Source organism: Gossypium hirsutum, chromosome D04 (assembly GCF_007990345.1).
Source record: "Gossypium hirsutum isolate 1008001.06 chromosome D04, Gossypium_hirsutum_v2.1, whole genome shotgun sequence".
Classification (NCBI taxonomy): domain Eukaryota; kingdom Viridiplantae; phylum Streptophyta; class Magnoliopsida; order Malvales; family Malvaceae; genus Gossypium; species Gossypium hirsutum.
Genome location: NC_053440.1, coordinates 5,459,552 through 5,528,591, shown reverse-complemented (window position 1 = coordinate 5,528,591; position 69,040 = coordinate 5,459,552). Strand labels below are relative to the sequence as shown.

Sequence of the window (69,040 nt, the reverse complement as noted above, 5' to 3'; positions counted from 1 at the left end):
GTCTATCAACAATAACCCATATCGCATCCTTCTTACTTGCTGACAAGGGCAGTCCGGACACAAAGTCCATTGTGACTCGATCCCATTTCCACTCGGGTATCATGATCGGCTGGAGTAATCCTGAAGGCACTTGATGTTCCGCTTTCACTTGTTGACATATTAAACATCTCGAAACAAAGTCAGAGATGTCCCGTTTCATACCATGCCACCAAAATTGACGTTTCAAATCATTGTACATTTTCGTACTCCCCGGGTGAATTGACATTCGGCTACAATGGGCTTCGTTCAGAATCATCGAAATGAGTTCCGAATTCCTTGGAACACACAAACGATTTCTGAACCTCAAACAATCATCATCATCAATTTGAAACTCCGATTCCTCGTTCGGAAAACACTTAGCCCGTTTTGCAACCAATTCATCATCGACTTTCTGAGCTTCACGAATTTGGTGAGTCAACAATGGTTTAGCTTTTAATTCAGCTACTAACACACTGTCTGGTAGAACAGACAAATGTACGTTCATCGCTCGAAAAGCAAACAATGACTTCCGGCTTAAGGCGTCCGCAACCACGTTAGCCTTTCCCGGGTGGTAATCAATGACAAGCTCGTAATCTTTCAACAACTCAAGCCAACGTCTTTGTCGCAGATTCAAGTCTCGTTGAGTCATCAAATATTTGAGACTTTTGTGATCCGAAAATACATGGCACTTCTCACCAAACAGATAATGTCGCCATATTTTTAAAGCAAACACGATGGCAGCTAGTTCGAGATCATGGGTCGGATAATTCCTCTCGTGTGGCTTCAATTGTCTCGACGCATAGGCCACGACTCGACCTTCTTGCATCAATACGCAACCCAACCCAAGTAGGGATGCGTCACTATAAATGACAAACTCTTTACCTGATTCGGGTTGCACCAAAATTGGAGCTTCAGTTAAATGAGTTTTCAGTTGGTCGAAACTTTTCTGACATTTCTCCGTCCACTCGAACTTAACATCCTTTTGAAGTAGCTTCGTCATTGGTGTGGCTATCATCGAGAAACCTTTCACAAATCGTCGGTAATAACCGGCGAGCCCCAAAAAGCTCCGAACTTCAGTAACATTTCTCGGAGGTTTCCATTCAAGTATGGCTGAAATTTTGTTCGGGTCAACTCGAATACCCGACGCGGATACCACATGACCCAAGAAGCTAACCTCTCTTAACCAGAACTCACACTTACTGAACTTAGCATATAACTGCTTATCCCGCAAAATTTGCAGCACTAGCCTCAGATGCTTAGCATGTTCGGTCTCGTCTCTTGAATAGACCAAAATGTCATCAATGAACACCACTACGAACCGATCCAAATACGGTCTGAAGATCCGATTCATCAAATCCATAAATACTGCAGGGGCATTAGTGAGCCCAAACGGCATCACTAAGAATTGTAGTGACCATATCTCGTTCTGAAGGCAGTTTTGGGAATATCTGAATCTCGGATTCGCAACTGATAATAGCCCGATCTCAAATCTATTTTTGAGAACACTGAGGCTCCCTTCAGTTGGTCGAACAAATCATCGATGCGCGGCAACGGATATTTGTTCTTTATCGTCACTTTATTCAGCTGACGATAGTCAATGCACAACCTCATGGTTCCGTCCTTCTTTTTCACGAACAATACTGGTGCACCCCAAGGTGAGAAACTTGGTCGAGCGAAACCTCTATCCATCAGTTCTTGCAACTGAGCTTTCAACTCCTTTAACTCGGTTGGTGCCATACGATACGGAGCTATCGAAATCGGCGTAGTCCCAGGTACAAGCTCAATACCAAACTCTACCTCCCGAACAGGTGGTAAACCCGGTAATTCTTCCGGAAAAACATCCGGGTATTCACAAACCACCGGCACAGATTCGGGTTTCTTTTCTAATTCTTTGTCACCAAGTACATACGCAAGGTATGCTTCGCACCCTTTTCTTACATATTTCTGTGCCAACATTGCTGATATTACAGCTGGCATCCCCTCTAAGTCCGCAGACTCAATTCGGACTACTTCGTTATTTGCGCATCTCAAATCAATAGTCTTGCTCTTGCAATTCACAATCGCATCATGCGCGGTCAACCAATCCAAACCAAGGATAACATCAAATTCATCAAACGGCAAGAGCATCAAGTTCGCCGGGAAACAGGAACCTCGAATTTCCAGGGGACATTTCTTACACACTTTGTCGACAAGCACGTAACGACCCAAGGGATTTGACACCCGAATTACGAACTCAGTAGACTCAATAGGTAAAGTCTTACTGGATGCTAAGGTTTCACATATGTAAGAATGAGTAGAACCGGGGTCAATCAAAGCAATTACATTAGTATCAAAGAGGGTGAATGTACCGGTAATAACATCAGGCGAAGAAGCATCCTCGCGGGCACGTATAGCATAAGCTCTAGCAGGCGCACGGGCTTCGGATCTGGTTATATCATCTCTAGATCCTCTCTGACCACCACCAGCATTGCCCATATTTCCAGATGGTCTACCTCGAGCAGTGGTAGCACCCGGTCTCCCACTCTGATTTGCATTCTGCCCCGACAACCTCGGGCAATCTTTAATGAAGTGGTCCACTGATCCGCATTTGTAACAGGAGCGGTCAGGAAATCTACAACTCCCCGAATGCCATTTACCGCAATATCGGCATTTCGTCCTGTCTCGACGTTCATTCCCAACACTAGCGACCAAAGTGCCTCGTGTACCCACAGGGGGTCGATCACGATCTCGTCCAAAAAGGCCCGAAGTGCCTCTAAACTGGCCCGCATCATCTCGAAATCTCTTCGATGTCTGTTGAAGAGACCTCCCCGAGGATCTTTTACGAAACTCTCCAGTTCCCTCATCAACTCTTTGCTTTTCTTTTCTAAGCTCTTCGGCTTTACAAGCTCGTTCAACAAGTACCACGAACTCTTGTATTTCAAGAACGCCAACGAACATTTTTATATCTTCATTCAGCCCATCCTCGAAGCGTTTACACATAATAGCTTCGGACGAAACACATTCCCGAGCGTATTTGCTAAGTCTAACAAATTTTCGCTCATAATCAGTAACTGACATGGAGCCTTGCTTAAGCTCAAGAAATTCCTTCCGTTTTTGATCAACAAATCTCTGACTGATATACTTTTTCCGAAACTCAGTTTGGAAAAACTCCCAAGTTACTTGCTCTCGGGGCACAATAGAAGTCAGAGTACTCCACCAATAGTAGGCAGAATCACGTAGCAAGGAGATAGCACACTTTAGGCATTCATCGGGTGTACAAGATAGCTCATCGAGTACCCGGATAGTGTTGTCCAGCCAAAATTCAGCTTGCTCGGCATCATCGCTATCCATAGCCTTAAATTCAGTAGCCCCATGTTTTCGGATTCTGTCAACTGGGGGCTTATTTGACCTTATTTGGTCCGTTACCGGTGGTATTGTAGGTGCGGGGGTAGTATTTGTCGGGAATGGAGGTTGTGGAACAGCCATATTAGTTCGAATGTATTGGTTAAACCAATCATTCATCACGCTATAGAATGCTTGTCTAGCTTCATCATTCTGATTACTAGCATTAGGTTGAGAGTCCGCCGGCACTGTCCCTTGTGCGGGAGCAGGCGCTACACTCTCAAGATCATCAGCTACTTCTCGGTCACGATCGGGATCCATTACTATAAATAAACACATTTACGATTGTCAGAAATCACCACACTATCAAGTAATCACATAAAATGGCATGTATAGCTAGACCCAAAACATTACGGTAGTCCTAGAATCGACTAAACCGTAGCTCTGATACCAATAAAATGTAACACCCCGAACCCGAGACCGACACCGGAGTCGGACACGAGATGTTAACAAACTTTGAAATTTTTTTTTTCCAGACACTGCCCAGTCTGAGTACTAGTCGCTTCAAAAATCATATCTTGAGTTTCACAACTCAAAAATCAGTTTTGTGATTTTTCCCTGAAACTAGACTCATGTCCCCACCTATGGATTTTTTTCTAGAATTTTTGGTCGGGCCAATTAGTACAGTTTATTAGTCAAAGTCTCCCATGTTACAGGGGTCGACTACACTGACCTTTTCCCATTACGACTGGGATATCTCTCTGCACAGAGCTTCAATACTGATGCCGTTTGTTTCTATGGAAACTAGACTCAGAGAGGAATCCATACATATATGGTATGACCCCTAATTATCTCTGGTCAATTTATAGTGAATTTCCAAAGGCGGAACAGTGAATCTAGAAACTGTTCTGGCCCTGTTCCACAAGAACCCGAATATCTCTTTCTGTACTGTTCCTATAATTGTTTCGTTACTTCCATATGAAAGTAGATTCATCAAGGTTCGATTACATAATTTATTCACTATTTAATTCCACTCCTACGAATTCTTGTGATTTTTCCAATCCACACCACTGCTGCTATCAGCTTCTGTTTTCAAAGTGAACCTTACCTAATTTGGGGTTTCATGGACCAACTAGGGCCTTGTCATACATAAGCCCACATATGATCATACTTAGCCATTCTAGTGGCTGATCATTTGCTCAACACTTCCATTCCAACATAGTTACATCATGAAACCATCTATACATTCATAAATACGAATGGTCTAATGCCATACTCCACTTCTACAAGCCATTTTCGCATGGCTGTACACTTATACATTTCATAAAGTACTCGAAAGACAACAATGGGTAGTCCTATACATGCCATAACAAAATTCAACCAAAATAGTACCCAAAAGAGCCTTTGATAGTGTGGGCGACTTCGACTTCAAGATCCCGAGTCCGATAGCTGGAGAACCAAAAATCTATAAAACAGAGGAGCAATGTAACGAGTAAGCAATTTATGCTTAGTAAGTTTGAGCAAGGAATTCCAGCATAAACAAAGAATATCACACATTTAGCTAAACGGAATATTTCATAATACGCAATTTATCGATATTAAACTTGCTTCACAACATTAACAACCCTTATGCACATACACAATAGACTAACTTAGCCGAAGGCCGATAGCTCGTTTATCAACTGAGCGAACATTTATTTGTAAGGGCTCGATTTAATTCAACACATACGTAACATATCCCCATATTGGGATGTTTTTCGAGTATTCGCTGGAATTTTACAGCAAGCTCATTCATTACCAAATCACGTACCTTCGGGATTTAACCGGATATAGCTCCTCGTTCAAATGCCTTCGGGACATAGCCCGGTTTTAGTAACTCACACCATGCCTTCGGGACGTAACCCGGATTTAACAACTCGCACGAATGCCTTCGGGACTTAACCCGGCTTTAATAACTCGCACGAATGCCCTCGGGACTTAACCCGGATTTAGTATCTCGCACAAAGGCCTTCGGATCTTAGTCCGGATATATTCGCTTAGCACAAAGCCTTCGGGACTTAGCCCGGACAGCATTCAATTAATCATGCACATCTAACAATAATTCATGGTACATTCATATTTCATTTTCGTTTACGAAACTCAAACATAAGGCACATATTGTCCTTGCACATTCGGCTTAATAGCCACACATAGAGCATGATTTAATCACATCGAAATTTAAGCTCTCTTACTCAAGAACTTACCTCGGGTGTTGTCGAACGATTCCGCTAGCTATTCAACCACTTTTTCCTTCCCTTTATCGGTTTTATTTCCCCTTTGCTCTTGAGCTTAATCAAACAAATAAATTGATTTCATCATTTAGGCATCAAAAGATGAACACAAGGCACTTAGCCCATATTTATACATTAGACATTAAAGTCTCATACATGCAAAAATCATGCATCAACACAACATATTAGCTAATTTCTTTGCCCTTGGCCGAATATGCATGTCCATTTTTGGGGTCGATTTCAACACTTAATACACACATATACACACTAGTAAGGCATCCTCCCCCTTTTCATCAATTTAACACATGCATTGCTCATTAACATGCAAAGTTACATTCGGCCTTAGCACACATCTTGCTAGCCGATTCTTCTCCATTTAGCAACCAATGCACATATGTGCTCACACAAAAAAAATGCTAAAAAGGAGGTTCAAGAATCATCAAGCCATCATCACATGCATCATTAACAAGCTTCATATTTTGCATGCAATGGCATTAACACAACCTCCACCTAGGCCGAATCTTAACTCATCCTCATGCCTCATCACCACAACATCAAACATCAACCAAGAATGATTCATCCATGGTCAAGTGCCATTTCCATCACATAGCAAGATTTAGACCATGGGTTAGGTAGAACTCAAGCTAACAACTAAAACATGCATGCCTCTCATGGAACATCATCAAACATACCTTAGCCTAGCTACATGCATGGCCGAATCTCTTCACCTTTCTTCTTCTTTCCTCCTTAAAATTTTTGGCCAAGGATGAACCAAAGGATGAGAAAATTTTTCTTTGTTTTTTTTTTTCTAGTTTTTGGCAAGCATGAAGATGAGAAAAGGATGAACAAAATCCCCCCCTTTTCTCTTCTTTAGCTCACGGCAATGGGGGGACAAACACTACACACACATTTTTTTTCTTTTGTTTTCCATTTCTTTATTACCCATACTCCTTATTTTATTCTTCCACTAACAAAACATGTTTCATGACATGTTTTGCCCATCCTTCCTTGTCATGGCCGGCCACTACTCATTAGGGGGGGAATTTGACATGCAAGTCCCCCCCTTTGTCCACATGCACTAATAGGTCCTCACACATTGACCTATCACATTTTAGAATTTCTCACATAAGTCCTATTGACTAAATTCACATGAAATCAACCAAATTGAAGCTTGAAATTTTCACACATTCATAATTACATATTCTACACAATAAGTATCACATTCAAACATTTCGGTGACTCGGTTTAGCGGTCCCGAAACCACTTCCCGACTAGGGTCAACTTTGGGCTGTCACACTACTCTCCTTACTCTCTTCAATAACCAAGGGCTTAACTTGACCACTTAGTTCTCCAATTTTACCGACTATTGCATGGCTTCCACGTTGTTCTTTACACTTGTGCACGTGTAAATCAAACAAACTCCTCTTTGTTCTTCACTTAAATTTTTTTATCAACAAATTCAACGTTTCATTACTTGAAAACACAGAGGAAATACACCCCCAAACTACTTTCTTTCAAAAATATTTCAGGAGAAAGAAAGTGAGTGCAAGTGTGCAACAGTTGTTCTGGTTTCAACAGCAACATGGATATTGCTTCAGCCTACAAGTATATCAGTTCAACTTCATCACTGTCGCTTCATGGCTCATCATCTTCATCCTTGCTTCACTTTTCCTTTGGGGAAATGTTCTCAGGCTTCTCGGATGTTCAAAGTCTCTCATTTGTTTTTCAGGTGGTCATACAATCGGCATATCCCATTGCCCGGCTGTTTCGCGCCGGTTGTACAATTCCACTGGCCCCCGCAGAATCGACCCAACCATGGACAGCAAGCACGCTGAAAACCTCAAGATCTTAGCTACTACTCACTCTTGCTCAAAAGAAGGGGTGGGCTGTGAACCTAAGCTAATTCTTTTCTCTATTGTACCTGAACGGAATCCCCAACCTTCATCTCATCCTTCAATCTGATGCTGCTTTAACCACTGTAACGGAAAATAACGGGAATAGCGGCCCGTTATTCCCGCAATTGGCCGTTACCCGTTAAATTACGACCGCGATCCACCGCTATTGGTGTGACTCTGCTTCATACTGCTATTTTTAGCAATAGCGGTTTCGGACGGCGCCACTACCGCTATATAACGGCCGCTATTCCGATATCGGTCCTCTATTTAAATCCCTGGTCCAGGGTGCCATGACTCCTCAAGGTTTAAAATTTTTTATAATTTAGCCCTTTGTAGATATATGGTGGCCTTCCTTAAAATATAAGTAGAGGCCCCCAAGTTTTAATATTTTTACAATTTTTCAAAAATATTGTTTCTTTGTATCGATTATTTTTATATTTAAATCGTCAGTCATTTTTTGATGTCTTGCAATAAATTCATAAAAATGATTTTTATCAATATAGTTTTTTTCTTGGCATCTTTGATTAATTTAATGTTTATTTTTATGAACCAACAAAATACTTATAGATCATGTTGAAATACTACATAATGTTGAAATACTACATCTTTTGAATCGATTGTTAAGGTGGAATACAACTTCTTCTTCTTTTGAATCAATTGTTTATATGTTTAAATTGATTGTTATGTTAGAATACTGTTTCTTTTGAATCGATTATTTATATGTTTAAATCGATTATTATCTTAGAATACTACTTTTTTTTTTGAATCGATTGTTATGCTAGAATATTATTTTTCTTTTAATTCGATTGTTATATTAGAATACTGGTTATTTTAAATTTATTTATATCTTTAAATCGATTATTACGGTGAAATAGAGCCATTAATAAGAAATTTAAGTTTTTAAATGAGTGATCAAACTCTAGTAAACTCGGCTTACTAAATAGTACCCTAAAATGAAAGGGGAAGAGAAAGAGGAACAGGGTGCGTCAATTGGTATTGTTTGGAGGAAAGGGGGAAAGCAGTGGAGGATCGATTGAATTAAAAAAAAAAAGAAGAAAAGAATGAGCGGCGGAGATATACACGCAGCGGCGAGGTCCGGTGACCTTTCAAAACTTCAATCAATTCTGGCGTCTAACCCTTTGGCCGTTAATTCCCGAGATAAGCACTCCAGAACTCCGTATCCTATTCTCTATTCTATTCGTCTTTATCCTTAATCCTTATCCAATCCTTCCTTCTTTCGTTGATTTTATTTTTATATTTTCTTCTTTTTGGAATCTTTGCTGATAATTTTAGCTGTATTTTGTATTCAATTTGGTATTATTTGCAATATCACTTACCCACACATGATTCCGTTATTCCATTATCTAAACTGAATGTTATCTGCTCTTGAGGTTTGATTTTTGATGGTCTCTTGGGCAGTAGTTACTGATTTGATGGCTGCAAATTTAGCCTTTGCTTGAATGAGTGCCTAATCATAAAACAAACATTGAATACATTGCCCAAGTGTTTGGACTAGGGCTAGTAGTCACATGAAATAAATGTTCTTAGGTTTTTTTATTTGGATTAGTCACAAATGAAAATTAATGAAATAGCGTTGCTCAAATTAGCAACACCAGTTCAATTCAGATTCTGGGTTCTTTTGGTTGAATCCCCATGCTGGAAAATGTTGCTGAACCCTTGCTTGTGCTAGTGTTTATGTGTGTGTATATATATATATCATTTTCGTAGTGATTAGTGGATTACCTCAGCTAATTTCACTGACATGATTGTATTCTGAGAGCTGCCTCCCTGGTGTTTCTTATTGTTTCTAGTGACTACAATGTTAGGCCATGGGGGATTGATCCAGTGTAACTGTATGAACTGTTAAAATTAGAACAAAATATACTTGTTGCTTGAGATGTTGCAATTGTTGTGAATGATGCATAGCCTAATTAGCTCTCTACTAAGAAAGAGGTCCTCGGTTCAGAATTGTACCATGCTCAAACTATATGTTCATTCTGCACTTTTTGAATGATTTGTATTGTATATATTTATTCTCAGTAACATCGTTAGTGACTGGATCCTGCTGTTTTCACCATGCATGATAGCCTTCTAGTTTTCAATTTGTTTCCTTGATGTTGGTAACCTTGTGATATAGACTACATTTAGCAGCATGGGCTGGGCAAGCACAGGCAGTGAGTTATCTTTGCAAGCAAAAGGCTGATGTCGGTGCTGCTGCCATGGATGACATGGGTGCGATTCATTTTGCGGCGCAGAAAGGACATCTAGAGGTTGTCCGAACTCTGCTTTCATCAGGAGTTTCAGTGAGAGCCACTAATCGCAAGGGATTCACTCCACTTCACTATGCTGTTCAAGGGTCCCATCTAGAAGTAATCAAAGTCTTATTAAAGAAAGGTGCAAGTCTTGATGCCAAAACAAAAGCTGGGAAAACCCCACTTGATCTTGCAGTCACTGAAGAAATTCGGTCATTACTGAAAGAACGTGAACAGGCCCCTGAGGAAGTAAATACGGGTGGTAAAAGGAAGGTTGAACAACCTGATTCTTCAAGGCCACCGTTGGATAAACCGGAAAACTCCAATGATGAAGCTACTGCGGCTGAGCATGACGGGCAAGAGGAGGAGAGTGTAAAAAGGAAAGGTGATGACAATAAACCAGAAGGCGTATCAGAACCTAAGAAACCAAGAGTTGTTCTTAAGCATCTCAGTGAAGATGACACTCAGGAAGATGACGATACCTAGTGAGGACAACGCTAGAGTGGAATCCATGAGCATTGCTTGAACCAAAATTTGTTACAAGATGGTGAATCAGTTAATGCAACGCTAACAATCGGAGTAGTGCTTTATGATTAGATTATTTAGGCTAAGTTTTGGTTTTTGTGTGTTTTGATTTGAACCCAGCAAGCTTCCTGGCAGCAGACATTGCCATTTTTTTAGTTGTAAGTGGCTAGCAATTTGATAGCAGATGCACTTAAGCAGTTACGCCAAACACAGTCTATAACAATTTACTAAGGATTTGGTATGCCCTTGTCTTTTGTTTAACATTTTGGTCTTGCTGAATCTGTTTAAAAGATCCAAAGTTTCATATTGATAGGTAAATACATCTCATATGTTTTAAATAAATGCATAGATTAGTATTTTGTGAGTAAAAAAACTTTAAAGGTGAATTATTATTTTATGCATTGATTATACTTTATTTATTATTAAAAATGATTAAAAAATAATATGGTCGATTCGAGTCGAGCTTAAATATTGACAAGTTTGAGCTTGAGATATAATCAAATTATTTGAGTTTGAGCTCGATTAAATTCGTTTTTTAATTTTTGTACTCAAGCTCGATTAAGCTTGTAGGTATTCAAGTTCAAGCTCAAGCTCGATTTGATAATTAAGATTAGGGTTAATAATATATATTATCGTTAATAATGTAATTTAATAATATAAAAATATTTAAAATTTATATTAAAAATGAAAAATTTGATAAGACTTACAAGTCATTTGAGTTGAATATTATTATGCTTGGATTAAGCTTGACTGGTAATTCAAGTTCAAACTTAATTCGATAATCACTGAATCAAGTTAAAAAATTTCAAGTTGAACTTGAATAATTTATGAACATCAATCTCATTTAGACCCATAAGCAGTATTGGCCTAATATGGGTCAAGTTCAAAACTGAACTAAATCGACTGGAGTACCTATTTAGAATAAAGGGTTGATGTGTTGATCTGTAATCTGCTCGGACCAATATTCTTTATTTTTTAATTTTTAATATTCTATTCAATTGAGTTAGATACCAGTTATAGTTTGACCAATTTCATCATCGGTCCGATTTTAAAAGGTTGGGTTGCAACCAAGCAACTTGATATGAGCCGCTCATGTGCAACCGGTCCAAATCCAATTTTCAAAATATCTGCTTCTGTTGATAATGATATACAAAAATGCAGAAGGCGAGTCCCAAATTTATCCATTGCTGCCTACCATCGCTGCTGCAGTGCCTTTGCTACAAGCACTAGAATCTGCACAATCTCTTCTTTCACTGTAAATTTACAGTTAAGAGTATTGCAATCCTCAAAATTAAACAAAAAGCTAGAAAAGCCATAACCTTACCAATAAATGGCGTCCTCCATTTCCTTCACTTCAACACCTTCTTTCGCTTCCCCTTGTTTCCACCATAAAAACCCACTCCCTTCGTTTCCAATATGGGTTCCCTGCCGAAACCCCACCAACAGCTCTGCCTCTGCGCTATTCCCTATCTGCTTTGCTGCTAAACCCCAGACGGGTGGACCTGTCAAGAAAAGGTCGTCGTCGGCAGCTGGGAATAAGAAAAGGAGGAAAGGGAAAAGTGGGAACGATGATGGTAATTTGAAGGAGATGAGTTTGAGGGATGTTGAGATTGTGGAAGAAAATGATGATTTTGATGAAGGGTCATCTTCTTCTTCTTCTACTAGTACGACTACGCGTTCTTTAGCATATTATTCTCATCCGCTGCCCAAACCGCCAGCTGGGTTTGTGGTTGACGACACTGGTAGGGTTCTCATGGCCTCAAACAAGAGAATTGCCACCATCGTAAGCTTTGTTTTCTAAGCTCTCCTTTGTAGTTTTATTTATCTTAGCTGAGGTTTGGTTGTTGATTTTGCAACTTGCTTGTTTCTGAAAGTGAAAACTCAAAAAACATAAAATAATATACTTTTAGGTAAGGTAACTTGGATTTCAAAAATATTGTAAGTTGCTGATAGAAGTAGAACACACATAAATATAATATAAATGATTATCTTTCAAATCCATTCATTTGTTGGATGCTATTTAGTAGTAAATTTGAAATTCGTATAATGTTTATGAGTTTGTAAATATAAATTTCATATTGAATCTCAACTTATTTGTATACAATATATACATATTTCTCCCTATTTATATAGCAAATGACATTGAAACCTGAATCTTCAAAATCATGTGGCAAAGATAACATTATAATAGTTTTGAATGATTCTTTCATATTCGCATTGCAAAAATATTTAATGGAGCAGATGCATAACTTCAGGTTCATATAGATTAACTAATTATGTTATAAGTATCTATTTAGTACAAGGCTGTCTGCTCTAAGTATTTAGATAAGGCTCTTCTTTTGTACATATAAACATGAATAAATGATATTTGGGGTAAATGAATCATAGCTATTTCAACAGGTCTGTAAATATTGGTGTCAATGACAGATAGTGTTGTTAGACTCTATTATCATGCAGATGCTTCTAGCACTGGGTAAAATGATTCACTAGTTTTGACATAAGAAGCTTTTTTGAGTACTGGAGAAGCTACCTTGGGGTTTTGAAGTTACTTATTGATGATTGATGAGCTTGGTTATGTGTGGTTAGTGCTGCAAACTATTTGAGTCAAGACCAGCCTAGTACCTTGTTTGAGTTTGGCTTATAAGCTGAAAAGAAAGAGACATAGCTTCAAGTGATAAAAGTAAGGACTAGCTTAGTAAAAGCCAAATATACTTCAGACTGAGTATCCTTGTTGATATGACTCAACATAGAAATTAGCTTGAGATTTGGTCAGATTGCAACACATGTCAGTGTTGGCAATGCCACCAACTTGGCTAAATCAATGCCCTAACCAAACTATGGTTATAATGGTGTTTCTAACGTAGAACAGGCAGGGGAAAGAGAGAGAAAATAGAAAATAGGAAGAAACCAGAGGGAAATCTGAAGATTACTTATTTTCACAGCTTAATAATCCGTCTCTAAAACTACCATTAATTAAAAAGATTTATATCTATCTTGGGATTAGAATATGCAAATGAATCCTTCACAGTATAAATGAAAGAAAGGTTGAAGTGATACTTTGACAATTTTGTTCTGATGCTCTTCATGTTCATCAAATAGTTAATGCTTGTTATGATTATATACATATTTCAGAACTTGTTCTAAATGAGTGATTTACTTGCCATTTCTTTATTTAGTAAAAAAGGGTAAGTTCTCTCTTTTTTAATCTTTAGATTTAACAAAGTTCTAAAAAAATTATGGACAGGTTGATTCTGTCAACAACAACCCATTAGAGTGTGTCATAAGGAGGGTATTCAAAAGTTCGCGGGGTGATGAATGTATGCTGCTCTGCCCAGTTGACATGTATGTCTTGTTACTCTAATTGTGGCTATCTAATTCATCAGAAAATATGACATTGACTATTGCTGGCTCTATATTTCTGATAAGAGATTGGTTTCTGCAGGCCTGTTCAGATATTAAAGAGCACAAATATCGATGGATGGTCAGCTGTATGTGTCCTCTGCCAAATTGGTTTTATTCGTGCCTTCAATCATTTTAGGCTTGTTATTGAACTGTGGAATTTTGCCAGTAAAAGATATAGTTTGGAGTAACTTTCTTAATAGCCATTCGCTAATCTTTCCCTCTTCCTCAGGGTGTACAACCTTGGAACCCAATACTCATGCTTCTTTGTTTCAGGTCAGTGATGAAGAAGTTGAAGCTATTCTTCCTACAGCTGAATATGCTCTTGCCAAAGTACATATGCATCTGGTCCACAGTGGGTATGTTCATAAAATCAGTGTAGCTTGTTTTTCCTTGATTTCTTGATAATATATATTTATATTCCAATTTCTTCATGTTGCATCAGATTCTGTTATACAGCTCGAGGAGGATTCTGCTACTCTGAAGATGACATATTCGATTTCCGCTCAGGCATCTTTCCTCTTTTAGCTTTATGCTTTTGCTTTTGGCTCTTCACGATTTTCTAGCATAGGGTTAACTGGACATTCTCCAAAATTGAAGTCATGCCAACTTCTCTGAAGTTTTAATGTTGGCTGAACTGAAGAAATCTGTCTATGCAGATTTTCCAGCAGTCTGAAGTGTGATAAGTATGTTTTTAGGTTTTGGAATTGTAGAAAACCTAATCATGACTGTGCCAAGAACTATAGTTGCTGAATCATATACTTCCAAAAGGACCATTGAATTATGAAGTCGCTGTTTTCCCTATTTAATCATATATTTAAAAAGAAAAAAAAACATATATAAGAAAGAAAACCAGGTTTGAATTAGATTACTCCTTGGATCCTTAATGGTGAAGGACGAGGCAAAGACCATTAGAGGTTAGGTATTCTATTACTTGTTTGGAAACCTTTCAGGCACTCAGTTCTGCCCTTCCTTTTTTCCTCTGAATTGCAGAAAATTGGGGGAAGAATCCTTCTTTTAGTGAAGCTTCCAAATATTGAGAGATGCTATCCTTGCCGATTATTTTTCAATCTACCTTAAATTAAGATAACATAACAGCATGACCCTTTTTGGATTCTAAGTGCTAATGTGGAGGGTTGCTTGGTTGAATGGGGTGAGAAATTATTGTGGTGTTACAATTGAAATATGATGAAGCAGTTAGAATTAGGGTGGTCTGTAAAGTTGTGTTGCACTTTTTAGATTTCATATTTCAATACTTATTAGGTATTCTGTTGATAATAGGATTGAAATATCGAGAAAGGCTTAGGGTCTCTAAAGTCCAAGCTATCCCTTTTTTTCTACTGTCTTTTCTGTACTTATTCAGTGTTCTGTTGTCTCAGATAATATGTTTACGCCTGGTTCTTAAATTTTGCAGATGACGGTCAAGATATAGATGGGTTGCCAACTGAAGGCATAGAGATTACATGCTTCCATCTGGTAAGAACTCTCGATTTTCAAAACTCATTCTCAAAATTCAAGACTCTATACTCTATTCTCAGTACCAAAGTCTCGATATAAAATGCCCCCTCTGTAGCTGTTTTTATCATTTAAGTTTTTTGGTGCTTAGATAACATGTGAAATTGTAGATAGAATGGGCTAATTTAATTTACATTCCGAGTCCCCAAATCTAGCATCAATTATCATGCATGTCGCAAACCTTTTAGTTTTATCAAATTACATCACTGAACTTCTGTTATTAATCAATTAGGTCACTAATGCTAATTATGTTACGTAATTCTAATGAAAAAAATTGGCTCAGCTTGCTTATGTAGCTCGGCATGAAATCTCAGAGTTAGTTGACTTCATTAAGAAAATAAATTGCATATGCATTTTGAGTTAGCTTTTATATTAAAATTATTTAAATGAATTAGCATAAATGATCTAATTTGTTAATAATGGAAGTATGGTGATTTCTATGAATTAAAGATTTGTGAACATAAATGATCCAATAAATGATCCAATAAAGATTCTTTAGTAATTTTGCACTGAGAGAGTTTTTGCTACACATATACTATAAAAGAGGTTTTAGCTTGTGACCATGCAGGCTTTTGAAAAGAGTTAAATAACATGGTTGTCATCATTATTATTTATTATTATTTAATTTGACATTTCTTACCAAATCCTGATTTTCAATGCAGGATGGTGCCCATTACATGATTTATACACCATCTGATCCACTACTATTTGTTGCTTTCAAGGTAACTATATGTATCCTCGAAAGAACTACTTTTTCGGACTTGAATGCGGTTGGAGTTCCAAAATTTATTGAATTGTATGCTCGTGTTTAAAGTCTATTTAAATTTGTGTCTACAAGCAATAGCTCGGGAACTACTAACAGGGAAATTAAAAATGAGAAAGAATCACTATGAAGGTTATGAATTGGAAAGCTGATGAAGCTGGTTTTGGTTTCTGCAGGATCAGAATGGAATTCTGCAAATTGCTGATGATGTAAGTAAGATTTTACATCCTGCAATAGATATTATTGAAGCTTGTACTTTGACTACTTTGTCTTATGTTCCTCTAGATTATAACAGGACAATAATTTGTCCTATATATTCATGCTCTGTTATAAAAAATATCCTATTGCAATGTACCACTCTTGCTCTTGGTGTTCACTTGCATGTTAATGTGCATATACACGCTGATTCTCATTTAGAGGCCTTCATCCACTAACTTAAATAATCTGCTAGTGTGATTAAATTCACTAAGTTCCCATCTATCCACATCAATTTGTATATGATACTTTAAAGAGGTTGCGTGAAACAAAAATTGTGATTTTGAGGGCTTTATGAAGCATATTGAGAGCCAAGGCAAGAGAGCATTTTGCTTGGCAGCAATCACCCAAAGGGGTATCAAATGTCGAATTCATTAAGACTGATTTCTCTTTCTGTGTGTATATATATATATTACGTGCATTGGAAGAGTTTCCTCAGTTGAAAGGAGTAAATGCTGCATTGGTGTTGCTATCTTGTACTGTTTCCCTCATTTTGGCTTTTTTTAACTAGTTTTTGTGAGCACAAATTTATATTTATGGTACGGTTCAAAGTAGTATGTATCTTGTGGTAACAGGAACTCCTGGAAGACCCTGCTATCATGAGTGCCATTGATGAGGAAACTGAGTTTAATGCCTTAGTGGTATGCAACCCTACTAATTAATTACCTTACTCTCAATCTACTGCTGAAATGACCTAATTATTGATTTTCTGCCATTCCTTTTTCCTTTGGGGCAGGAAGAAGAAGCTGCTCTTCTTGAATCATTGTTGGGTGAAAGATGACCGGCTTACTCGGTGTTGATTTGGAAGTAGCCCCTGAATTTTAACTTACTACCCCAACCCTTAGTACTTCCCCTCCGCTCATTTTCACTAAAAATGCAAGTAAAAAAGGCTAGTAAAGAAAAAGAAAAGAAGAAAAGAAAAGAGTAAACGATAAGTTAATTTTGCTCTGAATTTCCGAATTATGATTTGATGTTTAGTTCAATTGGATATTTTCAGTTATATATTTAGCAGTTGAATCGGTTTTTGGTTCAACCTTTGCATATGTGGGCATTGAGTTGAGAACTATTAGAAATAGAATTAAAATAAACACTTTTAATTGCTTAATAGAGGAATATGCTTTGATAATGATATATCACTGAGGGAGATGATGGTATGAAAATGGAGAATTAACATTGACAAGTGAAATGGTGTTTAAAGAAATTTGAAGAGGATCCCCATTCAACTCTTCAAGCACCACTAATAGATTTCCAGTAGGGTTGAGGAATGAGCGAGGCACATGGTACCTACAATTTTAGCATATCCTCGATTAAGTTTGTGCATAAATTAATCAAATTGGAAATTATATAACTTACAGGGTTTGGGAGGGGTTTCCTTTAGAAGTAAGGAATGAAACCCAATAGCGACCAATGCTTTGTTCGTTCACCCAAACTTCTCCTTTTTGCATTGAACTCATGTTCAAGGCAATTGGTTCATCTCCAATGGGTGCATCAAACGTGGTCTGCCAAATTAAAACATTACTTAAATTTGGTTTTAGATTTTTTTTAATTATATATATATGGTTTCATTGTTTTAATTTAAAATGTTTATCAAATTTAAATAAGTTGAATTTTTTTTATACTTCAAATTTAATTGATTAATAATGTGTTTTTCATATTTTCATTTTTTAAAATAGATTTTCAATTTCATTTAACAAAACTTAGGTCCCGCTTTTCGTGTTGAAATATGTGTTTGGTTGAAAATTTCTAAAATGATTTTTGGAAAATGAAAATGAAAATATGAGAAAATTAGAAAATGATGAAAATAATTTTCACTAAAAATGCTTTGTAAATGTGAAAAAATAAATAAAAATAGTGGTTTTAACTTTAAATGAATTGACTTTGATTCAAACCTATATGAACTCAAAAAATATTTTTTCAAAAGCTTTTCAAATATTAATTTTAGTATCCTAGTTCAATTCCATATAAAGTGAATTTTTTATTTTATTTTTTTATGTTTATATTATAGAGAAATTATTATCAAACATGTTTTCATTATTGAAAAAAAAATCAATTTTAAAAAATAGGAAATGAAAAATGATAATAGAAAATATTTTTAAAAACCAAACTCGAATCTTATTTTTTTCAAAATTTGAAATTAAAGAATAAACTATTTTTTAAATGAAAATAAAAATAAAACAATAAATGTTCTCTTAACACCAAGCTATTGTAATACATGTGCAAAAGTTGAAGCTTACCTTGTACCAAGTGAGTGACTTATTTGTAGAGTCATCAATCTCACTCCACTCCACCTCCTCTAAACTTTGTTCTTTAAATACTTGTAACTTTTCCCCTTCCAAACCAATCTATAATTACATAAACAATTAATAGAGCTACACATACCTTACCTCTTTTTAACTCATTTATGAACTTAAAACACTTCAAATAAAATGTAGATTTTTTTGAGAATACATACATATAGATGATATATATATACCTGATATCCCCATGTATAATTGGTAAAGTCATATATGTAAGATTCGGAGCATTGAATGGTAACTTTAGTCAATCCAGCATATCTACTCTCCAAAAAAGCTCCCGAGTCCTTCAAATACAGTCATTTTAACTTAAACATGTGCTATTACTTCATTTATTCTTTAATTATTTGCTTATAGATATGTATATGTATATATTAGAGAGAGAAATTACCGGTAATCCAACCATAACACTGAGTATGGATACATTGTTGATACCATCAATTAAGGTAATGGGTATGTCCATGCTAAATCCTTTAGTATCATGGCTTCCATGCCCAGCTTCTGACCAAACGTACGTACACATCAATTGTTAATAAATCTTATTGATAGGGTGCATTATATTCTGATATAAGACAAATACTATGGTAAAAGAAATAGTTTATGATGAGATTGGAAAATTGTACCTATAAATATGGTGTTGATATAGGCATGCACAACGTGTCCAAGGGACTCAACGTGAAGCACAGGTTGAGAGCAAGTTGAATTGGGTTGAAAGCTGTTTTCAATATTATGCCGTTTGTTAGCATTCACTTATTATTTTATTATGGGAAAAAGCTAATTAATTAAGAAAAAGGAGATACATAAGGTACCTGAATGTATACCAAAGGTAATCAGATTTATCTTGGGTTGTATTCATGTGTTCCAACAATGAATTAGAACGCAATGAGGTATCTAAAAAGTTTGGGATGTCTTCTTTGAATTCTTTCCACATATCTACTTCATTAAACATTTTGGTCAATGTTGTAATTCTCTTATTCGGCTTTGTGCTCACCTGCCATTTTAAATAACTTTGTGTTATTTTGTATCGTATTGCATATGGGGTAGGGGATGGGTTGACACGGTTTGAACCTGTGTTTGATGAGAACTTTAATCACCGCTCCATATAAGTCAAGATTAAATTCTAGTCATTTTAAGAACTTACTTTTTTTATGAATCGCATTTAAGGATTAGCTTATATACATACAACTTAAGCTATGTTTGTCTTTCTAATAATCAATGAACTTGATTCAAAGTATAAAATGACCTATTAATTTATACTAATAATAAAGTGCTTCACTAAGTTTAATACCACAAGTCAAGTGACACTTGACATCATCGTTAACCCACTTTATAGCAATGATTAAGATGATGGGTATTGACACCCATGTCCAGGGATCAAACCCTATGACACACACCCCTATCCCAACTTGATTTTACCAATATACATATATAAAAGTAGCCAAGAAATAAATGTAAATGTATGGCCCTACAGATATCCTTATTTCTAGAAAAAAGAAATTGAGAAACAATTCTACCAAATGTTCAATAAAGGGGTTATTCGCCCAAGTACCAATGCCTTCTTGTCTCCTGTGTTGCTAGTTAAGAAGGATAACACTTGGTGTTTTGTGTGGATTATCAGACTTCAATGCAACCATTGTCAAGGATCAGGTTCCAATTCCCACGATAAATGAGTTGTTCAACAAGTTAAGGGTGCCGCTATTTTCTCCAAGTTGGATTTGTTAGCATGATACCATCATATTCGGGTTCACCATGAAGACGAGCCAAAGACAACCTTTGAATGCACAAGGGTCATTATGAGTTTCTTGTCATGTCGTTTGGGTTGACTAATGCACCTTCGAATTTTCATGCCACCATGAACGACATATTCAAGAGGTTATTGCATGATTTCGTGCTAGTTTTTTTTATAATGTACTCGTCTATAACAAGAACCTCTTGTGAGAAACTATTGCGAGAAAATGGGTCGATAGTTAAACGCTCAAAGTATGTGTTTGGATAAGATACCATTGTTGCGAGATGGCCAGCCATGCAATGGCGAACACATATAGCAAACAGTCCAATTGGCGAACAACATAAATGGTGAACACACATGACGGACAGTCCAAGCATGAGTCACTTGGCGTACAGTCAAAATATGAGAAGGATGGCAAACTGTCATGTGAGTGATGCATTGATAATTGACCTCTCCTTGAAAAGATGTTTAGATGCTAGTTTTGTCATGTTAACCTTTGCATACAAGTTATATTTTCTCAACTTTTTAGGAGATTAGACGTTTTTAGTAGAGTACGAGGAAAGGAATCTTGTTATAAATAGTAATATTTTCTTATTGAAAAATTAATGAAAATATTAGCATATTAATTTCATACTTCTATCATACTTGTTTCTTCTCTACTTTTCTTTCTTTCTTAGTTCATATCTCCAACAATTGGTATCAAGAGTCAATCATCTTTGAGGGCCATTGTTCCCTTTTGAGTTTTTTTTCGAGAAAATCTATTTGTTTTAAAAATATATTTTTATCAAGTTTTTCACCACCTTCACCTCTTGTCTTCATTGGTGAAAACTACCATATTTGGGTAGTCAAGATGAAAACCTACCAACAAGCATTTGACTTGTGAGAGGTTGTGAATGTTGATATTGAGCCACCACCATTGAGGGCTAATCCTACAGTTGCATAAATTAGGCAACACAATGATGATCGTGCAAAAAGATACAATGCAATGTCTTACCTTCAAAATGGTGTCTCTGATGTGATATTCACACGAATAATGGCCTGTGAGACTCTAAAACACGCTTGGGATAACCTAAATAAGGAGTTTCAAGGATCAGGCAGGACTAGACAATATCAACTCATTAATCTCAGGAGAGATTTTGAGAATTTGAAGATGAATGAGGTCGAAAAAGTGAATCAATACTCAGACAAGATAACGGCAGTGGTCAATAGCATCATGCTACTAAAAGATTAGTTCACAGATAGCAGGGTAGTTGAAAAGGTCATAACTATACTTCCTAAGCTGAATGAATCAAAAATATATTCTCTTGAATACTTGAGAGACCTATCTACAATCTCATTATCTGAGTTGATAAATACCTTGTATGCTCAATAGAAAAGGAGAGCATCAAGGTTGGAAAAGCATGTTGAATGAGCTTTTCGAGCTAGAAGTATTGAAAATGTGAGCTCTCCAAGTTAGAAGGGAAAGAAAAGTTGGTCAAAGAAGAAAGAGAAGCCAATGAGAGATGGTGGAAAAAATATCCATCATGCCCTCACTGTATGAAGACCACTCATCTGGAAAGGTTTTGTTGGTTTAAACCAAACATACAATGCAGAGCCTACAAGCAGTTTGGACACATAGAGAAAGTATACAAGAACAGAGGGCGAACCCAACAGCAATAACCATAACAACAAAATGTTCAGGTCTAGGCAGCTGAGAGAGATCATGCTAATGAGGAGCAAGTGTTTGCAACCTCTTGTTTTGCATCTAGAAGTAGAGTCGCAAAGGGTTGGTTGATCAACAATGGTTGCACCAACCATATGACCTCAGATGAAAACATCTCCAGGAAGTTAGATAGAAGTTTCATTTCAAGAGTAAGGATTGGAAATGACAACTCATTCAAGCTAAGGGCAAATGTGATGTGCTGATCAGCACGCCATCAGGTACTAAAGTAATTTTGGATTTTTTTAATGCCTGAAATAAACTATAATCTCCTTATTATTGGTCAACTATTCAAAAAAAATTATAATGTTGTTTTTAAAGATAGTTCTTACACTATATTGGATTCGTTAGGACAATAAGTTTTGATAATCTCAATGAAAGACAGAAGCTTTGTGCTGGATTAGAATCAAGTGGCCTCAAGTGCTTATACCAATTCAGTAGATGAAACTAATCTTTGGCACAAAAGACTAGGACACATAAATTATAAGTCCCTTAGTCAAATGTACAAGTCAAATTTGGTTGAGAATATGGCCAGAATTGAATATCAAAAAAGTGTTTACGAAGTCTGTCAAATGGAGAAGCACACTAGGCTTCCATTTCCAACAAATAGAGCATGCTAATGAAAAACTCTACTTGGTCCATGCAGATGTTTGTAAACCTATACGAACCGGTTCACTGAGTGGCAACAGTATTTTTTTTTGTTTATTGATAACTATACAAGGTTTTGTTGGCTTTATTTCATGCAACATAAGTTTGAAGTAGCTGACAGTTTTTGGAAGTTCAAAACCATGGTGTAAAATAAGCCAGCAGCAAGCTTAAGATGCTCAGATCAGATAATAGATCTGAGTACACCTCAATCAAATTTCAAAAGTTCAGTGAAGAAGAAGAGATCCACCACCAGCTCACCAACTTCTACACTCGTTAGTAAAATAGAGTATGTGAAAGAAAGAACATGACAGTTATGGACATGGTGAGGTGCTTATTGTTTCAAAGTAACATGTCAAATAGATTTTGGGCTGAGGCAGTAAATACCTCAGTATATCTACTCAACAGGCTGCCAACCAAGGTTGTAAAGGAAAAGACTTAATTCAAAGCATGATATAGGCACAAACCTTCAGTTTCTCATCTAAAAGTATTTGATTATATTTGTTTTGTTCATATACCATAGGTGAAAATAAGTACTCTTGAAAGGAGGTCGCAGCCTGGGATATTTCTAGGATACAATTGCAACAAGAAGGGTTATAGAATTTTTTATCCTTTCTCTAGTAAGATCACTATGAGTAAAGATGTAAAGTTTGATGAAGGGAAAACATGGAACTGAGACGCTAGTGAAGTTGAGTTGCTCGAGCAAGGAGAACTTGAGCTAGGTTTAGAGCCTACCAATGATCAGGCTGAAGATGAAAAGTTTGATGATATTCTAGTGAAAGGCACTCGATAAATCATTGAAATCTATGAAAGAACTGATGTAGTAGTCCTTAAGCCAACCAATTTCGATGAAGCTGAAGCAATTGAAGGCTGGAAAGAAGCAATGCTAGCTGAGTTGAAGATGATTCACAAAAATCAGATTTGGGAACTTGTTGATAAACCATCATATAAAAAATTTATTGGTGTCAAATGGACGTTCAGGACCAAACTAAATGTTGATGGCTCACTCAACAAGTTCAAGGCAAGACTGGTTGTAAAAGGTTTCAGTCAACAAAATGGGATCTATTATTTGGAGACATTCGCACCAGTAGCAAGGCTAGACACAATCAGATTGTTATTGGCTTTAGCACCACAAATGGGTTAGAGAATCCATCAGTTGAATGTCAAATCAGCTTTTTTAAATGGGTACTTGCAATAAGATATTTCCATGGAACAACCACCTGGTTTCACAGTCAAAGGAAGTGAATAGAAGGTTTAAAGGCTTAACAAAGCCTTGTAAGGGCTGAAACAAGCTCCAAGGGCTTGGTATGCAAGGATTGATAAGTATTTGCTAAGCTTGGGATTTAAGAAGAGCCTAAGCGAACCTACTATTTATGTTAAGAAAGCTGGCGAGGTTACAACATTAATTGTTCCATTATATGTTGATAACTTGCTAGTAATTAAGAGCAGTAATGACTTGGTAAAGGAATTTAAGCTGCAGATGGAGAAGATGTTTGAGATGTCGGACCTTAGAAAAATGAGATACTTTCTGGGCATGGAAGTAGAACAAGTTTAGGAAAGGATATTCATCAGTCAATAAAGCTTTGCCTCAAAAATCTTGGAAAGGTTTTGCATGGATAGGTGCAAACCGGCAAGCACACCTGTAGCACTTAGTGAAAAGCTTAGTAGTAATGAAGATTTTGAGAGGGTTGATGAGATTAATTACAGAAGTCTCATTGGTTCCTTGTTGTATTTAATAGCAACACAATCTGATATTATGTATGTATTAGGTTTGCTATCAAAGTTCATGCATTGCTGTAATATATCACATTTCAAGGCTACTAAAAGAGTGCTAATATATATAAAAAAAACTATCAATTTTAGGGTTTGGTTAATGAAGGCAGACACATTGAAGCTTGTGGGGTACACTAACAATGATTGGGTTGGATCACTGGATGACATGTGAAGCACCTCTGGATATTTTCTCACTTGGATCTGGTGTACTCTCTCAGAGTTCAAAGAAACAACTAACTGTTACTCAATCTATAGCTGGGGAGAAGTATATAACTGCGACAGCAGCAGTCAACCAAGAAATTTGGTTGAGAAAATTTTTAAGTGCCTTGAATCTTGTGCAGGTTGAAGCAATGCAAATTTTCTGTGATAATCAATTCGCTGTGGCAATTACGAAAAATCCAGTCGTCCATGGGAAGACAACATTTCAAGATCAGGTATCACTTTGTGAGGGAAGTTGAACAAAGTAAGGAAATAACTTTGGTTCATTATAATTCAGAAGTTCAACAAACATATATTTTGACCAAACCTCTTAGAAAGGTAAGGTTTAAAAAATTAAGGAATGGAATTGGTGTTCGAAGCATGGAAGCCAATGAGGAGTGTTGCAATATGACCAATCATGCAATAGCGAACACACATGATGAACAACATAAATGGCGAATAGTCTAATTGGCGAACAACATAAATGTCGAACAGTTTAATTAGCGAACACACATGGCGAACAACATAAATGGAAAACACACATGGCAGACAATCCAAGCATGAGTCATTTGGTACAAGTCAAAATATGAGAAAGATGGCGAACTATCATGCGAGTGATGCATTGATAATTGACTTCTACTTGAAAAGATGTTTAGATGCTAGTTTTTCATGTTAACCTTTGCGTACAAGTTATGTTTTCTTAGTTTTTTTAGGAGATTGGACGTTTTTAATAGAGTACAAAGAAAGGAATCTTGTTATAAATAGTAATATTTTTCTTGTTGAAAATTTAATGATAATATTAGTAAATTAATTTCATACTGTTATCAAACTCATTTCTTCTCCACTTTTATTTTTCTTAGTTTATATCTCCAACAATTGAGTACATGGGTCATTAAGTGGCGAAGGATGGGTTGCAAATAGATCCCATTAAAGTAGCTACGGTACAATAGTGGCTCACACCAACTATTATGAAGGAAGTTTGTCAATTTTTCAGACTAGTAGGATAATATGGTTGATTCATTCAAGGGTTTACTTGAAGGGCTGTGCCACTGACCAATTTGTTAAAAAAAGTTTCATTTCATTGTTCTAATGAGTCACAAGCCACTTTTGAATATGTTAAGATAGCTTTGAGCTAGCCCTTGTACTAGCTTTGATGGATTTTAGCGCTCCTTTCACAATGGAGACTGATGCACCTAGTGTAGGGATTAGGGTTGTATTGGTTCAGTGAGGATGACCAATAGCATATTTCAATTAGAAACTCAGCCTTCGTATGCAAAATGCTTCTACATATCATTGTGAAATGTATTCCATCACTCAACCTATGGGAAAGTGACAAAAGTATGTGTTGGACCGCTGATTTATGGTCATAACTAATCACCAACCATTAAAGATTTAACCACTCAGACAATCCAAATATCGAAACAAAAACAATGGTTGTTTAAATTTATTGGGTTAGATTTTGATATTCAATATTGTATGGGTCATTGGACACTAGAGTCAACGCCCTTTCACGTAAACCAAAGTAATATTTATTTGGCTTTCATGATCTCGAGTTTTAATATCCTAAAGGACATAAAGCTAGTGAACCGTGACAATGAAGAGGTACAAGTACAACTAGAAGATTTACAGTATGTTGATTATACGATCCAAGGTCTTATTGTGTAAGGGTTGAATAATAATACCCAACATGTCGTATCTTAAGGCTCGATTACTACAGGAATTTCATGGGACTACTACGGGAGGCATGCGAGAGTTCTATGCACTAACCACATCTTAAAAACTAACTTTTATTAGCTGAATATGAAAAAAAAATATACAAAGGTATGTGCTTGAGTAATAAATTTGTCAAAGAATAGAGAGTGACCAATTGAGCCCGTTGGCCTTCTAAAATCAAATGTTAAGGAAACTATTATGGTAGTGGTGGATCGTTTGACCAAATATGGAATTTTTTTTATTTTGCCAAAACATTACATTAGTGAGACAATGGCTACTGTATTTGTGGGGGGAATTGTTAAATCATATAGCATTCCAAAGTTTGTGGTGAGTGATGGTGACAATATATTTTTTAGTGAATTTTGGTTAGAGTTGGCCCAATTGCATGACATTTCACTAGGGTTTTTTTAGCCTATCACCTTCAATCAGATGATCAAACGAAGTCCCTAAACTATTGTCTTAAGATGTATTTGCGATGTTCTGCTGGTGACGATTTGACGATATAGGAAGGGTATTTGTCATGGACTGAATATTGGTACACATATCCTTCCAACCTTGATTAAGTACAGTGGTGGTTCTTCTAGGAATAAGGTAGTTGATAAGGCATTGCAGCAAAAGGATGAGATTTTACGAGAACTAAAGTACAATTTGATTCGTGCTTAGAATAGGATAAAGTCTCTAGCTAATCACAAGCGTCAGGATGTTAATTTGGAAGTAAGGATTTAGGTGTTTTTTCAACACAACCTTATCGTCAAATGTTTATTCATTTATGCAAACAAAAAAAAGATGAGTCCTAAATATTTTAGACCCTACAAGATACTTAAGAAGGTGGGTTCAATTTCTTACAAGCTTAAGCTTCCTAGTTCTATTTAGATTCACCTCGTTTTTCATGTGTCTCTTTTCAAACCTTGCTATGGCACTCCAAACCAACATGTCACTCCTATGCCATCATTGGTTGACTCTTCAATTGACTCTTCTATGAACTTTGAGGACAAGGTTCCTTTACAAGCGTGAGGTAATGTTATGTCCACAAAGCTAGGTCAACAACTACCATCTCAGCAAGTAATAGTAGCCAAGGAAGAGTACACGTGAGCGAAGATGTTCTCAGGCCCTTTCTAATTATGTTTAGTTTGTTATAACCACTTTTCTTGGTTAATAAAGGTGGGCAATGGGTGATGACAAGGTAGGCAAGCTGTTAACTAAATTCTCTTCTCCTCTCTTTCTCTTTTCTTTATTCTACTATTTTGTTGATTTTATAATTTTCTTTCTTATTGGTTGTATTGAACTTTCAATACATTAATTAATTCAATTATTTTTTTCTCGAGTTCATAACAAGGAATGAAACCATAACATACCTTTGCAGTGTTGAAAACCATGTTTTGACAGTCTGGTAGAATGCCAATGGACTTGGGTAACAATTCAAATGAATTGTTTTGGAATTGCACTGTAGCATTCTTTGTAGAATCATTGTTTACAAGAAATGCAACACAAGCTTCCATTCCTTCTTCATAAACATAAGCCTAATCCAAATAAAAAAAATTAAGTCCAACATAAGTATTTGACATTAATTTATGAACAATTCTTTTAAAGTGCAATTCTTGAATAAAAATCATATATGGTATTTGGTCTAAAACACTTTATCACCTGTTGAAGTGGGCCTATTGAGAAATTACTTTGCACTCCTTGTAGTAAAGGTGTGAAGCAATTCTTTATTACAATATGCAACTCTTTAAGATGACCCCATTTTGGTTGTCTTAGTAAACCTGGATGTTCATTCCATATCAATCATATTCAACTTGTTGCAATATTATTTTACATGCAAGAAACTAGCTATAGGATGGATACAACTCACCATATTCATCAAGAGGAGCTTGGTCATAGTAACTAGTTATCACATAAGCCGATGCCGTCCTTCCAAAATTTGTTCCACCATGGTACTATATTATTTATGAAACATTATTTGGTTAAACTATTGATTAAGGTATTGTCAAATGCATCGTTAACATATAAGCTTACCATGTAATAGTTTATGTAACTTCCTTTTTTTGCTATGAAAAGTGCAACATGAAATGCAATATCTTCAGCAGATCTTATGTATGGTTCACCACCATATACTTGATAGCTTTAAAAATAAATTTGTAAGTTAGTAACTATAATAATAAAACTTTTAAAGCCACAACTATATCAATAGTTTCAATTAAAATCAATCATTACAAGTATTGAACTAAATAACTAGTTCAACAACTAAGTAACATAAATCAGAGGAAAACCTAGACATTTACATAAAATGGGACTCAAACCTGGGATTTTAAAGTTCCCATAGCCTCAACCTTACCATTAAGCTACAAATAAAAAAAAATACCTTTTATAACCAATTTGAAAAGCTATAGGCATCAATTAGCATATGTTTAGTAACAACTTATAATTAAGTTGCATATGATGCAGTGACTTAATAGGAAAGAGGAGGCTTAAAAACCTTGATTTTCATATTCAAGTTCGACATGAGTTGATCTAAATGTATTTTGATTTTTCAATTTAAGTTTAATTAATTATTTAGTGCTTTATTAGTGTAATAAAGAAAACATGGGTAAAAGCTTACAAAGAAGTCCAGTTTTCTGTCCACATGGATGGCTTGTTGGGTGAGTTGGGACCTCCGAAAGTTTCCCCACATCTCATACCGTTGCATGTATTAATCTACAACATAATAAACAAACTTACATTCTTTTGGTCTATTAAAAAAATTAAGAACATAAATTCCAAACCAAAGAAGAAAAAAATGATAATAAGTAAATAGGAGGAACTGAACCACTGGATCGGGAGCATCAGTTTGCTTGCACATCACCCATGGCACACCAGTTTCAAGTTCGACCCCCATTTTTGCGGCCCATTTAACATAAATAGGTCCTTTTTCATGGAAAGCGGCTTCCACGTTTTGATATTCATTCTCTATCTGCAAATTACATACATACATTCATATATATAGAAATATTGGTTCATAAATTTTTTGGGGAAATTAAACAATGAGGCAATTGATTAGCTAGGTTTATTAATTTACCTGTGATAATATGATTGGGCCTCCTTGTGAAGCATATAAACCTTCTGACTTCATCAAGTTTACTATATTTCTAGTGAAGTTTTGCATGTAGAACTAAAACAAGCGAATAATTGCTACTAATTAATACAAATTAAGATGAATCAAATTATATATATTTTTTAAAATATGAACAAAGAGCGTATATATTAGAATTTTTAATTTACAAAGTAAAAATAAATAGAAAAAAAAATATGACCCAAATTAAATAATGAGTCAAAATCAAATGTACCTTAAAGGGCCCATTATCTGTTCGATAAACAATATCGGGGATGTTATGCAACCAAAATGGAAATCCCCTAAAACCAAATTTACCAAATTCTAGTTACGCACAAGTCAATAACCTAAAAGTAACAAATAAATATGAGACAAATGGAACAAAATAATGTTGTAAGCTTCATTAAAGAAAATATGGGTCTAACTTACCCATAAGTCCATTCACTCTCAATAAAAGGTCCAATCCTAAGGCAAGCATAAAGCCCTTGTGCTTGAATTTCCTTAATGAATTTCACCAAATCATATCTTCCACTGAAATCATACTACCAAAAGCAAAATAATAAAAGGATTTTGTGAATAAACATTTATACAAATATAGAAATATGGCTCACTTGGGTTCTAATTAGATGTTCTAACCTGACCAGGTTGAGGCTCATGCAAATTCCAGAATACATATGTCTGAATCACATCAACTCCACCTTCCTTTGCTTTGGCTATCAAAGACGACCACATCTGCATAGAAACTTGAAACTTACTCATAATTACATAATCCAGTTTGTCTTTCAACCAAAATGTTTTCATTTCTTTTTTAAGCTTGTTCTTCAAAAAAATACCCATTCAATATGCAAAGTTCATGTAGGGACAATGATGTATGGAGAATTATGGAGAACTTGTTAGTTAGCTGAAGGCATAATAGTGGAGGGAAAATCTCCTAAGGATTGTTAGCAACAATTAGAAATAACAAAAAAGTTTGAGTTCTTTAGCCATTTTGATTAGTTATTAGATGGTTAATTATAGAATTCATTACTTAGTCTTGTATATAAAAACATTTAAGAGGTATGAGATGATATAACTGAAATTATACTTAATTTCTCTCTATGTCATTCTTTTCAACATTCCCAATTACCCAAACACTTAGCAAATTTGAGAGTTGATCTTGATTCTTAGTTTTCCTAAATTGCTAATTTGAAATGCATATATAAGATTAGTATCCAAGCCAATATCTTAGCATCATGGTTGATTTCAAATGACATGAGATGATTAGAAGAAACTATTAAGGAGTTGGTTAACAAGACTCAGAGCCAAGAAATTTACCAAGAAAATGTTATCTTAACCTTCTCAGAGTTATCACAACTTTGAATGTTCAACATACCCAAATCATGTCCCAACCACAATATCTTAAAGCTCCAAAAATCCACAGAACTTGGTAATTTTCAACTAGACAACCAAAGTTAATTTTTTCGTTTTAATGGTGATGACCTCAAAGGCTAGTTTTTCAAGTGTTTGCAATTTTTCAAAGTAGAATATCGCATAATCGAAAAGAATAATCTTAAAATAATACTAATTAATTTAAAAGGAAAAACACTACACTATCACCAAAATTGGATCAAGTACAAGGGTGGAGTGGTGCCTACATGGGCAACCTATTTATAGGCCTTAAAAGAAATGATTGAAGATAAAACTTTTGGTGTTCCAATGATTGAATTTCTCAATTTGAAACAAATATATATGGCCTTTGAATATCAAGATAAGTTTGTTTCTTTGTTAAGAGGAGTTGAGCTATTAGAAGAATATGTATTTACCTTATTCCTTAAGGGTTTTAAGATTTCTATACAGTAACCTATAAGGATTTTATGCCTAAGAATTTGTCCTATATATATGCATTAGCTTGACTACAATAATCTACAATCAAAATTCTCTAGCAAGAAATATCAAAAACTCTTAAAAGACCATCCTTATTGCCAACCATTATACCTACATCAAAATCTAAATTAAGAAATGTATTACAAATTTGGCTGAATCTTGGAAGAGACCTATAACTAGCTTAAAGGCTAGAAGCAATGTTGACTTTGATGGGAAAAGTGCTAAAAGTTTTATGCTTTAAATGTGATTAAAAGTATGCATTAGGTCATAAGCGTAAGAAAAAACAGTAGCTCTATCTTTTTAAAATTAAGGAACTAGATGAGGCCTATGAAGACCGGCTAATGGAAAGTATAGTGCTGAGTGATACTAAGCCACAAATCTCAATGATAACTATTTGTGAGATAAAAGCTAGAGGTTATCACACCATAAGGGTCACTTCTAATGTAAATAAGAAGCCATTACAAGAGCTTATTGATCTAAGAAGCATTCGTAATTTTCTAGGTTTGAAAATGGCAAAGAAGTTAGGTTGCAAGATTGTAGCGACTAAGAAAGTAAATGTTGTTGATGATAATAGTTGCAATGTGGTGCCATGTGTAAATATATGACTTGGTTTTTGTAGGGCACCTATTTTACTACCGATGTGTTACCACTACCTTTGGATAGCTATAACATGGTTCTTAGAATGCAGTGGTTGAAGAATCATAGAGAAATCAAGTGGGACTTCATGTAGAGCAGATAGAGGTGTTGAATAGATGCTTGAAAATCTACCTAAGATGTGTGTTTGATGGCCAACCAAATTCTTGGGTCAAGTTGCTCTTATTAACTGAGAAGTGGTATAACATTAATTACCACCCCTCACCAAACTTACCCTCATTTGAGGATTTGTATTATTATTGTCCTTTCTTGCACATTCACTATGTACTTGAAGGATCACAAGTGGAGCAAGTAAAGTCTCGATAGCAAAGGGTAAGATGTTAGAATTATTGAAACACGTATCAAATAGACAATTTCAAATCAGACAGTAGGTTCATTTGAAGTTACAACCCAATAGGCAAAATTCCTTAGTAGATTAGTACTACTAGAAGCTTTCACCTTGATTCTTTAGACCCTATAAAGTTGTTGGTAAGATAGGGTAAGACTTGAACAGTTTGCATTATCTCAGATGCATGCTGTCTTTCATGTCTCTTAAATGAAAAACAAGGTAAGACCATTAAAGCATAAGATCTTAGCTACTAATTTTAAGGGTTGTACCTACACTAAAACTATAACAACTTGGTTTTCAACAGTGCCAAAAAATGCGATTCTGAGACCTCGTTTCCATAAACCAAATCCATAAATAATATTTATCGATTTAGTATATAAATTAATTGGAATTCAAATTATTAAATTAGTCGAAATTGTGGTTAATTTAGGCTTAAGGACTAAATTGTAAAAGTCTAATTGCTATAGATTTTTAATTAGGAAATGGCTTGGGGACTTAAATAGAAATTATTCAAAGGTCTAAAATGGCTAATAGACCAATTGTAAATGGGTGATAGTGTAATGTGATGATGGAATGAAAAATAAGCTAATTAATTAAAGATTAAAATATAAGATAAATGTTAACTAAAAGTTAATTATGATTAAGCTTAATATAAAAGCCAAATTGGTGGATGGAGAGATGAAAAACTATCTTCTCCAACTGACCAACAGAAGAAGAAAAAAATGGGGATGCCATTTTTGAACATTGAAGCTTTCGACCATTCAATTTAAGTCCCTAACCATTTTTCCTTGATTTTTATGGAAATTGAATCATGAGAGCTTGATTTAGCTAGCCCATATACTAATTTGTTAAATTATAAAAGTTATTTAAAGTTTCCATTGTTGAGAAAAGGATGAATTTGGTGTGAATTTGATAGAAATTGAGCTTAGATTATAGAAAAGACTAAATTATAAAGCTTAATTATTAATTTTGTACATTAGATACCAAATTGAATCAAATAAAAAAATTTATGAAATTTCAGTAAGATTAAAAATTTGGAGGTCCTTAATGGATATATGTGAAATCGAATTTTAATCTAAAGCCTTAGACCAAAAGTTATGCTTGTTTCTGGTTTAGGGACTAAATTGAATAGATTAAAAAATATGTGTGGTTTTTTATTTGAATGCAATTTGGATGGCATTTGATGGTGCCATAATTGAATTATTATTCATAGCTAAAAACGATGACGGACTGTAGAGAGGGAAAGAAAAAGCGAGAGCCGACAATGAGTGACACGTGCTTTTAGTTTGTATTTTTAATATCTAAATCAATTTAATTATTTCATATTCATGATATTTTGCATTATATGGTATTGAGGTGAGTTGAAAATGGTTATTTCAATTGAATTACTATGGTTGAGATTGAATATCGAGATATAGACTAAATTAGATATAATAGAAAGTAGTATGATTTAATTGATCTACGATATTTGGTATGAAATTGTGCTGAAACATGTTATATGATGAGTTGAATTGGTGAATTGTTTATGAATTGTTTATGAATTGGGAATTTTGGAATATCAATTGAATTATATAATGAAATCGGAAAATTGGTTGCCCTATTAGTTGTTCGGACTTGTGTGGATATAGTTGGCATGCCACAGGGTCAGGATATTGATTGGAAACCATCGTTGCCAGTAAATCTGGTGTGGTAGATTGTACATATAGAGTCATCATTGTCGAGCAATCCGAGGTGACAGGATATTCATATTATGAAAACCATCGTTGCCGAGCAACACGGGATGACAGATCTGTGTATCCATCTAAGTTTGTGACTATTTAATAGGGTTGTAAAACATGATTTGGCTACATGGTATCTGAAATAAAATGCAATTGACATGTATTATACGTCAGTATGTGAAAAATTATACAAATGATTCAAAAAGGAGCTTTGGAGATCAATTTGGTATTGATGAATTAATAGACTCGAAAATGGTTGAAATATTAATTATGATAAATGAATAAATATATGTAACCAAATATGATAATTGAAATTGATCAAATGGTATGTGAAATTGTTGAGAAATGGTAAGCTAGTATGCATACCTATTGGATTGGTGTGTAAAGATGGTCATATCCATGTCTATATAGAAATGAAAGTATTTTGGCATGAAATGGCATAAAAATATGTTATGAATTGAACTTAAATTCAATGTATGCAATTGTTTAAGTTTGTTTTGTATTAACTTAAATAATGGAAATGCCACTGAGCATTATCGCTCAACGTATGGCTTGTTTTCTCTATGCGCATGTATAGTTGATCCTCGAGAGTGCGTGAAGTAGTTCCAGCATCCAAGAAGCGATCCCCAACTCAACAATGTTTGTATAGTTTCGTTTTGTTAAATATATGTTATGTACCTAGGTTGAGTCAGTTTTTAGTATAGTAATGTGATTTTGTGAACATTTGAGTTAGAATTTGTATATGGAAATGGTCATATGGTTGAAATATGAATTTGAGTATGATACAAGATTTGAAATGTATAAAATGTTGAATTGTTCATGGCTTATTTGAATATTTGTACATGTCAAATGTTTTGAATGATTTGTACTAGGAAATTAGCTTATAAGTTGTATGGTATTGATGAAATGGTGGTATGGCACTAGTACATTTATGAATAAAGTGCTATGGTTCATAATTGAGTTCATGAAAATTGTGTATTTGGCTGGAAATATGATATGGAAGTGTGATTTGGTTGTTTAGGCATTTACAGGTTGGTGTCATTTTGTACCAATTAGAAACAGATAGTCACATTTGTCAACGTGACAAGGGCAAGTCAGTATGTTGCACCACGATGAGGAACCTCCAAAGTTGCGACACTAACCCCTGATTTTAAAAACATTACAAATTGGTTCTAATTCAATCTCGGGTTAGTAATAGAGCCTTCATAAGCTCGTATAAGACCCGGAACCAATTGTATACTATATTATATACTTATATTACTTGTAATTAAATGTTAATGGTATAAATTGAATGTAATTGACAATAGTTTCTTGGGCAACGAATGTGACATCTTGAAGCTCGGACCCAGTAGCCGGGTCAGGTATGGGGTGTTACAAAAACAATTTGGAAGTGTTAGCTAGAAGGATGGTTAAAAAAGGTTGAAGAGTAGATACACAAGTCATTGTGCTTTGGAAAAATTCATTCCTTAGGATGCAACATGAGAGTATTTGTTGGAGTTGCAAAAAAGATTCCCTAATTTTAGCATTAAAGTTAAGGCTAAAATGAGAGGGGAGTAGCTGATATATAGAGATTTTTTTAGAACCTATTAGTTAGCTAAAGGGTTTAGAGTTGTTAAGGCATTAACAATGGTGACAAAGTTTGTTAAGGGTTGTTAGCAACATTTAGAAAATAGTAGGAAAGATTGTTAATTAGTCCCTTAGTCCTTTTTATTAGTCTTTAATTGGTTGATTATATAAATTCATTACTTAGCCTTGTATATAAATACAATTTGGTGCTATAAGAGGATATGAATGAAATTGTACTCAAATTCTTCTTTTTGACTATTTAAAAGTTTTTTTGTTGACATCTTAAGTAGTGTTAAAGTGATTTTTAACCAAACCAAAAATATAGTATTTAAGTGATTTTGCTATCTAAATGTTATAATTTTAAAGAGAAATGACTGAAAAACACTGCATTGTAGTGTAACGAATTCACTCTAAATTGAAAATATTAAATGTATATAATTTTTTAATATTTATATTGTTATTTCTCTTTTAAAACGTATTTTAAATATAAACCATTTTATAATAGAATTTATAAAGAGTTATTCTTGTATTCGATTTTACAAGTGCTTCAAGGTATTTAAAATTTATATTTCATATGTCATATTAAATTATTTGAATTTATTAATGAAAATTTTAACTTTGAAATCATTCAACTCAAATAATTAACTAACTAACATATAAAAGATTATAATTTGTTTGTATATGATATAAGCTACTAGAAACATTAAATGGGCAGGACAAAATAAGAGACAATGTTCACAAATATGATATTGACAAGTATAAAGGCTAGCTAACATATTTGCAAAAAAGGACAATATGAAATGTCCCAAAGAAAAATGTGCCCGTGACCCACAACTACAACCCTAATCATTCATTTGCCTAACTTTAAAACAACGTAATAACAAGTGACAAAACTAGGGTGGTTAGCGGGCCCGGTCCTCTAAAACGAAAAATTTTTATATGATTTTTTTAAAATTTTTAAAATTTAAAATTAATAAAAATAAAATTACATTTTAATTCTCTTAAAAATATAAAAATTTGTTTAAAAATTATAAAATTATAATTTATTAAAATAATAAAATTATATTTTTTATTATAAAAATTATAATTTAATTTCGTACCCCTAAAAAGATTTTCCCATTTCGCTTAGTAATAATTAAAGAAAAGAAACGAATTTTGGTTGTTTTCAAAAAGATGGAAACAAAGAACCGCGTGATCTTTGATGTTTGTCTGTTAAGTCATATATTTCACGTTGTTTCATTATCTCTCTATTAGCAAAAGTCTACTCTTTCCCATCAAAATCAAACACCTCGTGATCCAAATATTTTGTGTTAGTTTATTTATATTTTATTGGTTTTTTATTTTTTTATTAATTAAAATATGTTTTAAATTTTTATACTTTCCGTATATATAGAATTTAATTTTTTTTATTTTTGTATTAAAGATACTACAGATGGGGAAGATAATGAAATAAGATAAGAGCCGATGTTATCAAATTCGCTATTATTCTCGAGTTAGCATGATCTATAATCTTAAAAACTACTGTCAGTTCCATAAATGTTAGATGCATTCATCCCCGCTCCACATTACCTACTTCAATTCATTTTTTTCTAACATTTTTAATCTTGTAAAGGCAAGTAAATATTTTTAACATAAAGATATGAATAGTTTTATAACACTTTTTCTTTACATTATAAATATATATAAGAGCAAAATAGTTGTAATTTCATTTAGTAGAGCAAAACAGGGTGGAACAAATAATTAACATAGCTGTTTAAAAAAATTGATTTGGAATCTATTGGGCGATTAACACTTTTTAAACCCCGAACCAAGGTATAGTTAAAAATGAAATGACATACCTGAGGGGTGCTGCGAGGATAGTGAATGGAACCCGAAAATAGAAGTTTGCGTTGGCCATTGATGATTAAAGATCTCCCATCATACGTCACATAGTCTTCTCCCTTGATGCTTGCCTGCACTGCAACTGCTATATATATCCACCACCACCATACCATCTCCCTCACCTTCATTTTTTCTTTTCAGCTATAGCAGTGGCCTTTACAAACAAGAATTTTGAGCCAAATATTGAAACTAAGGTTGGAAGGGTAGGTTGGTGAGCTTGGGATGATATATATATATATATATATACACATGGGAAAGGAAAGGTTTGCCATTCTTGGAAGTATTCATGCCCACTTTAAGCAGCTTTCACCTACGATAAAACATATATCATTTACTCATAAAAAGGCAATAAATATTATATCCAAGTTTAGACGCTAAAAATCTAAACTTAGCTCTCGTTTATCTCTTTTTTGGTGCTGAATGGTTAAAGGTGACATTTTGTGGACATTGATACTTCCAAGAATGCCAAACCTTTCCTTTCCTATATGTGTATATATATCCCAAGTTTAGACGACCATGATATAACATTTTCATTGACCAAAAAATTTATTTATATAAAGTTTTCATTGCTTAAATTATCATGGAATCATAGAAAAAGAAATTTTCGGCAAATTTTGGCAGGTGTATGTGTTTTTCGATACAATAATTTTTTCTTAACCCAAACTCACATCTTCATACACTAATAATAAAGTCGATGTCAACCAACAAGTCAAGGAATAAATTAGATCATCTAAAATAATATAATTTTTATACATTAAATGTTGGGAGTAAAAAAGCAAAACTGTGATATAAGAAAGAAAGAAATCAATATTTTTAAAACACAATCAGACGTTGTTGAGGCAAAATGTGCTGAGAGTTGCTGAGTGGCACTCAACAATGTCAATTGCAGATTGCTACTGAGGTGGTTAAAAATTTGCATTATTTGGTTTGACAATTTAATGAAGAAGATATTTGGATTTGGTTATGTGTTGTTTCATTGAAGATACTTTGATCCATCTATCAAAACCAATTCTTGGCATTTAGAAATTGGATTGGATGTGAGTGAATCAATTAAGCTACTAATTTTGGAGAGCATATTTTCAAGAGATTACTTTATATTCACTTAGATTGTACGTTAACAAGCTGAAATTGAATATATACTTGGAAGTTTGTCTAAGTTATATAATGATGTAACGTATTATAAGTAAAAAGAAAACTTAAAATAACAACATAAATTAATTAATAAATAGATTGCTTTCTCTCTTTTTTTTTAATAAATTAAAAAATTATACATATCTTATCCACTCCATCCATTTTTTTTATCCAAAAAGTCCTTTTAACTTGTATATCTAAATAAGCCTTTTCGCATTCTTTTATATAAAATAAAATCTTTATTTGGTACAAACAAAATAAAATAAAAACAATTAAGATGTGTATAGTAAAAATAAAAAAATAAAAAAAATACAATTCAGAATTTTTGAAACTTTCTTCTTTTTTATGATGTAACATATTTGTGTATCAAATAGTAGAACGTAAAAGAAATTAAAAAAACACAAAATCAAACTGAGAAATGATGGTATGAAACTGTGATTTCACATCATGTCTACTTTTTGTAATAGGAAAATGATAAATCAGATTTTTTTTTCCTCTTCAGAAAATTTAAATCTAACTAAAAATACTAAAAATCAGGAAGAAAAATCTGAAAGGGATAGAGATGACATGGAATCACAATTTCATACAATCTCTTCTCAATTAAACTAGACTGAAGCGTGTGATGTATAGTTAATCTTTCAATTAAAACCTATTTTTTTCCACTTAAAATTCGCATAAAAAATTAATTAAAAACTAATTTGTGTGACCTGAAGAGAATTACAAGAATTGTTAAATATAATTATCGTTATCACCTTAATTTAGTATATAAGATAAATGGGTAAAGTGAGTTAAGAATAATAAATAGAGGCCAACGTCCATGAAAACAGCTCCAAGAGCCAAATAGTATATAATATAAGATAAGATGAAAATAGTGAAGGCAACAATTGTTTGTAATGGTGGCGTTGCTTGGATTCTAACCTTTTACATCAAACGTAGGAAACAATAGCCCCCAAAATAAGATATTAAAAATATAAATGGGCATCAAGCTTTATGTTGTTACTTGTACGTCAACCCTCCTTCATAAAATGACTGATCTGTCTATTTTGGTGCAGTGGGCATCCATTGCAATCCCTTTCTTGATTTTGTGTGGAGAAACTATTATTTGCAAGGTTGTTGGGTTTGAAGGAGTTTGGGTTTAGGGTTAGGGTTAGAGTAGATGGCATTTGGGCTTTAACTGTGAGTTTGGGCAAAGGGCAGCTGATTTCCTCATGAAACAAGTTATGGATTTGTCCGAAAATTTTATTGCTGTTTGGGGTTGTTGGCGTTTGCTTGTGCCAATGTTGCTGGTTTGAGTGGGTTGCTTCAACCCTGTTTCGTATGTTGCTTTCTTCTTTTCTTTAATAATAAAGTAAATTTTTTTATCATCTTTTGGTGGTGGTTGTAATCTAGAAGGAAAAACAACTTCAAACTTTGTCATTCAATTACATTATAGTACATAAAGCAACGGCAGTAAAAGCAAAAGCTTAAATGTCGGATTTCTTGGGTTTGATCAGATGAAACCCATCTTTAAAATATGAACAACATGTAGCTCAAAAAAAGGTGGAAGGGCACCCTTGTTCAATTCTTCCTCTGCTTTTGAATATACATGGAGTTCAGTTGTTGAAAACTAAAAGTGACCCACACAAGGCAACCGAAAAAACCTTCCCAAGCTCCAAAACTCAGTTTTCCAACCTAATCATGTCAATGCAACTCTTGGTTTCACCCACTACAGTCAAAGCATTGAAATTCAAAAGACAACAGGTTTCTCCTATCTAGATTGGAGAATCTTGCAGCCAATCATGACCCCAAAAATTTGCAAGGGTCAAAATAGTTTTCAACGTAGCCTTTCGATGTATGGTATCTATATGCAATTCAATCTTTCCATTAGTGAGGGGCATAGCTAGGGGTAGTGGCCTTGCATCTCTGACCAAATGGTGAAATTATTATTTTAGGCTCTTCAATTTAAGTATTTTAAGCTTTTAGTTAAATGAAAAAATTGAAGTTTTGGCCCCTCTAAAAATAAATAATTTAACCTAGGCATTATTAACTCAACATTTTTAGCTTTGCCTCCCCCAAATTTTATAATTTTATCTCGTCCCGTAAACAAAATTCCTAGTTTTGCCCTATCATTAGTGTATGGTATCCATGTTAGTCTTGCAACTCTTAGTTATAACTCGATTTTGTCCCTAAAATCATTGGGATGACAGATCCTCTCTAAATCACTTCACCACCTTCATATGCATTATGCTCAAAACAACCTACATTCATATGTTGTAGACCTATTTTGTGATGAATCAAATTATGACACTCAACATACAAGAAGCGTCAGTGTCACAAGTCTGACTAGTGCTACCAATACATAAGAGTATTTCAATACGCACTTGAGTGAAATACCAAACAGAACTCTCATAACGGGTCATATTTAGTGAAGTTTCTCGTACTTCAACTTATGAGATCAATTGCATGCAATTCATACATGGATGCTTACCATATGCTGATATCTTAGCATTATTGATGCTCTGTCTCGATAATATGATAATAACCAAGAATAGTTTAAGAATCACAACTTTGATCATAAATATCTCATAATTGTAATTTTTTGTACAATTCCCTTGCAAGGTCTTCTATGATATATGGGCTTTAACTACGCAAGTCTAAATATTTAACTTTTTTAATTTTGAATAAAGAAATATATTAAATCATTATAATAATATAATAATATTTATATAATCAAATATCGATTAGTGTTTTACAAGCAATTCTTTATTGGCGTTGGAGTTTCTATGTAACGATTGTATTTCTATTGATCAAAACGTAGCTGAATGGACTAATTAAATTATTATTTGTGAATGTTTTTTTCATATACTTCAATCAATTGATATCATCGCAATACATGTTCAAATTTGTGATGATACCTTAATTCCACAGGTTGCGTTATGATTGCATTGTTATCACAATATAATGGTACTAGATCAACAATGCACGAAAATCCACTCAATTCGATAATGAATTTTTTAAAATCCAAACAGCCTTATTCTCACTCATAAATATGTACTCAGCTTTAGTTGTTAAGTTTGCATTCATTGTATGTTTACAACTTTTCCAGCTGATTTTAAAATAAACATGAATTTATATTGCGATTTTTTATCATCACTATCCCATAATGTAACTTTTATATAACTCTAGATTAGAGTTCATACTCTCGATAGACCAATAAAATATCCTTCATTTTTCTCTAAGTATTTAAGAATATTATTCTTCAAAATAGTCTAATAACCATTAACAAGATTACCTTAATATCAGCTTCTGATACATAGAGCATATTATACCTCTAGTGTTGTGCACAGCATGACATAGAAGATAGATCCCACTCCCAAAGCATATGGCATCTTCTCCAATCTTGTCTTTTCTTCCAAAGTTTTTGGAGTCATATTTTTCCATCAATGTACACTAGCACCGTAGACAAGAATCAATGCTAAAAACTCTATAGCACCTTGTTTACGTGAACGGATTGAGAGAGTTTAAGCAATCTTTTCAATCATCTCTATAGATCTTCAGAACATAAGGTTGCTCCCAAATCCTTCATAGATGATCATATGGATAGCCAGACCTTAGTGGTTTGTCATTTCTCATCATTAATAATTCTTAAACTATACAAAGTCATTAGGATGTTTAATGAATTAAACTCAAATCATCTCATCAAATTTGATATTCTAACCCCGAGGCGTTTAATTTGATCCATAAATAAATTACATGGCTATATATTTCAACTGAAATCATATTTAGATTCAAATATTTTACTTATCATCTTCATAAGATACAGAATAAATATAATTGTTAACATTCAAATATCCATGATGCAAATCTTCTTTCATTTTAAACATCACATATCTAAATATCTAAATTTGCTACTATCCAAATTTACTCACAACATATTCAAACACCTCACACGATTCAACAATTTCAATTTTGAAAACATTGCTAAGAGACAAAGAAAAAAAATGAAAGGGTGATGTTTTATACTAAAATATGAATGATTTGAAATAAATTGTTATGCAAATAGCCAGATACCGACCCAAGTTGTGCAAGTGTAGCAGTAAAAGACAAATGGGCAGAATAAAAAATAGGACAGAAACTTGGGGAACAAGGGATAATAAAAGGGTAGGAAGGTTCGTAGAAATAAAGGTATGTTCATTTAACTTGGACCACCTTTCCAAAATAATATTTTTAAGCTTTTCAATGACATGTTGACATTGATGTTTCCCGGTAACATTCATGGTTTCATCTCTAGTCCTTAGGACGGCGGTGATTTTTGCAACTTGCTGAATTTTTTAATATTAGTAAGTGATGGGACGAGTTTCCACATACTGATACGAGTACAATGCCCATATTAAACCATTATGTAAATATCCAAGCAACTTCCCACATATCATTATCCATTTCCAATCTCATTGCTCACCTCATCTTCTCCTTTTTTTTTTTCATAAGACATAATTAACACTAGATGCATACAAATTTCGGGTAAAATTGATTTAATCGGTTGAACAGAATTAATTTGGTCAAGGTCGGTTAATAATTTTTTAGAAGTTCAATTAACGGTTAATTTGATTCGAAATCAATTAATTAACTAAATTAACTGAAAATTTATATTTTATATGCATTTTATATATATTAAATTAGGTTAATTTTTTTATATGTTTTATATTTGTTTTAACCAAAAAAAACATATAAATTTCGGTTAATTCAGTTAACCGACTGAATTAACCAAAAAAATTTTGTTTGGTTAATTTTTTTTGAAAAAATTTCGGTTCGATTAACGGTTAACGGTTTAAAAAGCTCAATTAATTCAGTTAATGCTAGTTCGAGTCGGTTAACCTATTGAACACCCCTAATTAACACATATTTATATTGTTTGGTGGGTTTAATGTCACGAGTTACTACAATATTAATAAATACGTTTGGTGGGATTTGAACATATGTCTCAAATTTGAATTGGAGGGAGGTAAGTAAGGGTTTTTGCTCCCTCAAAAATTCAATCTTTCAATGAATAAAGAAAATATAAATTGATTTATGGTAAAATTACATTTTAAACCCCTAAAATGAAAAAAAATTACATAATCTCTTCAAAAATGATGAAATTATATATAATAAATTTAGAAATATTATAATTAAATTCAGGTCCCTATTAAAAAAAGTCTAGATTCCCCTTTATAAACCATCATGGTTTCAGAAACCTCAAATTTATCAATTCTACCAAAGTCTTATTTGTTTTGCCATATAAAATTTTTATAAATATATTATTATATAATTTTTTTCACCCACTTTTATTAATTAGAATTAGAATTAGAATCTTACAATGTAGAAGTGAATTAATAATCTAACAATGACAACAGAATGATTTTGCACAAGATCCAATGCATGATGATGGTAGGACTTAAAACAAAAAAAAGAAACCCATAAATGGTTTACACAACTAAGACTCTACGTAAAATCTCAAAATTCTTAAAACTTTAACTTTATCATCAAGTCAAAGTCTTATTGGACTTTTTAATTACTCTTTAAACACGTATCATTTAAATGTCAGGCCAAAATTCTAATCACGGTTAAGGTTTCCTTATTCTCCCACTTTACCCACTAAATGGTAAAATGAGCTAAATTATTGGTTTTGGTTAAGAGTAGACCTGTCAATTTGTGTGACTATATTAAGTTCAAACATGACAACATGATTTAGATTTATAATCCATGTATAACATGTATAGCACCATCGTTGCATGACATATGCAATATGTTGAACATATATAACACGATTAACACATGAATGGAAATAATTAAAAATTATTGAATACATGAAAAGTCTCAAATTTCAATTTTATATATCATTTTAGTAATCACGGGAGTTAGGTGAGATGACAAGAGTCTCTCATACTTTAACCAGTGGTCGAGGGTTCAATCCTCATCTTGGGTATGGAGCAGTTTTAAAATTTGTGGCGAGCATCTACCCCTTAATAGGCCTACAAAATACGGAGGATTAATTACGGGGCTCGCTTCGGTAAAGACTTTAAGAAATAAATAAAAAAATCTTTTAATACTAATTTAATCATGGCTTAATAATATAAAAGGGATCACCATTGACAAATGCCATGTCAACATTGATTACTAATATAGTAGTGCCGGTAAAAAAATTATAAATAATTTCATAATGAACCTAGACAACTGGGCATCCAAATGAATACTTTTATCATATTTTATTTTTTATAGTTCTAAAATGAATCTGGACACTCATTTAAATGAGCTTAATAAATTATTTTTTCCAAGTTCATTTTGGATTTATTTTTTTAATTTTTTTTGAGAATTTTTATCGTTTCTAATCAACATTTCTAGGTTGACATGGTACCACCAAAGACTTACGTTTTCAATGGGGCTCGAGGTTTTCGTACTTGTCTGAAACATGGACAATTTTTTTTTAGGCTATTTCCATTTTGGATTTTGAGCTGAAATTTCTTTTTTGTTGACCAAAAAAATACAAGCATCACAAGTCCCAAATTTGGGTCCCAAATGTTATGAGTTTGCGACCTTGCGTAAAATTAGCTATGATGACATGGCACAGATATTGTCGCTAGTTTCAAACAATCAATATTGATCAAAGAGTGTTATTTTAAGAGCTCAATTAAATGGAAAAAAATATAAAGGTTTAATTGATTTTTTAAAAATTCTTGAAGGCATTTTATACTCTTTTGCTTTTAATCATTCATCTTATATTCAATTTTGTTAAAAGTAAAACTCAGAGATATAATAATCATATAAATTAAAAAAAGGAAGAAAATATATAATTTTAAAAATTAAAATTAAAAAATATATATAAATACTGACTATTGTTTGTTGATAATAGTTAAAAATGATATAATATAAAGATAGTTTGTCAAATTTCAACATGTTTTTAGAGAAGTAAATAATGTAGTTGATTGCATTGCTAAATGGTGTTCCAATAATGATTATGAACCGAAATTTATTGAGTTTCCTATGTTCTGTGTTAAACAATTCATTTTAGAGGATAAAATGGGGGAGTTCTCGTGTAATGATAGTTAGATCTGAAGGTTATTGTATTTCATTAGTTTGTGTTGAAGTGGCATTGTTAACCAATCTAGTGCTGTCACATAGTAGCCTTTTAGTACGTCACATGATAAATGTAAATTAAAAATATATAAATCTATATTTTCACATCAAGAATTAACTTGGATAAATATTTAAATAATTTTTAATAAATTTATATTTTATATATTTTAAATATAATAACTTAAAATATTAATATTTTATAATAAAAAATTTTAAAATTACCAAAAAAAACACATCTGGCATGAACTTAGACAAATGATTGTCCAGATATATGTATCTAGAAAACCATTTATCTAGGTTCATTCATGATGTGGAAAAAATTATATTTTTTAATTAATTTATATATTTTTAATTTATGTTTGTCGTGCGACATATTGCAAGGTTGTCACATGGTGCCACTAAATATACTAGCAATGTCATGTTAATATAAACTAATATTATTGATACACAGATATCAACTTGATTAACGGAATACAAATTCTAATGGTTAAAATATATATTAAAATTTTGTTTTTAATTAAAAATTAAATAAAAAATCATGATATTCCAATTAAGAACAGGGAGGAGACATAAAAGACCACATGTCTGATGTGATGACATCAAAAATAAGAAAAAAGGAAAGTAGGAGTTTTTGTGAGTGACTGAGCGGTTCAGATTTGGGATTCGGACAGCAATGATGTAGGCTTTATTACGTGAGAGATGAGGTCAGATCCTGTTTGACTCCTGACGTCTGTCTTCCTTTTCAATTCCATTCCCAGCCCGCCAGCGTTGAATCGGCTGGCCGGCGGTGAGATTAGTTTAAAATCAGTTATGCAGGGTGAAATCAACTCTACTACTATCGCTCTTTTTTTTTTTTACTTACCGGCTCTCAAATAGATACAATCCCGTAATTGTTAAATGCAGTGGTAAAATAAATTGTATTTAAAAAAAATACAAATTCAAATATTATTTAATTATTTATTTGGTCAGTAAGTGTTAAGCGTAATTGTAAGATAAACGGTCTTAAAAAATATAAATTTAAATTTTAAAAATAATATTATTTAAAACAGTTAAGAAATTTACATTTTAAATGCTTCAAAAAAATATTTAATATATTTTTTATAAATTTAATAATACATAAAATTCAAAATAAAAAATTAATATAAAAACTCGATAACCAAATTGTGATTAACGGTTTAAAAAACCTAAAATCTAAGGTGATTGAACCAAATCGATATTACCCCAAATTATAAATGGAACCATAGTCACGGTATGGAAAAGCACACATATGTTCTCCATTTGTTTTCAATTAAGTTATTCTATCAGTTCCTATACTTTACAAAAATTATAGATTTAATCTTTATACTTTAATTAGGGTTTTTTTTTTAATTTTTGTACTTTCAAAATTTAAAATTCTAGTCTTCACCAAACAACAACTGTCAAATTCATAAAGTTATGCTATTTCCAAAATTTGATGCTATAAACATATTATCATATGTGTAATGTCATGTTAGTTTGTTATTTTTACATATTACTTATTAAAAATTCAATTAATAGATTAACAACTATCATTTGTGTTAAGACTTAAATTTTAAATTTTGAAAAAGTTTATGGATTTAGAATAATCTAATAGGTGAATATGGACTAAATGTACAACTATACGCATAGTACAAGATTAGTCGTTGAATTTAACCAAATAGATTTAACTGCTACACTATGAGTACACCTGATCGCCCGGCCCGAAAACCCACCAGAAAGGAAATGGGCTTGGGGTAAAATTTTAGGCCTATTTTTCGGACCGGGCTTGAAATTTTGTTACCGCCCGACCCAACCCTTGATCACCTCTATGTATGAGGTAAGACTAAATTTCAAATTTTAAAAAAGTATATGAACTAAAATTGACCAATTCGAAAATACATGAACTAAAATTGATAAAATTAAATTACATAAATTAAACTTATAACTTTTACAAAATAACATAATTTAACATTTACTTTCTGATGAATAGGACTGGGATGGATGTAAATATTTTATCTTTTTGCTGGTTGAAAAATAACTAGGTTTAAATATTAAATTGCAAATGATATAAAATATATAAATGTTCTTTTAATTATAATTTTTTTAACCATGAAAAATGGAAACAAACAATTTTTACAGGAAAAGAATTTGGAAGTGAAGAAATGTGTTCATTTTCAAATAAAAAAAATCCAAATCTCTTAGCTATGGTCATAAAAATTAATAATTCAACCAAGAATCTTAAAATCTTTTAATATCGAAAGATAAACTTTTCATTAATGATGGGAGTTAGGTGAGATGACAAGAGTCTCTTCTACCTTAATTAGTGATTGAGAGTTCAATCTTTACCTTGAGCATTGAGCAGTTTTAAAAATTCTGACCAATTAAAATGATAAAAATTAAATAAAGGTTAAAAGGACTTTTTTTTTTGTAAAATTAAAGTGCTAAAAATATTTAGCAAAACTGATGGGTCACTGTGCACACACTTATTGTTTAAAGAAAAAAGAGCAGGTTAATGGGAAATTCATAGAACAGCCAAGTTTTATCTTTCCTAATTGGAAGTAGATTACTTGGGAGGCAAGGGAGGAATATTTTTTCAAATATTAAATGCCACTGCTAACAAAATTAAAATATTTAAGCTTTTGCCTGCGGCGAAACGCCATGGATTCAACTTATCAATGCCTGAGTAAGGCTTTATTTTATTCAATAACACTCTTCCACTTTTGACCATTTCTATATTCAATTTGAATTTTCTTTTCTATCAATTTTAAATGCCAGAAATAAATATTAATTTTATAATTTTTTGGTGAATTACAATAATAAAATAATACTCAAACAACAAATACAATTATTACAACTCGAATCTAAACCACATTCAGGATGATAAACACCGTCGTATACGTTTAATTTTATAGTTATTTTAATTGCTATATAACCAAATGTCAAATTCGATAAAAAGAAATTAATTAAATAATAAAATATCGATTTGAGGGAAAAAAATTAGAGAGGGCTGGTGATCTCATTTACGTCGTTAAACGTGCATGGAGACAAACAAAAATATTTAATCAGTCAAAGATTATTTTAAAGAAATTTGGTATTTTATAAAAGTTTAATGATACGGATTACGATAACATATATAAAAGTAGTTAATACATATAATGTATGATCAAATTATAGTTTTTTCTTTCTATTATTCTGAATTAGATGATTTTTTTTTATTATTTGAAGGTAGGGGAATGTGGTTATTTGAGATCGAATTCAAGCTTTTTTGCTTACAACGTAATATTATTATCATTAGGTTAAAAAGTTGTTGATAACTTGATGATTTAACCTTTATGTTTTAATTTGATATAATTTAATTTTTGAATTATTATTCCTATTTTAAAATAAATAATATGATTAAAATTTGGTTAATACACCGATGTGAATATTTTTTAAAGGTCTTGTTAAGTATTTTAGAGAGAGCCTCCCATTCAAGTGGGTTAAACTGAGTATTTATATAATATTGTTACTGTTTATGGATGTGACATCGTTGGTAGGTTCTTATGCATGTTGACATATACCGTATACTAGTTTATCTAGAGAGATCAACGATACATGAACATGCGATCCTTTATGCAAAATGTGCGAGATGGTCCTTCTAGTATTGCTGCTGGGGAAGGGAGTGCAAGCAGTAGAAAGAAACAGAAGACTACTGCAGGAACTGCTAATTTTGTATTGAGTAGTGAAGATGAGGGCAGTCTAGCAAGGGAGCTTCGTCAGAATATACATTCGGAGTAATTGTTGATTATGGCCCTTCTAGTGATTCCATGAAGTTTACTACTTCTGGTGATGAGACAGGAAAATTATTTTCATGGCACGATCATCTCAACATGCAAAAGTCTCCTTACAGTTCTAGTGAAATGAGCAAACAGTGGAAAAATTGAATGCCTGAAGAGGCAAAAGAACATATATGTCCATCTAGATCGTCCAACTGTATAAGGAAACTTTCCTTACAGGAGCTTATACTTTCTCTTCAAGTTGTCTTAGTTGAAGCTGACATGGTCAGTGTGGGGATCACTAAGGGTATTGACGAAACAAAGGTGAAAAAGAAAGAGACTGAAAATGCTTACCAGTCTACCATGGGAGCACTAGAAAGGGCTCACGAATTACATAATAGCTTAGATGAAGAAAACAAGAAATTAGTGGAGCAGAATAAGAGGCTACAAGAGCGTCTCTCCCTTGCTAAAAAGATACTGAAAAATTACATTGAGAGATCATAAGTGAGCGAGCTGATAAGGGTGTCTTGGATGCGAGCTCCTTACATTCGAACCCTAGGTTCAAACCGCACAAAGTATGGGTCAGGACCCAATGGTCTAAATCATGAGACTAAATTTTATTTTTTAAAATAACAAATTTAGTGAAACATAATTATTTTAATAACCTTGACTTCACCTTCTAAACGACGGAAGGAATTTCACTTTTTTTTTTCCATAAGGGGCTAGCGATTTTAACTAAGGGATAAATATTTTTTTGTTGATAAAAGACATTAAAACATCAGCTTATTATTAATAATTGATTTATGTTAAATTAAAGTATGTAAATTGAATATTTAAGTTAAATGTAATACTGATATGATGAGACCTACTATATATTTACATTTAATAAAAGTTGAAAGAAGTATATCTAAAGCTAAGTAGGATAAGGTCAATTGAGCCTTAGTTTGATTGACATGAACATTATTATTAATGTAGGAGTATATGAATTCGAGTGCGTTAAAACATATTATCCTCCTATTTATGAGTTGAGGAGAGACTTTGAATAAGATAACTAATATATCTACTAGGTTAAGTAGAAACAACTTAAATCAACGTTTTAAAAAAATTTGAATTAGTTAAATTATCATTTTTCATTCAATTGGTTCAATTATTAGTTAACAATAGAAAAAAATTAAAAATTTTATATCACCCACGAAACCATCAATTTTTAGTTGATTTTATTTTACTTATAACTGCAAGCTTTTAACACGGGGTCAAACGAGGTCGACAGCCAGTAGCAGTGTGGGAAACAAGTATAAGATGCTGTCCAACACATTCAGATTAAAAAACAGTCAACGATGGTGAATACTACTGGATCGGTAGTAGATCCCCAAGTCCATGACGGAAGCGATGACGTCCCTACAATATCCCTCATTGGTTCTCTCCAAAAGCCAAAGAGGGCTGCGTCAGCTACTACATGACAACCTTAAAGCTGCTTTTCGGTTCTAACTAAAATCCAAAGACAGCCGACATCCGCACGTGCCTTTTTTCCCTATAAAATCTTCTCTCTCGCTCGTTCTCTTCGTTTCATTCAACATCCGCCTACAAAAAACCACCCAGTACCAACAGCCAACAACACAAAGAAGGCAAACTTACAGCTTTTTTGAAGAGGATCAGCTCTAGAAAGTTAAGTCTAAAAAGGAAGAAGAGTTTAAAGAGTTCAGAGAATGAAGGCAGAGTTAGAGTTGCCACCTGGTTTCAGATTCCATCCTACAGATGACGAACTGGTGAATCATTATTTGTGTAGGAAATGTGCTTCTCAGCCTATTTCTGTGCCCATCATTGCTGAGATTGATCTTTACAAGTTTGATCCATGGCAGCTTCCAGGTTTGTCCTTTTATATATGCTTGATTTGTTTGGTTTCGGGAAAAAGGAGCCGAAGCCAGTAAAGGAATTTAGGGTCCAGACTTGAATTGCAAAATTTTAGAGAGTTTAATTGCAATTTTACCATTTTAAAAGGGACTAAACCTAGAATTGTACATTTTTAGGGCCAAGGCCCTGCCGATTTGAAATATTTGGGAGAGTGATTAATTAATTTGATATATTTGGTGTAGATATGGCGTTGTATGGTGAAAAAGAGTGGTATTTCTTTTCTCCAAGGGATCGAAAATACCCAAATGGGTGTCGGCCGAACAGGGCGGCTGGAACCGGATACTGGAAAGCGACCGGAGCCGATAAGCCCATCGGAAAGCCCAAGACACTGGGCATAAAAAAAGCACTCGTTTTCTACGCTGGTAAAGCCCCACGCGGTGTCAAAACCAACTGGATTATGCACGAGTATCGCCTCGCCAATGTTGATAGGTCCGCCGGCAAGAAAAGCAACAACTTGAGGGTAAGTGGATATTATTATTTGTTTATTGGAAGGTGGAGTTGCCAACTTTGACGGTTGACACCGACACTTTTTACTGTTGATTTGGGCTAAATGGTGGGTTTGATTGCAGCTTGATGATTGGGTGTTATGTCGAATATACAACAAAAAGGGAAGCATAGAGAAACATTTTCCGAGTGAACAAAAATCGTTAAGTTACCCAGAAATGGAAGATGAGAAACCGGACATCATAATGAATGGTCAAAACATGCAACAACCATGGTCGGTGATGGCGATGAAGAACGATGTAATACAAACGGATGGTTCGGAGTCGAGTTGGTCGGAGCACGTGCCGTCACCGGAAATCACGTGGGAGAAAGAAGTGAAAAGTGAAGGGAGATGGAATGAGCTTGATTTCGGGTTGGATTTCATAGATGAAGACCCATTTGCCAGTCAAGTTGATTACCAAATGGAGCAACTGTCACCATTGCAAGACATGTTCATGTATCTACCCAAGACATTTTAAGCCAACGTAGACCAAAAATCCTACAATTGTGGGGTCCAATCCAAATTAAAAACATTTTTAATTTAGATCCATGCACACACACATTGCCAAACGAACAATGGGTCAAATTCAAATTCAATATGAGGGGGTGGGTGACAAACAATTGGATCGCTCGTGGGTGTAATATAATATGAGCCGTCCATTTTCTTCATTTTGAATATTCAACGAAATTGTAGGAATATTCTTGTAATATATGTAGACCATTTTTTTCAAATATGAATATTATGAAATATGCTATGTTGCTATTTCTAGAATTGGTATGCATGATTTCTGCAATCTGGCCTTCATCCTGTTAACCTTTTTGGACTGGACCCAATATTTCACTATTTGACTGAAATTATGATTCCACCAAAAGAATACAATTCCATATATAGTATATGATACTAATATCTTCCAAACTGCTTTCTTATCCTTACAATCACTTACCTCTTTCCTTGATTGAAAATGAAGCGCTAAATTGATTGAATTTTTAAACTTGTTGTCCAGGTTTTGAAGAGAAGATAGATCACAAATTTGTTGAAATATGTATATATTTTAAATTTATTTAGGTAGATAAATCTTATTTAGGTAGATAAGTTTTATTCATATTCTAGGAAAATTTTATTTTATCTTTTAGTAATTGATTAGAATAAGGGAATTATTTTCCCAATTAGGATTATGACTCTTTTCTCTATTTAAGTTCAATTCTTTAGTTAATAAAATATAGAACATATTTATTAAAAGCTCTCTTGAAAACTTTCATGGTATCAGAGCCAGGTTAAATCTCTAGTAACATCATGGTTAAAACAGCCTTCACTAGAGATAACAGATCCAGCAATCAAACAGAGGAAGAAAGTTCTACTATTGAAATAACTACCGAGAGTACAATGACTCAAGGGACAGAGGCATCTCACCTTTCTTTTTAGCTAACATCTCACAAGCTGAATGGCAAGAATTATCTAGAATGGTCGCAGTTCGTAAAATTAGCAATTGATGGTCGTGGCAAGCTAGGTCATTTAATTGGAGAAGTCAAACAACCACTGGTGGGCGATCCAAAGATGAGCAAGTGGAGGTTAGAAAATTCTATGATATTTGCGTGGCTTATTAATTTCATGGAAGCATCCATAGGTAAACATTTTATTTTTCTCCTGATTGCTAAAGATGTTTGCGAAGCTGTAAAAGACACCTATTCAAATTTAGAAAATGCTTTACAGATCTTTGAGTTAAAAATCAAACTTTGGAAAGCTAGGAAAAGGGAAAAAGAAGTTACTTTTTATTATAATGAGATGATGTCTCTTTGGCAAGAACTGGATCAGTGTTATAATGATGAATGTGAGCCTCCCGGAGATGGTGTAAAAGCTATGAAAAAAAGAAAAGAATGAACAAGCTTATTTGTTTCTGGCTGGTTTAAATAAAGAATTTGATGAACTGAGATCTCGAATCTTAGGGAAAAAATCACTTCCAAAACTTCGTGAGATTTTTTCTAAGGTTGAAAGAGAGGAGACAAGAAGAAAAATAATGTTAAGGTCAGGATTTAAAGCTAATGATGATGATTCTACTCTTGTAACTATTAAAAAAATGATGATAGTGAAAAAAGAAAAAAAACCTTGGTGCGATCACTGCAAAAAATATTGGCACATTCGAGAAACGTGTTGGAAGCTCCAAGGAAAACCAACGAATGGAAGAAAAAAAAGTGACAATGATCGTGGTTCACAATCAGGGGATAGCAAAGCTTTCCAAATAACTAATGAAAATTATGAGGGCCAAAGTTCTCTGGAAGGGTCTCCATTCACTAAGGAACAATTAGAGCATCTACACAAGCTTTTTCAATCACCACAGTTTCGGATGAATTCTTCTATTCCTAACTCATCCAATAATCCTTCTTCCTCTTTTGCCCAATTATGTATCGATTTTTTTATTTTTCCAGTGTCAAACCTTGTAAAACAAACACGTGGATCGTTGATTCTAGAGTTAGTGATCACATGACTAGTAGCCATTTTCTTTTTTCAACTTACATACCTTATGCAGGAAACAAAAATATCAAAGTAGCAGACGGGTCGTTCTCGTCAATAGCCGAGAAAGGCACTGTTAAAATTTCATCTTCCTTGGTTTTACATGATGTCTTACATGTGCCAAATCTAGCTTGTAATCTCATATCGGTCAATAAATATCCCAGTTTTTGAATTGTCATGTTATATTTGACTCCTCTATGTGTAAATTTCAGGACATGGTCTCGGGGATGATGATTAGTAATGCTAAAGAATTTGGTGGAATTTACTTTCTTGGTGATGACCATCTAAGTCAACCAACAACTACTCTATGTTTAAATTATGTTTCTGATTTTGATAAGGTTATGATTTGGCATTATAGGCCTGGACATCCTAATTTTTACTATTTAAGATATTTGTCACATAATCTATTTAAAAATAAAAGTCCTTTATATCATTGTGAATTGGCTAAACATCATCGGTCATTCTTTCCACCTCAAAAATATAAAGCCTCCAAACCTTTTTCGTTAATTTATAGTAATGTTTGGGGACATTCAAGAGTCTCAACTTTTTCAGGAAAATGTTGGTTTGTCACATTTATTGATGATCATACTCGTATTTGTTAGGTGTTTTTATTACAAGATAAGTCTAAAGTTAAAAATGTGTTTCAGTCTTTTTATGATATAGTGAAAACACAATTTGGTGTGGAAATAGAAGTATTTCGGAGTGAAAATGGTGGGGAATCTTTTTGTGACCAATTAGGTGGTTTCTTAACCAAACATAGAATAGTCCACCTACGTTATTGTACAAATATACCACAACAAAATAGTATTGTAGAAGTAACTAGAGCCTTGATGTTCTCTAGTCAGGTACCACGTTATCTTTGGGGCAAAACCTTGTTAACAGCTACATATCTTATTAATAGATTGCCCAGTAAAACTCTAAATTATAGAACTTCTTTTCGCCTTTTTAAAGATAACTTTCCTAACTCTAAATTGATCACAGATTTATCCCTCCGAGTTTTTGGGTGTAGTATTTTTGTTCATCTTCACAACCAAGGTAAACTAGATCCTAGAGCAAAAAAAATGTGTCTTTGTTGGCTATGCTTCTAATAAAAAGGGTTATAAATGTTATGATCCAATTGATAGGAAGATTATTGTTACCATGGATGTCACATTTGTTGAAACGCAATCTTATTTTGATTCTAATCTTCAAGAAGGGAATTATAGTAAGGAAGATTCTATAATTGATCAAGAAAAGACTAGGAATATACAACATAGGGATTCTAATAATGGGGAAGGCGAATTTATGATTTACACATAAATTAATGATGTTAATGTTGTTAATAAAAAGGAGTATGAAGGTGTAGAGTCTGATCATCAGAATAAAGAACAAACAAATGAGTTAATTGTTTACTTAAGAAGAAATCGAAATTAAGAAAGTGGAACCCACCAGATTCATCACCAAGAATCCAACCCGCAAGATAATGTCAAAAGTTCAGGTAAAGCTTATAATCCAGCCAATGAATTTTCTGATTTAGATATTCCAATTGCTAAAAGAAAAGGCGTTAGAAATATTGTCAAATATCTTATGTCTAACTTTGTATCTTATAAAGTCTTATCTTCGACATTCTCAGCCTTTATTTCTTGTCTCGATACTGTGAAAATACCCAAAAATGTGAAAGATGCTTTACAGGTTCCTAAGTGGAAGTAGGCTATTTTAGATGAGATGCGTGCTCTTGAAAAAATAGGTACATGGGAAACAATGAAATTATCTGTAGGAAAAAAAAAATAGTGGGCTGTAAATTTGTAACTGCCTATTTTTAGTTAAATCAGAACAGTGTTTTTGAGACCACAAATCCGAGGTCAAAAAATTTATTTTAATATTATTTTGTGACCTACAACATGATAATATTATAGTATAAAAATTTCATTAAGAAATTTTACCGTTTGCATATTCAATTTGATAAAAAGAACTAAATCGCGTAAAGTGCAAAACTTGTGTTCTATTAGAAAAATGTGTCATTTTGCTATGAAATTGAAATATGAGTGGCCTTAAATGGTAAATAGACCATTTTTTATTTGAGTGGACAAATATGGACATTAAATAAGTGAATTTTAAGTTAAAAAAAGGTTAAATTTGTAAATCATTAAATAAATATAGTAAAAGATGGCATCATCTTCTAATTTGGTTTTCTTCCTGTAACACCCCTTACCCGTATCCAACACCGGAATAGAGTACGAGGCATTACCAAAACACATACACTTGTAAACGTATTTAACCGAGTTATAAAATTTCATCAAAATTAAAACTTTCAAAATAATTAACATGTTTCTATAACTTTTCACAATATATCCTCAAATATTATAATCATAATAATTAGGGCCTGCGAGACCCGATACATACTCATGCAATTTAATGCTTCATTTCTATTTCATTCAATTCGCAATTTCTCATGCTCATAATTTAAATCATATCACTAGCAATTTCCATTTAATTCACGTACAATTCAATGACATCAAATTCAAAACTAATACGTATTTACCATTTAACTCAATGTTTATTGATTATACCATTCAATAACACATTTATGAAATTCTCAATTTAGCAATGAAAATATCACTTTAGTTTGAATAACAACATCGTCCTGATATAAATACACTACCACTTATCCATTTACTTTAATTCTTTTGGGCCCATTTGTCACTTACCATCCTTAATCAAATTAGGGAACGGTCACGGAAAATTGAGTACTTCACTTTCACTTTGCCATAGTATAACTATGGTCTTACGTATGATCACTTATCACTTGTCCCTGATCAGATAAGTGTAGCCACCTATCACTTTGTTTCTTGATCAGATAAGTGTAGCCACTTATCACTTTGTCTCTTGATCAGATAAGTGTAGCTAAAGCTATCACTTATCACTTTGTCTCTTGATCAGATAAGTATAGCCGAAGCTATCACTTATCACTTTTCACTTGTCACTTGATCAGATAAGTGTAGCCGAAGCTATCACTTATCACTTTGTCACTTGATCAGATAAGTATAGCCGAAGCTATTACTTATCACTTTCCACTTGTCACTTGATCAGATAAGTGTAGCTAAAGCTACCACTTATCACTTTGTCACTTGATCAGAAGTACTCAAATCCGGCGTTCCGCTCAATTTGATCATTTATTCATATATCAGGCTTACCAACATGTGTTAATTCATAAACCATTCATGGTATTATTTCATGCCAAATCATATACTGAATATACCATACACACATACTATGAAACTTTATTTTCACACATGAGCTTAAACCATGACCAATAATGCACAAAAATAAGCATCATTCATATTTCATCGTTTATGAGTTATAATCAAACATATGACCATTTATACACGAATCATTCATATATTTCCCAATTTTCCTCCTCCTCCTCTCCATTCCACATCCTTAATGTGTATAACACACTTAAACAACATTAACCATAATTTCAACACTCACTAACATGTATATTCAAAGCTGTTTATCCGAGTCAGAGTCACTAAATTATTTTTATCCGGAGCTACAGAGCTCCAAATTAAGATCCGTTAATTTTCCCTGAAACTAGACTCACATATATTCATACCATAAAATTTTCATAATTTTTGGTTCAGCCATATAGTACAGTTTATTCTTTAAAATTTCCCCTGTTTCGCTGTCTGACAGTTCCGACCACTCTTCACTAAAAATTAATTATCTCATTGTACAGAATTTGGATGATGTTTTAGCTTGTTTCTTCTAAAAATAGACTCATTAAGGATTCTAACCATATAAACTATAACTCATAATCATTTCTGTACAATTTTTAATGATTTTCCAAAGTCAGAACAGGGGAACCCGAATTCATTCTGACCTTGTCTCACAAAATCTATTATATCTCATGGTTTACAATTCCATTGCTCACATCATTTCTTTTATAAGAAACTAGACTCAATAAGCTTTAGTTTCATATTTTATTCATCCTCTAATTCAATCTCTACAATTTTGGTGATTTTTCAAAGTTACACTACTGCTGCTGTCCAAAACTGCTTTAGTGCAAAATGTTGATTTCCATTTTGCCCCAAATTTCACAGTTTATACAATTCGGTCCTTTCTCAATTAACCCCTCAATTAATCTAATTTTCTCAATTAGTACTTTACTAGACATTATAAGTTGTTACACAACTATTGAAATTCAGAATTTCCACATATAACTCTATCTTCAAACTCTTTTACTATTAGGTCCCAAACATTCACTTTCTATTCAATTCTTTCAATAAAATCAGCATATGAACAATTTAAAGCTCTAATTTCATGCTAAATCATCATATACTTCCAGCACATATTCATATCAACTTTCAACTTCTTTCATAAAATCAAAAACTAATGGATTTAACAAGTGGGCCTAGTTGTAAAAGTCATAAAAATATAAAAATTTCAAGAAATAGTCAAGAATTGAACTTACTTGTAATAAAAATATGAAGAACCAGCTTGAAGAAGCCCTTCCATGGTGTTTTAGCTGATGACAATTCAGAAAATGAAGAGAAATCTAGATAATTCCACTTGGGTCCTAACTTTATTAAGCAAATTTTGCAATTTTCCAATTTTGCCCTTAATTCTCCTTACTTTCTTGCTGATTTCATGCCTCTGCCGTCCAGCCCAAATAGACCTTGGGTCTATTTGCCTTTTAAGCCCTCTTCCTTTTATCATTTAAGCTATTTAATCATTTCCCAAAATTTTGCATTTGTTACAATTTAGTCCTTTTTGTTCAATTAATTATCGGAACTTTAAAATTTCTTAACGAAACTTTAATACTAACTTTTTAACACTCCATAAATATTTATAAAAATATTTATGGCTCAGTTTAAAATCCCCGAGGTCTTGATACCTCATTTCGATTCTAATTATTTTAATATTTATTTCTAGTGCACTATTCACTATTTCAAAAATTTTCCTAACTTCATATTTAACTTATACTTACTAAATTAATAATATTTTCTACCCATTTGTCGAATTTAGTGATCTCGAATCACCGTTCCGACACCTCTGAAAATTCAAGCCATTACATTTTTTTTTCGTCGGATTTGTGGTCCCGAAACCACTGTTCCGACTAAGCCTAAGATCGGGCTATTACAACTCTCCCCCCTTTAGGGATTTTCGTCCCCGAAAATCTTACTAGATGGTAGGTTAATGATTTACTTCCACAGTATATTTCAAATTCACACATGATTTTGGATTTTCATATCTTTTACAGATAATCACATAGATTCATAAGAAAATCAGGATAGCGATATTTCAGCATCTGAAGCTACACAAAGTATCGAAAAATTACAATCCATATAGAATGATATCCATTTTGATAACCTGAGTAGTTTTCAGAACTATCAAATATTTCTCTCTTTTTATATTGTCCTCATTTTCTAATTCATTCACTTTTCCGACCACATTATTATTCTCCCGTACACGAACTTCTGTAACACTACACTCGTAAGCTTATTCAACCAAAATCTCACAAATTTCATTGTAACATTTTACTAATATGGGGGTGAGTGTAGTAAAGCCTCAAATTTATCTTACACATAAATGCGCATAACACATACCATCACAAATAGCCAATTCATTACTAAGTTCACATTCTCAAAGCATTTAATAAACATTTGCTTTTAATCACTTTTGTTCTCAACACAAAATTCTAACTCAAATCACTAATTCACAATCAAAATTTCTATATAGCATCATAATCCAAATATCATAACTCATATGCTTGTATAATTATAACATTCATCAATAAAAAAAATGTTTTATTCTTTGATCCATACCTTTATGAGTTTCAGCTCATAATCAATACATTTTCACTCAAACATTTTAGTATTTATTTCTATACTATTAGAATTAACTCAGTTGAAAAACATATCTGTCTCATCAAGATAATTTTCGTCATAGAACAATACTGATAAGAGGGTGATGGTGAAGTCATAAATCTTTCATCTTGCTCTCATAGATACATATATATATGATTTTGTATTCATCATCAATGTAATACCATCATAACCATGTAATTCATTCCAAGCAAATTAACACATCTATTTATTACAAATGTTTTCTGTCACTCACAATTTCACACAACGAATTTACTTACTCAAGCTCAACGTTAATATCTAATTAAATTCCAATACTTGGCTTCTATTTTACTTACCGACATTTGCCAAATTAGAGAACGTCTTACGGAATTGAGTACTTCGTTTTCTCGATGACATAGTCCAACTATGGTCTTACACGTAATCACAAATCACATACCGATGCCATAGCCCAACTACGGTCTTACACGAAATCACATATCACTTACCGATGCCATAGCCCAGCTATGGTCTTACACGGAATCACATATCACACATATCACTTACCGATGCCATAGCCCAGCTATGGTCTTACACGGAATCACATAATCACATGTTCACATGTTGCCATGGTCAAACCATGGTCTTTTCCGTCAATTCATCACATATCACTGAACGAAAGTACTCATTCCTGCGTTCTACTCAATTTGACTTCGAATTCAATTTTTCATACTATTATAATATTCATGGTTTAGACATAAAACAAAATATCTTATTATCTTTAATTTAACAATTAAACATAAGATTCTATCATATGAACATACTAATTTCACTTATTCAAGCAGATGTACATACACACGTTCCATCTATTTAAGTAAATTTGCTTATCATATTCACTTAATCAAATATGTTGAGCACATAGCATTATATAATCACCAACATACTTGGATGAGCTTGTCACAACATAAACTTTTTTTTTTAACTTATAGTCATCTCTTTTCATACATGAACACATCCATATCACAAATTTTTATACTTACCTTTCCAAATTCCAACATAACGTGAGCATATTTCATTTATCTCAATATCATTTTTAGCATTATCGAAAATAGCTCGATTGAAAATCATCTCTGTCTTAACAAAGCAATTTCGTTAGAGCCCGGAGATATCACATCATCAAGAGTAATAACGTGGCATGTATAGCTAGGCTCACATATGCTACGTTTGGTCCGAGAACCGACTAAACCGTAGCTCTGATACCACTAAATGTAACACCCCTTACCCGTATCCAACACCGGAATAGGGTACGAGGCATTACCAAAACACATACACTTGTAAACGTATTTAACCGAGTTATAAAATTTCATCAAAATTAAAACTTTCAAAATAATTAACATGTTTCTATAACTTTTCACAATATATCCTCAAAATATTATAATCATAATAATTAGGGCCTGCGAGACCCGATACATACTCATGCAATTTAATGCTTCATTTCCATTTCATTCAATTCGCAATTTCTCATGCTCATAATTTAAATCATATCACTAGCAATTTCCATTTAATTCACGTACAATTCAATGACATCAAATTCAAAACTAATACGTATTTACCATTTAACTCAATGTTTATTGATTATACCATTCAATAACACATTTATGAAATTCTCAATTTAGCAATGAAAATATCACTTTAGTTTGAATAACAACATCGTCCTGATATAAATACACTACCACTTATCCATTTACTTTAATTCTTTTGGGCCCATTTGTCACTTACCATCCTTAATCAAATTAGGGAACGGTCACGGAAAATTGAGTACTTCACTTTCACTTTGCCATAGTATAACTATGGTCTTACGTATGATCACTTATCACTTGTCCCTGATCAGATAAGTGTAGCCACCTATCACTTTGTTTCTTGATCAGATAAGTGTAGCCACTTATCACTTTGTCTCTTGATCAGATAAGTGTAGCTAAAGCTATCACTTATCACTTTGTCTCTTGATCAGATAAGTATAGCCGAAGCTATCACTTATCACTTTTCACTTGTCACTTGATCAGATAAGTGTAGCCGAAGCTATCACTTATCACTTTGTCACTTGATCAGATAAGTATAGCCGAAGCTATTACTTATCACTTTCCACTTGTCACTTGATCAGATAAGTGTAGCTAAAGCTACCACTTATCACTTTGTCACTTGATCAGAAGTACTCAAATCCGGCGTTCCGCTCAATTTGATCATTTATTCATATATCAGGCTTACCAACATGTGTTAATTCATAAACCATTCATGGTATTATTTCATGCCAAATCATATACTGAATATACCATACACACATACTATGAAACTTTATTTTCACACATGAGCTTAAACCATGACCAATAATGCACAAAAATAAGCATCATTCATATTTCATCGTTTATGAGTTATAATCAAACATATGACCATTTATACACGAATCATTCATATATTTCCCAATTTTCCTCCTCCTCCTCTCCATTCCACATCCTTAATGTGTATAACACACTTAAACAACATTAACCATAATTTCAACACTCACTAACATGTATATTCAAAGCTGTTTATCCGAGTCAGAGTCACTAAATTATTTTTATCCGGAGCTACAGAGCTCCAAATTAAGATCCGTTAATTTTCCCTGAAACTAGACTCACATATCTTCATACCATAAAATTTTCATAATTTTTGGTTCAGCCATATAGTACAGTTTATTCTTTAAAATTTCCCCTGTTTCGCTGTCTGACAGTTCCGACCACTCTTCACTAAAAATTAATTATCTCATTGTACAGAATTCGGATGATGTTTTAGCTTGTTTCTTCTAAAAATAGACTCATTAAGGATTCTAACCATATAAACTATAACTCATAATCATTTCTGTACAATTTTTAATGATTTTCCAAAGTCAGAACAGGGGAACCCGAATTCATTCTGACCTTGTCTCACAAAATCTATTATATCTCATGATTTACAATTCCATTGCTCACATCATTTCTTTTATAAGAAACTAGACTCAATAAGCTTTAGTTTCATATTTTATTCATCCTCTAATTCAATCTCTACAATTTTTGGTGATTTTTCAAAGTTACACTACTGCTGCTGTCCAAAACTGCTTTAGTGCAAAATGTTGATTTCCATTTTGCCCCAAATTTCACAGTTTATACAATTCGGTCCTTTCTCAATTAACCCCTCAATTAATCTAATTTTCTCAATTAGTACTTTACTAGACATTATAAGTTGTTACACAATATTGAAATTCAGAATTTCCACATATAACTCTATCTTCAAACTCTTTTACTATTAGGTCCCAAACATTCACTTTCTATTCAATTCTTTCAATAAAATCAGCATATGAACAATTTAAAGCTCTAATTTCATGCTAAATCATCATATACTTCCAGCACATATTCATATCAACTTTCAACTTCTTTCATAAAATCAAAAACTAATGGATTTAACAAGTGGGCCTAGTTGTAAAAGTCATAAAAATACAAAAATTTCAAGAAATAGTCAAGAATTGAACTTACTTGTAATAAAAATATGAAGAACCAGCTTGAAGAAGCCCTTCCATGGTGTTTTAGCTGATGAGAATTCAGAAAATGAAGAGAAATCTAGATAATTCCACTTGGGTCCTAACTTTATTAAGCAAATTTTGCAATTTTCCAATTTTGCCCTTAATTCTCCTTACTTTCTTGCTGATTTCATGCCTCTGCCGTCCAGCCCAAATAGACCTTGGGTCTATTTGCCTTTTAAGCCCTCTTCCTTTTATCATTTAAGCTATTTAATCATTTCCCAAAATTTTGCATTTGTTACAATTTAGTCCTTTTTGTTCAATTAATTATCGGAACTTTAAAATTTCTTAACGAAACTTTAATACTAACTTTTTAACACTCCATAAATATTTATAAAAATATTTATGGCTCAGTTTAAAATCCCCGAGGTCTTGATACCTCATTTCGATTCTAATTATTTTAATATTTATTTCTAGTGCACTATTCACTATTTCAAAAATTTTCCTAACTTCATATTTAACTTATACTTACTAAATTAATAATATTTTCTACCCATTTGTCGAATTTAGTGATCTCGAATCACCGTTCCGACACCTCTGAAAATTCAAGCCATTACATTTTTTTTTCGTCGGATTTGTGGTCCCGAAACCACTGTTCCGACTAAGCCTAAATCGGGCTATTACAACTCTCCCCCCTTTAGGGATTTTCGTCCCCGAAAATCTTACCAGATGGTAGGTTAATGATTTACTTCCACAGTATATTTCAAATTCACACATGATTTTGGATTTTCATATCTTTTACAGATAATCACATAGATTCATAAGAAAATCAGGATAGCGATATTTCAGCATCTGAAGCTACACAAAGTATCGAAAAATTACAATCCATATAGAATGATATCCATTTTGATAACCTGAGTAGTTTTCAGAACTATCAAATATTTCTCTCTTTTTATATTGTCCTCATTTTCTAATTCATTCACTTTTCCGACCACATTATTATTCTCCCGTACACGAACTTCTGTAACACTACACTCGTAAGCTTATTCAACCAAAATCTCACAAATTTCATTGTAACATTTTACTAATATGGGGTGAGTGTAGTAAAGCCTCAAATTTATCTTACACATAAATGCGCATAACACATACCATCACAAATAGCCAATTCATTACTAAGTTCACATTCTCAAAGCATTTAATAAACATTTGCTTTTAATCACTTTTGTTCTCAACACAAAATTCTAACTCAAATCACTAATTCACAATCAAAATTTTATATAGCATCATAATCCAAATATCATAACTCATATGCTTGTATAATTATAACATTCATCAATAAAAAAAATGTTTTATTCTTTGATCCATACCTTTATGAGTTTCAACTCATAATCAATACATTTTCACTCAAACATTTTAGTATTTATTTCTATACTATTAGAATTAACTCAGTTGAAAAACATATCTGTCTCATCAAGATAATTTTCGTCATAGAACAATACTGATAAGGGGGTGATGGTGAAGTCATAAATCTTTCAACTTGCTCTCATAGATACATATATATATGATTTTGTATTCATCATCAATGTAATACCATCATAACCACGTAATTCATTCCAAGCAAATTAACACATCTATTTATTACAAATGTTTTCTGTCACTCACAATTTCACACAACGAATTTACTTACTCAAGCTCAACGTTAATATCTAATTAAATTCCAATACTTGGCTTCTATTTTACTTACCGACATTTGCCAAATTAGAGAACGTCTTACGGAATTGAGTACTTCGTTTTCTCGATGCCATAGTCCAACTATGGTCTTACACGTAATCACAAATCACATACCGATGCCATAGCCCAACTACGGTCTTACACGAAATCACATATCACTTACCGATGCCATAGCCCAGCTATGGTCTTACACGGAATCACATATCACACATATCACTTACCGATGCCATAGCCCAGCTATGGTCTTACACGGAATCACATAATCACATGTTCACATGTTGCCATGGTCAAACCATGGTCTTTTCCGTCAATTCATCACATATCACTGAACGAAAGTACTCATTCCTGCGTTCTACTCAATTTGACTTCCAATTCAATTTTTCATACTATTATAATATTCATGGTTTAGACATAAAACAAAATATCTTATTATCTTTAATTTAACAATTAAACATAAGATTCTATCATATGAACATACTAATTCACTTATTCAAGCAGATGTACATACACACGTTCCATCTATTTAAGTAAATTTGCTTATCATATTCACTTAATCAAATATGTTGAGCACATAGCATTATATAATCACCAACATACTTGGATGAGCTTGTCACAACATAAACTTTTTTTTTAACTTATAGTCATCTCTTTTCATACATGAACACATCCATATCACAAATTTTTATACTTACCTTTCCAAATTCCAACATAACGTGAGCATATTTCATTTATCTCAATATCATTTTTAGCATTATCGAAAATAGCTCGATTGAAAATCATCTCTGTCTTAACAAAGCAATTTCGTTAGAGCCCGGAGATATCACATCATCAAGAGTAATAACGTGGCATGTATAGCTAGGCTCACATATGCTACGTTTGGTCCGAGAACCGACTAAACCGTAGCTCTGATACCACTAAATGTAACACCCCTTACCGTATCCAACACCGGAATAGGGTACGAGGCATTACCAAAACACATACACTTGTAAACGTATTTAACCGAGTTATAAAATTTCATCAAAATTAAAACTTTCAAAATAATTAACATGTTTCTATAACTTTTCACAATATATCCTCAAAATATTATAATCATAATAATTAGGGCCTGCGAGACCCGATACATACTCATGCAATTTAATGCTTCATTTCCATTTCATTCAATTCGCAATTTCTCATGCTCATAATTTAAATCATATCACTAGCAATTTCCATTTAATTCACGTACAATTCAATGACATCAAATTCAAAACTAATACGTATTTACCATTTAACTCAATGTTTATTGATTATACCATTCAATAACACATTTATGAAATTCTCAATTTAGCAATGAAAATATCACTTTAGTTTGAATAACAACATCGTCCTGATATAAATACACTACCACTTATCCATTTACTTTAATTCTTTTGGGCCCATTTGTCACTTACCATCCTTAATCAAATTAGGGAACGGTCACGGAAAATTGAGTACTTCACTTTCACTTTGCCATAGTATAACTATGGTCTTACGTATGATCACTTATCACTTGTCCCTGATCAGATAAGTGTAGCCACCTATCACTTTGTTTCTTGATCAGATAAGTGTAGCCACTTATCACTTTGTCTCTTGATCAGATAAGTGTAGCTAAAGCTATCACTTATCACTTTGTCTCTTGATCAGATAAGTATAGCCGAAGCTATCACTTATCACTTTTCACTTGTCACTTGATCAGATAAGTGTAGCCGAAGCTATCACTTATCACTTTGTCACTTGATCAGATAAGTATAGCCGAAGCTATTACTTATCACTTTCCACTTGTCACTTGATCAGATAAGTGTAGCTAAAGCTACCACTTATCACTTTGTCACTTGATCAGAAGTACTCAAATCCGGCGTTCCGCTCAATTTGATCATTTATTCATATATCAGCTTACCAACATGTGTTAATTCATAAACCATTCATGGTATTATTTCATGCCAAATCATATACTGAATATACCATACACACATACTATGAAACTTTATTTTCACACATGAGCTTAAACCATGACCAATAATGCACAAAAATAAGCATCATTCATATTTCATCGTTTATGAGTTATAATCAAACATATGACCATTTATACACGAATCATTCATATATTTCCCAATTTTCCTCCTCCTCCTCTCCATTCCACATCCTTAATGTGTATAACACACTTAAACAACATTAACCATAATTTCAACACTCACTAACATGTATATTCAAAGCTGTTTATCCGAGTCAGAGTCACTAAATTATTTTTATCCGGAGCTACAGAGCTCCAAATTAAGATCCGTTAATTTTCCCTGAAACTAGACTCACATATCTTCATACCATAAAATTTTCATAATTTTTGGTTCAGCCATATAGTACAGTTTATTCTTTAAAATTTCCCCTGTTTCGCTGTCTGACAGTTCCGACCACTCTTCACTAAAAATTAATTATCTCATTGTACAGAATTCGGATGATGTTTTAGCTTGTTTCTTCTAAAAATAGACTCATTAAGGATTCTAACCATATAAACTATAACTCATAATCATTTCTGTACAATTTTTAATGATTTTCCAAAGTCAGAACAGGGGAACCCGAATTCATTCTGACCTTGTCTCACAAAATCTATTATATCTCATGATTTACAATTCCATTGCTCACTCATTTCTTTTATAAGAAACTAGACTCAATAAGCTTTAGTTTCATATTTTATTCATCCTCTAATTCAATCTCTACAATTTTTGGTGATTTTTCAAAGTTACACTACTGCTGCTGTCCAAAACTGCTTTAGTGCAAAATGTTGATTTCCATTTTGCCCCAAATTTCACAGTTTATACAATTCGGTCCTTTCTCAATTAACCCCTCAATTAATCTAATTTTCTCAATTAGTACTTTCTAGACATTATAAGTTTTACACAATATTGAAATTCAGAATTTCCACATATAACTCTATCTTCAAACTCTTTTACTATTAGGTCCCAACATTCACTTTCTATTCAATTCTTTCAATAAAATCAGCATATGAACAATTTAAAGCTCTAATTTCATGCTAAATCATCATATACTTCCAGCACATATTCATATCAACTTTCAACTTCTTTCATAAAATCAAAAACTAATGGATTTAACAAGTGGGCCTAGTTGTAAAAGTCATAAAAATACAAAATTTCAAGAAATAGTCAAGAATTGAACTTACTTGTAATAAAAATATGAAGAACCAGCTTGAAGAAGCCCTTCCATGGTGTTTTAGCTGATGAGAATTCAGAAAATGAAGAGAAATCTAGATAATTCCACTTGGGTCCTAACTTTATTAAGCAAATTTTGCAATTTTCCAATTTTGCCCTTAATTCTCCTTACTTTCTTGCTGATTTCATGCCTCTGCCGTCCAGCCCAAATAGACCTTGGGTCTATTTGCCTTTTAAGCCCTCTTCCTTTTATCATTTAAGCTATTTAATCATTTCCCAAATTTTGCATTTGTTACAATTTAGTCCTTTTGTTCAATTAATTATCGGAACTTTAAAATTTCTTAACGAAACTTTAATACTAACTTTTTAACACTCCATAAATATTTATAAAAATATTTATGGCTCAGTTTAAAATCCCCGAGGTCTTGATACCTCATTTCGATTCTAATTATTTTAATATTTATTTCTAGTGCACTATTCACTATTTCAAAAATTTTCCTAACTTCATATTTAACTTATACTTACTAAATTAATAA

At 33.2% G+C, this 69,040-nt stretch overlaps 4 protein-coding genes across 6 annotated transcripts; 3 read left to right on the top strand and 1 right to left on the bottom strand.

Annotated features, from left to right (window-relative positions):
• Positions 1–8,377: 8,377 nt before the first annotated feature.
• LOC107959757 (ankyrin-3) lies at positions 8,378–10,522 on the top strand. Its single transcript, XM_016895894.2, has 2 exons — positions 8,378–8,681; positions 9,642–10,522. Exons 1-2 carry the CDS (start codon positions 8,566–8,568, stop codon positions 10,240–10,242), a joined length of 717 nt encoding a protein of 238 aa, XP_016751383.2. The 5' UTR covers positions 8,378–8,565; the 3' UTR covers positions 10,243–10,522.
• Positions 10,523–11,220: 698 nt separating this feature from the next.
• LOC107959760 (uncharacterized) lies at positions 11,221–17,254 on the top strand. The gene is made up of 10 exons (XM_016895897.2): positions 11,221–12,064; positions 13,526–13,623; positions 13,724–13,769; positions 13,957–14,039; positions 14,126–14,190; positions 15,095–15,156; positions 15,858–15,917; positions 16,135–16,167; positions 16,789–16,854; positions 16,950–17,254. The coding sequence occupies exons 1-10, from the start codon at positions 11,612–11,614 to the stop codon at positions 16,992–16,994; spliced, it is 1,011 nt and encodes a 336-aa protein (XP_016751386.2). The 5' UTR covers positions 11,221–11,611; the 3' UTR covers positions 16,995–17,254.
• A 37-nt stretch (positions 17,255–17,291) lies between these two features.
• LOC107959759 (beta-galactosidase 6) lies at positions 17,292–37,855 on the bottom strand. Of its 3 annotated transcripts, none has more exons than XM_041091767.1 (18): positions 37,320–37,855; positions 29,989–30,084; positions 29,782–29,894; positions 29,588–29,654; positions 29,320–29,412; positions 29,071–29,214; positions 28,864–28,958; positions 28,281–28,386; positions 28,117–28,201; positions 27,909–28,027; positions 27,620–27,784; positions 19,329–19,498; positions 19,131–19,222; positions 18,899–19,008; positions 18,687–18,794; positions 18,448–18,555; positions 17,567–17,712; positions 17,292–17,497 (listed from the first exon to the last, which is right to left on the bottom strand). In XM_041091767.1, the coding sequence occupies exons 1-18, from the start codon at positions 37,488–37,490 to the stop codon at positions 17,347–17,349; spliced, it is 2,139 nt and encodes a 712-aa protein (XP_040947701.1). In that variant the 5' UTR covers positions 37,491–37,855; the 3' UTR covers positions 17,292–17,346. The 3 variants fall into 3 exon arrangements, with proteins under 3 accessions (XP_040947701.1, XP_016751385.2, XP_040947702.1); XM_016895896.2 differs by having other exon boundaries at positions 19,317–19,498; positions 37,320–37,854; XM_041091768.1 differs by having other exon boundaries at positions 19,317–19,498; positions 29,989–30,095; positions 37,320–37,458.
• Positions 37,856–50,839: 12,984 nt separating this feature from the next.
• LOC107959761 (protein ATAF2) lies at positions 50,840–52,503 on the top strand. Its single transcript, XM_041091765.1, has 3 exons — positions 50,840–51,203; positions 51,431–51,708; positions 51,818–52,503. Exons 1-3 carry the CDS (start codon positions 51,044–51,046, stop codon positions 52,208–52,210), a joined length of 831 nt encoding a protein of 276 aa, XP_040947699.1. The 5' UTR covers positions 50,840–51,043; the 3' UTR covers positions 52,211–52,503.
• The last annotated feature ends 16,537 nt before the right edge of the window (positions 52,504–69,040 follow it).

Excerpts from the sequence above, each read along its gene's own strand:
- LOC107959761 (XM_041091765.1), top strand. The coding sequence starts at position 51,044 with ATGAAGGCAGAGTTAGAGTTGCCACCTGGTTTCAGATTCCATCCTACA. Across the intron at positions 51,204-51,430 it reads TGATCCATGGCAGCTTCCAG|ATATGGCGTTGTATGGTGAA; the intron begins GTTTGTCCTTTT and ends TATTTGGTGTAG. Across the intron at positions 51,709-51,817 it reads AGAAAAGCAACAACTTGAGG|CTTGATGATTGGGTGTTATG; the intron begins GTAAGTGGATAT and ends GTTTGATTGCAG.
- LOC107959760 (XM_016895897.2), top strand. The coding sequence starts at position 11,612 with ATGGCGTCCTCCATTTCCTTCACTTCAACACCTTCTTTCGCTTCCCCT. Across the intron at positions 15,918-16,134 it reads TACTATTTGTTGCTTTCAAG|GATCAGAATGGAATTCTGCA; the intron begins GTAACTATATGT and ends TGGTTTCTGCAG. Across the intron at positions 16,168-16,788 it reads TTCTGCAAATTGCTGATGAT|GAACTCCTGGAAGACCCTGC; the intron begins GTAAGTAAGATT and ends TTGTGGTAACAG.
- LOC107959759 (XM_016895896.2), bottom strand. The coding sequence starts at position 37,490 with ATGAAGGTGAGGGAGATGGTATGGTGGTGGTGGATATATATAGCAGTT. Across the intron at positions 28,202-28,280 it reads GTTACATAAACTATTACATG|TACCATGGTGGAACAAATTT; the intron begins GTAAGCTTATAT and ends TAAATAATATAG. Across the intron at positions 28,028-28,116 it reads AGCTCCTCTTGATGAATATG|GTTTACTAAGACAACCAAAA; the intron begins GTGAGTTGTATC and ends ATGAACATCCAG.
- LOC107959757 (XM_016895894.2), top strand. The coding sequence starts at position 8,566 with ATGAGCGGCGGAGATATACACGCAGCGGCGAGGTCCGGTGACCTTTCA. Across the intron at positions 8,682-9,641 it reads GATAAGCACTCCAGAACTCC|ACTACATTTAGCAGCATGGG; the intron begins GTATCCTATTCT and ends CTTGTGATATAG.